This window comes from Anabrus simplex, chromosome 4 (genome assembly GCF_040414725.1).
Source record: "Anabrus simplex isolate iqAnaSimp1 chromosome 4, ASM4041472v1, whole genome shotgun sequence".
Lineage (NCBI taxonomy): Eukaryota > Metazoa > Arthropoda > Insecta > Orthoptera > Tettigoniidae > Anabrus > Anabrus simplex.
Genome location: NC_090268.1, coordinates 457445241 through 457516245, shown reverse-complemented (window position 1 = coordinate 457516245; position 71005 = coordinate 457445241). Strand labels below are relative to the sequence as shown.

At 47.3% G+C, this 71005-nt stretch overlaps 5 non-coding genes across 5 annotated transcripts; all 5 read right to left on the bottom strand.

Moving 5' to 3' along the window:
• Positions 1–9496: 9496 nt before the first annotated feature.
• LOC137500666 (5S ribosomal RNA) lies at positions 9497–9615 on the bottom strand. The gene has a single exon (XR_011018175.1). It is a non-coding gene; the product is annotated as a 5S ribosomal RNA (ribosomal RNA).
• A 15349-nt stretch (positions 9616–24964) lies between these two features.
• On the bottom strand, positions 24965–25083 carry LOC137500665 (5S ribosomal RNA). Its single transcript, XR_011018174.1, has one exon. It is a non-coding gene; the product is annotated as a 5S ribosomal RNA (ribosomal RNA).
• Positions 25084–39791: 14708 nt separating this feature from the next.
• Positions 39792–39910, bottom strand: LOC137500664 (5S ribosomal RNA). The gene has a single exon (XR_011018172.1). It is a non-coding gene; the product is annotated as a 5S ribosomal RNA (ribosomal RNA).
• An 11737-nt stretch (positions 39911–51647) lies between these two features.
• Positions 51648–51766, bottom strand: LOC137500663 (5S ribosomal RNA). The gene has a single exon (XR_011018171.1). It is a non-coding gene; the product is annotated as a 5S ribosomal RNA (ribosomal RNA).
• A 12055-nt stretch (positions 51767–63821) lies between these two features.
• On the bottom strand, positions 63822–63940 carry LOC137500662 (5S ribosomal RNA). The gene has a single exon (XR_011018170.1). It is a non-coding gene; the product is annotated as a 5S ribosomal RNA (ribosomal RNA).
• Between the last annotated feature and the right edge of the window lie 7065 nt (positions 63941–71005).

Genomic DNA, 71005 nt, shown 5'->3' with positions numbered 1-71005 from the left:
TTTTGGATTTCTTCCTTGAGTGTGGGTGTGCTTAACATTTGTCTAATAGTCCCGTTACTGATATGATATGGGACATCAGCTATCATCCTTAGTAGTTTATTTTGCTGTGTTTGTAGTTTTTCCAGGTATGTGTCCCGCACTGTTCCCCAGGCAGGGGCAGCATACATTGTCACGCTCCTGATGAGTGTTTTATATAACAAGAGTTTATTTGTCCTGTTTAATTTGGATTTACGGGACAGCAGACAGTATAGAGGTTGAGCTGCCTGCTTTGTTTTAGTTATGACTGATTCTACTTGGCTCTTGAAGGTCAGTTTTTTGTCCAGTAAGACGCCAAGATACTTTCCTTCAAGTGACCAAGGAATTTCAGTTCCGCTGAGCTGAATGTTAACTGTTTGTTTATGGTCATATCGTAGCGTATGTAGCACGGCTACCGTCTTGCTAGCGTTTAGTTTGATTCGCCATGTTTCCATCCAGTCATGGACTTTGTTAAGTGCTTCTTGCACTTTAGCCACTGCGATTTCTACTTTAAAGGAATCTGCCGTAATTAATGTGTCATCTGCATAAAGTGCAATTTCCGTTCCTTCCGTGTGTGGAATATCGGCTGTAAATAGGACATAGAGCAGGGGGCCTAAGATACTGCCCTGCGGCACGCCTGCCCTGATGTCCTTATGCATCGAATTTTTCCCGTTTAGGGAGACGTAGAATTTCCTGCTAGTGAGGTAATCCGCTAGGAGCCTCCAGTAGGTGTCATCTAGGTTAAGCCTTCGTAGTTTCAAGAGTAGTCCAGCAATCCATACCCTGTCGAAGGCTTCAGCTACGTCGAGGTATACCACTGGCCTGGCTCTCCTGTGGTTTAATGATTTAGTGATAATGTTTATTATTCTGATTAGTTGCTGCACCGTCGAATGTTCTGCTCTAAATCCAAACTGTTCATTTGGGATGGCCTTCCTGATACTTTCGGTTTCTAGTAGCCTGAGTTGTATGAGTTTTTCGAATAGCTTGGCTAATGCATCCAACAGGCTAATGGGTCGATAGTTGTTCGGATTGCTGTGATCCTTGTTTGGTTTAGCAAGCGTGATGACTTTCGCTAGTTTCCACTTAGCTGGGAAATAGCCTATTTGTAATGCTGCATTGTATATATCTACTAAATGCTGTAGCGCTGTTATAGGAAGCTCCTTTAGCGCCCTGTTTGCGATCTGGTCAGGGCCAGGGGCTTTCTGATTTTTCAGTTTATTAATGATTTTGCTGATTTCTGTAATCGTGGTGAGTCGAGGCGTTCCATGAAGGTTTTTGTTATAATGTAGCTTCATATCGTTTTCCACTTGTTGGTCATACTCGACTTTTTGTGGATGTGAGGGGTTAGGTTGGAACCTGTGTTCTAGAGTGTCTGCTAGCAGTTCCGCTTTTTCTTGGTCTGTTTGTGCGACCTGGTTATTTTTCTTAAGTATCGGGATGTTTTGACTACTTCTTTTTAGGGCTCTCGTCATTTCCCATATACTTTTGTCCTGGGTCTGTAGTGCTTTTATTTTTTCTTCCCAAGTCTTGTTGTTATGGGCTCTGATTTCTTCTGTACAGCGCTTAGCGAGCCTGTTATATTCTGTTTTGTCAACTTGTAGGCGGTACGTCTGCCATCTTTTTCTCACTTGCCGTTTGAGTTTTAATAGGTCCTTGATCTGGTCCGGTATGTCCGTAGAAGGGCGTGCTTCAGGAGGCAGTCTAGCATGTTTAGCTGCCGACACTATACTTGCAGTTAAATTTTCTATGGCTTTGTCTATTTCATCAGCCGTGTTAGGCTTAGTCGGGGGGTTGCTATAGTACTCCTCCATGATGTCCCTGTACTTTTTCCAATCCACACATCTCCAATTAATGGCCTGCACATGGGGTTTGGTTGTCGTTTCTCCTATGGTGAGAAGTACCGGGTTGTGGTCAGAGTCTGTGGCTACCACAGTATCTATTTCGACCGAGCAGCTGATATCTTTACATATGGCAATGTCAAGTACATCAGGCTGGTGGTTGTCATTTGCTGGTATATGTGTCGGTTCTGTGGGTCCAATGGCATAGACGTTATTATTATTTACATAGTCTAGAAGTACTCTGCCTGCCGGGTTTTCAACTCTTGAATTCCAGGTCCCGTGTTTGCTATTTAAGTCCCCAGCTAGTATTATTGGTGTTCTATAGCTGAGTAGCAGGTCCAGGTCACCTGTTTTGAGAGGCTTTTTTGGTGACTTGTATACTGATATTAAGGTCAGCGGTCCATTATGCGTGAAGACTCTTACTGCTGTGGCCTCGAGAAATTCAAGTGCCGGTATGGCCATTTGTTCGTGTTTAATGTGCTTTTTGATTATGATTGCTGTTCCTCCCTTCTCACCTTGGCGGTCAGTTCTGTAGACCACGTACCCTGGAATCCGGAGCTTGTGGTGTGGTTTTAAAAAGGTTTCCTGGAGAAGAACAATATCTATATTGTATTCCTGTAGTAGATAGTTCAGTTCTAATAGTTTAGGCCCTAGGCCTTGTGCATTCCAGACAAAGCAACGTGTACTGCGGGGTACATGTAATTTATTCAGTTTGTTGTTGGCCATGGTCAATCATGATGTATTCAAGTGCTACTTGGAGCGCTGTCTGTCCTGCCTTGGGGTATAATATATTAAAGAGCATATTATTAATTTGCGCTGCAATGCCTGATGAGTGCAATTTTTCTGATAGAAGGTGAAACTGCTCATGCGTTGGCAGGTTGCTTAACTGACGAGCGGCTTCAGTCCTGTCTTCTGCCAGGGTGATATTTCTGCGGGCAGGTATTAGGGCCTGCGTGGAATGTGGCCTTTTCACTGTCACTCTGGTGTCGTTTTGAGTAACAGCTACTGGGTCTACCACATTTTCTACTGACTGGGGGAGCGGGGGGAAGTCAGTCCTGCTGTTTATGTTAATGGCAGGTTGCGTGGCCTCCTTTTTCTTCTGCTCCCTTTGTTTTGCTTTGGCTTTGGCCGTCTTAAGGGTTTCGCATCCTCTGTAGTTGGCTGTATGCGTACCACCGCAGTTACAGCATTTGAAGTCTTTCCAGGTGTTGATGGGACACTCCTCAGTTGCGTGTCGGCCAGGGCATTTGACGCATCTGGGCGCCAGGTGGCAATTCTTTTGTGTATGGCCCGGCCTTTGGCACCTTTTGCATTGTGGTGGCCCGGCCGGCCTCCTGTAGCGTTCTACAGTAATGAAATGGCCTAGGATATTCGTTTCGTTGTGTACGTTCTTGCCTGCTGCAGTATTGTCAAGTGTTACTACATACAGTGGTATTGGACGTCTCACCCTCTCTGGTGGCTCCTCAGGATTTGCACTTTCTACTGGGTAGGGCTTGGCCAATTGAATGACAGCTCTAACTGGGTAGCCCTTTCCCCTTAGTGCTTCTTGTAGTTCTTCAGTTGGCGTGTCAATAGGTAGTTTTCTTATAACTACCTGTATGGTTTTAGGTGGGTCCGTGCTATACGTGTAATATTCAACACCTTCTTCTTTGCTGAGCAGTTCTATGAGGTTCTTATAGTCCCTCATCGTATTTAAAAAATATTTTATTGCTCCCTTGGATAGCGTGCGAGCATCGTAGTTGTCTTTTATGTGTTTCTGCAGGAATTTTCGCCTCTCAGATGACGTGAGCGGGTCCTTCTGGATTGTTATTGGTGGGGGTCGCACCCTCGTCTCAGGATTGGTCGCAGCGTCCCTCTCCTCAGTCAGTACTCGGTACTGGTTTGTAGTAGGTACCTGTGCACTCGGCTGGGAGGTGGGTACCTTGGCAGTGTGCTTTTTTCCGACAGGAATAAATCCTTCGTCATCTTCTTGTTTCTTTGTCTTCTTTTCGATTTGTTTTTCCCTCGATGGCGGGGTGAAATTTTCTGCCGTTCTCTTTGGAGTTTGAGATTTTACTGTAGTGGGGGTTCCCTCGACTTCCTTACGGTACTGCTTGTTGGCAAGTCTTGGGTCCTTCGGATAGGCCTTGTTGATGAGTTCCTCGGCTGATGTCCTTCCTTGTGGAGTGATAATGCTGGCTGCTGAGGTGTAATTCTTCGTAGGTAGTTTCTGCTCGGGTAGTTTTGTACCCGTGTCCTTCCTCTTCGGCAATTTTTCTTCCAGATTTTTCTTTTTCAGAAAAGACGTTTTGCTACTACCCTGGGTAGGGTTGTGAGTGCCTGAACCTTCCCCGTCTGAAGCTACTCGATCCACCCCAGAACGGTTGGATTCAGGCATGGTGCGTGTGTGAGTGCCGTTACTTGACATGGCGGCAGTGTTTACTTGTGTGTGTGTGCCCAGGGGTGTGTCAGACATGTATGCCCTACCTACCTAGCTGCACCAAGCTATACAAGCCAAGGGCCCGAAGGCCGGCCGATGGGGTAGGGGGGGGGTAGGTCAAACGCCCGTAGGCGGACCTCCGTACGAGGTTTGGGGTCCCAGCACACAGGTACCGTTGCTTTAGGCGTACGTTTTTAAAGTGGTGCCTCCCACGGCAGAAAGCAAGCGAGTAGCCTGGGTGAGGGTTGGTCCGATGGACGGCGGACCGGCAGGACAAATTTGCTCTCCAAATTTTTCCAGGTGACACACCGAGAAACAGTGTACCGACCCAGGAGTAGAGTGTTGGCCCCTACCAGGAGCCAGTGCTTCCTCTCCGCTGGTGAGTAGTCCGCGCTCCCCGTGAGCGCTCCCAAGATGTCGCCGGGACCGTACTGTGCCCAGGCTAGGCTAGCCAGTGCGAGCGCAGTGAGCGATGTTCCGTTGAGATGCCTGGCCGTGCCAGGGCGATGAGTCAGAGCTGCTGTGCTTCCTCGCTCTCCCTTCTCCTCTCTCCAAGCGTGCTGCTCCGTAGACTGCCGACGAGTGAGTGTTCGCGCTCTCCCCTGGTTATCTGAGTGTATCAGGCTACTCGGACCGCGCAGGAAACAGCAGTGGCTGGCTGTCGGGTGGGTTGCGCGGCGACAAGTTGGGGACGTGCTTCCTAGCTCCTTTCTCGTGCTCCCTGCGTCTTTAAGGGGTGGGTTACAATCAGGGTTCGGTTAGGAAGGGATAGTCAAAGGTTTGACGCTGCTCCTCAGGTGGCAGAAGTACTCGTCACCTTGCTTCGGGCGTCCTGATGGAGGTGCGTTCGATGGGCAGCATTTCACCAGCCGCCTCTCCATGCCGACGTTTAGGGGCGGCCGTCGTCGTCGCGACGCCCCCGGGAGTGACCCCCTCTTACCTGAAGGAAGCCCAATCCTTCCTCTAGCAATGGAGCTGAACGGCCATCCTCAGGCTCTAACCCCTTCCGAGTGAGAGCAAAGGCAAGTCAGCCTTTAGGTAGTTTTCCACAGAGTGAAGCAGACCTGCTGTAATCTGCCTCTTGTAGCTTTGCTTGAAAGGACCTACAGGATAAAGGACATAAGTTAGAAGCTAGCCTCCATGACTCGTTCGACTCCTGCTTTCCTGCAGGTAGCGCCAATCTCGTAAAGTCCTAGCCTTTAGGCCTCTATTTATAAGGCTCTCAACTCTGTACAGTCTCTCACATCCAGCAGCTTTCAGCCCCTGTCGGGGGTCGAAAGCTCAGGTTGGGAAAAGGGACAGCCTGCCCAAGGGAACCTCTAGATGTTTCTTAGGGCATAATTAAATTTCCAGTTCGCTACAGAGCCTGTACCGCCTCAGGAGAGGCTTCACCCCTCGCCTGCTGGATGGAGGCATTGTGAGTCGTATCTTACTGCCTCCAGTGGGCTGCGAAGGCAGGATTGAGAACACCGTGACGGAGGAAGGGGCAGTCAGTCCAGACTCTTCAAAGAACAGATTTCCTGTACCAGGAGATGATAAGTCTGTCAGTTTGATAGACCTGGCAACATCCCTTACCTTCGGTCAAATTTCTTTAGGATGAGAGACCCTTTGAGACAGCAACTCAGCAGATTTATTGGATGGATGGAAGGAAGGAAGGAAGGAAGGAAAGAAGGAAGGAAGGAAGGAAGGAAGGAAGGAAGGAAGGAAGGAAGGACCATGGTTTCCCAACAAACTTCTCTGCAAGACATTGCCACAACTTACAAGGAAAAAATGTAAAGGTTTGAGGTGCTGCAACACTCATACAGCTAACATCTCACTTAAATGGTCCTGAAAGAAAGAAAGAAAGAAAGAAAGAAAGAAAGAAAGAAAGAAAGAAAGAAAGGAAAATAATAATAATAATAATAATAATAATAATAATAATAATAATAATAATAATAATAATAATAATAATAATAATAATAAGAAGAAGAAGAAGAAGAAGAAGAAGAAGAAGAAGAAGAAGAAGAAGTTGTGTTTAATGACCCTTCAATAGGAGTTTATTTTTTGAGAGAAGCTCTTGTTTTTACCTTGAATATGTATACTCTGAACGAGGTGAAGCAGAATTTGAAGCCAACTGATCGCGCCGAGACTCGATCTTGCTACCCACCTTCATCATACAGAGTAGCGTATGATGATGATGATGATGATGATGATGATGATGATGATGATGATGGTAGTAATAACTGTATCCAAAATTCAGGTAACATCAGTTTTTACTCGCAAAATGGTTTCATGATTTCTTTGGCTAAGAGAACCATGCGGTAACCCTAACCTCGAAAATGAATTGTCGCTCTCGATTTATAAGATGCCCTTTCTTTCTTCGGCCTAGTCGCTATCTAGTCGGCAGTCGTTTGAAATCGTGCAGGTTTCTGCATGGTTCGACGTGCGTATCCTACTAGCAGTTGAAGTCAGCGTGAAATTAAGTACAGTACAGTAACTATGTGTAAGATCTCCTTCACTTGGTGAGACAAGTTGTAGGGCCAAATAAAGGTACAGAGAGCAGAGAGAGCATAACATAACATAGAGCTAAATATGCACTGTACTTGGGTTGATGGTGTATTATACTGAACGCCCTCTTCCCCCCCCCCCCTGCCATTACATCTTTACTGAATGATTCTGCACAACGTTCCCTGCTGTTAATATTAATCCCCTACTGGGTTTTAGCTTAACGGTATCACTCGGTAATCATCATCATCATGACAGCCTCTGTCCTTCATGCTAAAAATCAGCTGCAGAGAAAAGGACCCTTTGTGTTCTTGCCATTATTATTATTATTATTATTATTATTATTATTATTATTATTATTATTATTATTATTATCATTATCATTTACCTCAGCGAATGAAAGCCCATGTATGAACATTTTTTTGTACATAAGCAACGATCAGCTGTTTTACCGACACCTTGTAATCTAAGAAAGAAAGAAAGAAAGAAAGAAAGAAAGAAAGAAAGAAAGTAAGTATAGGGGTACCTAACCACTCCTGAAAACTACTTTCATTGAAGGTTGTACTAGGCCAAACTCTAGAGACCTCTTACTAAATGGTACCATACTACAGGGCAGGTGTAAAAAATAGTTAATGAAACCGTATAATGAAAGGTACAGACTTAAGAGCAAGTGGCGTACTGGCTTATTATCCCTCCCTTCCAGGACCCTTCTTGCAACCACTAACCACCACCTACACCCCTGCCCAAGCAGTATTCGAGCATCGGGCTGGGTGATGTGGTCGCCTTAGAAGTTTGTGCTAGACAATACCCCAAAGAAAGCAGTTGGTTTAAGACAGGCAATAAAGTTTTAAGTTTTACTCCTCTTCCCTCAAATATGAAGAGAGGTACACCATAATGAGGGGTACTAAGCCATTTAAATTCATGACAGAGACCTGATGATTCTTAGCCCTGCTGATCTAGGGTGACACTTGATATAACCAGGCCAGACCCAGTACCTGAATATTTTTAGGTTATCCAAGCCAAACCTGGGTTATATATTGCCCAAAATATGTAGCATCTACCCTGTAATTAGAAGATGCAGCTGTGACTTCACGACTGGTGATGATATAACGGTGCACAATTGAGCATGTTAGGTATTAGTAGATCCACGATCAGCCCTAGCCGTGTCTGATGCAGAAATCCTAACCTGACTTGGGAAGAACGGTAACTTATTTCTTTCTTTCTTTCTTTCTTTCTTTCTTTCTTTCTTTCTTTCTTTCTTTCTTTCTTTCCTTGAACGCTAGCCTGTAGTAGTAAGGCAAGAGGCAGTGATCAGGTGGTCAGCAAATGGACACATTATTGCTTGAGTTCGAAATTGTCCACTGCCTTAAGTAATAGTCGTATTAGTAGCAGTAATGGTGGTGGTGGTACTACTAGTAAGGTTATGTTCACTATTATCTTACGCCTTTCGTAGATGCCGAGGTGCCGGAAGTTTGTCCCGCAGGAGTTCTTTTTATGCGCCCATATCTACAGACCATCGAAATATCACGCGAGTGAGCCGGTGTCGAACCTGTCAAGTAGGGCTCAGAATGGTCTAATTTTAATTCTAGGACGGTAACAGTAACTATCCGGAGTTCCGATTCGTTCTACTCAATTTATCACTTGCCAAAAGATCGGTCAGCTGACGTACAAACAACAAAAACGAGTGCTTTCCTCCCTTCACCTAACCTAAAACGTCACGACTCTTTGAACTAACCCTTGTCGTCAAAAGGTTACCTTCTCAGTCTTATTTGAAGGGCGTCTCGTCTTTGATAGAAATGAAAGAGTTTTACAAGTTCCTAGGCTTCAAAACTACGTTACATCGCAACACACGCACTTCGAAGATAGCGGGCTGTGTGTAGGCCACTGTACTGCACTGGTGCCCTACCGTTCGTAAGGAAGCCCGGGAGAGACACGAGCGTACTACAAACTTGTAACTTATTGCCGAACCGTGTCGTAATTTGAATAGCTACTTACCTGGAAGAACATAAAAGGAAATTGTTCGACTCTTTGAGGGGCTGCTAAATGCCGCGGTCGGTTGCTAGGACATGGCTTTCATTGTAATCACGACAGTGTCGATGACGTTGCATGGAAACCACCTTCCTCGCGATTTTCAAGGTGGGCGGGGAGTTTGGAAGCCTCGTTCCGCCCTTTAATAATCTTAATATTGGGAGAAATAGGACGTAGAATGATGTTATGTGCCATAAGAGGCCTGCAGGATAAGCTACACTAACCTAAAAGAATAAGAACAGCAAGTTTAGACATAGGGACGTACGATAGGAGGTACGAAAGTTAAAATCCTGGCACGAGTAATTGGAAGCGGTGCTAGGCTCAGCAAGGGTCCCCTAGGTCGACACACACACACACACACACACACACACACACACACACACACAGAGAGAGAGAGAGAGAGAGAGAGAGAGAGAGAGAGACACGAATAATAATAATAATAATAATAATAATAATAATAATAATAATAATAATAATAATAATAATAATAATGATGTCGCCGCCGCCAGGTTAGGCCGGTCACCTAGGAGGAAATGCAATACTACGCTAAGCTTCGTTCCTGTATAGCCACACGGGGTCGAAGAGCAGCAAAAGGTCTAGCTAGTTTCAGACGTAACAAAAAACGTGATTTAAGCAATTTCTGCTGGCCTGAGGCAAAAGTTGAAAGTAAGTTGTCGTACTGGGACTGGGAAACTTGGTAAAAAGGGAATTGAGCCAACGGCACGTGGTGTTCCCAAGCGGTCACCCATCCAAGTACTGACCACGCCCAATGTTGCTTAACTGCGGTGATCGGACGAGAACCGGTGTATTCAACATGGTATGGCCGTTGGCGAGAGAACGGAGCTTGAAACGTCCATACGAACCGCAAAGCGAGTTTCCTGGAGGTCTTTGTGGCGCGGGGGCGTTGGCAATGGTGCAGGGGTGTGCTCGGAGGTCGCCGTCGCGGAGCGGGCGCGGGTGGTTGTCGCGCTCCGCGGCGAAACGTAACCTAACTCGACTTAACCCCACTTCTCGTAACCTAACCCCAAAAAAACGCGCGCGCTGGCGCGCGCGCGCACACACACACGGGAAGTGTCTAGGGTTGTAATAATAATAATAATAATAATAATAATAATAATAATAATAATAATAATAATAATAATAATAATTACTGAAGGTGGTTGTGAAGGGGCCGGCGCTGTAGCGCAGGGGCAGCGTGCCTGCCTCGTAGCTGGGGGGCCCGGGTTCAATTCCCGGCCAGGCAAAGGAATTTTACCTCGTTCTAATGGCTGCTTTGAGGTCCACTCAGCCTGCTTGCTTAGGGGCTGTAGTGCCATGGGGGTTGGTCTGGTTTTCATTGTAAAGGACAAAGCAGGAGGATTTTTAGCAATAAGGTAATGCAGTAGTAGTAGTAGTAGTAGTAGTAGTTCTTCCCTCGTTAGCTTATGATTTGAATGTTTTGCACTGTCTTTCGATGTATATGAAGTAGGACAGATAGATAAAATCAGAGTGGAGTTGATAACAAGGCTAACAGATGCTGCTCTTTTTTTTAAAGGTGTGGTGGCCCTGAAAAGGGCCGTTTGTTAAGAATGCAGCAAGGCAGAAAACCTGGCACCTTACTTGGAGCTGGTGTATTTGGTAACTGCCTTGGTACCCTCACTGACGGCGTGCTTGGCCAGCTCACCGGGCAACAGGAGGCGGACGGCAGTCTGGATCTCCCGACTGGTGATGGTGGAGCGCTTGTTGTAGTGGGCCAGACGGGAAGCCTCAGCGGCGATGCGCTCGAAGATGTCGTTGACAAAGCTGTTCATGATGCTCATCGCCTTGCTGGAGATGCCAGTATCAGGATGTACCTGTTTAAGCACCTTGTAGATGTAGATGGCATAGCTTTCCTTCCTCTTGCGCTTCTTCTTCTTGTCTCCCTTGGAGATGTTCTTCTGGGCCTTGCCGGCTTTCTTGGCTGCCTTTCCGCTTGTCTTGGGTGGCATGGTTGTCTCGGATGTCTCCTAGAAAGTAAATTTTGCGGTTTTTTTTTTTTTTTTTTTTTTTTTTTTTGTTGATGGCCAGTGGATGGGAGCCCCGGGGCGAAAAATATGCCCCCCTACTCATCTGTTTCCTGGGAATTGCCGATGAGGCGAAAAGTCACTGTTCTCGCTACACTGGCGGGGGAGAAACAATCTGTCTGATAGGCTGGGAGGCCTATAGTCAGAAAAGAAACCCCCACTTCGCTTTAGTTAACGTGCTCAAAAGGAAAGTTTATATCGGAGCAGTATTGATATCAGAGTGCTTCTTAAGAAACGGCCCTTGACAGGAGAGTAATTTAGAGTAATTTTAGTGGTAGGACGGTTTCAATTTGGAATAGACCAAAAGGTTGGCCGGTTCGAATTTAAAACAGGTCATAGAGGATCCAAGGGCCACGGTACTTCAGGCGAGTACTAGGCTTCTTGGTCCTCATGACCCGTTTTAACAGTAAAATACCAGGGTCCTCTGATTGGTTCGAGAGGATCCTAGCCCTGGTCATCCTCACTATTTTATTTATCTGAGATCTAAGTGTGGGGATACGAAGCTCGGCCCGTATCCTCTTGTTAGATTTCAGATATGGTGCTCTGTTCATCATTCTAAGTGTCTTGTTCTGGAAAGCTTGTAATTTTGAAAGTGGAGTTTTCGCAATATAGCCCCAGGCCTCACAGCCATACAGCAGGATGGGCCTGATACATGCTAGGTAAATATTTCTCTTGATGGAGGTAGAGATATATTTATTGCCTAGCAGAGGTCTCAGTGCTTTCATCCGTGCCGTGGCACGCTGTCTGGCCTGTTCTATATTGTGGCTCCAGGACAAAGTTCTGTCCATTATTAAGCCGAGATATTTAATTTGGTTCGTCCAAGACACGGGGACGTTATTGATAGTGAGGCGGTCAAGGTTAGGCCGGCGCCGGGTGAAAACAATTGCCTGGGTTTTATCTGCATTTATTTTCACCTTGTTCCGGTGACACCACTCCCAGAAGGAATCGATCCATTGCTGTAATCGTCGGACAGCATAGTCATTTCTCTTCATGCCAGTGTAAATGGCTATGTCATCCGCGTACTGCTGGATCTCTACACCTTCCCGTGTAGGAAGATCGTTCACATATAGGCCGTAGAGAGTGGGGCTCAGCACTCCACCCTGTGGGACTCCTGCTCTGAGTACCCGAGGGGTGGATTGCTCCCCTTCACAGGAAATATAAAATTTCCTGTTAGTCAAATATGACTGAATAATTTTGACAAGGTAGTTAGGGACTTTATATAATTCCAAAAGTTTTACGATTAAATTATCGTGCCAGACAGTGTCAAAAGCTTTCTCTACGTCGAAAAATACTGCTGGCACGCTACGGCGCATATTGAACGACCTTGTGACATACTGTGTCAGGCGCAGCACCGCAAGGGGGGCGCTGCGCCTGGACCTGAACCCAAACTGCTCAGGTCGCAGTATGTTGCGGGTGTTTAGGTATCCATTGAGGCGAGAGAGAAGAAGTCTCTCGAAAATCTTAGAGATATGTGATAACAGGGTTATCGGGCGATAATTTTGTGGGAATAATTTATCCTTCCCTGGCTTCGGGAAGACTATCATTTTACCAGTCTTCCAGACGTCAGGGAAGTATCCCAGTTTAATACAGGCCGAAAAGATGGTTGCTAAGAAAATTACTGCCCTGTATGGGAGTGATTTGATTTCCTTGTTCGAAACCCTGTCATCACCGGGAGACTTCTTCTCATTTAAATTTTTAATAACCCTGCGAATCTCGCGAGGCTGGAAGTCAGGTACGTTGAAGTCAGGTGTCCATTGTCTTTCGAAAGCCAAGGCTTTTCTGCGTATCTCACGGGTCCATCGCTCGTCATCGTCATCGTCATCGTTATCTAAATTGTGAGTTACGCACTGGCTTTCAATAGTGTCCGCGAAAGCCTCAGCTTTATCATAGGGGGAGAACACCAGGCCGTGCCGGCCGTGGATGGCACGCCGGGGTTCCTGGGTTCGAGTCAGACCGCGAGTGACACGCCAAAAGTCACGCTCTGACTCGTGTTCAGAAAGATGTCGGCAGAATTCCTCCCATCTTTCAATCTTACGTTCCAGCAAGCGATTGCGGACTTCACGGGCTAGTTCCAGGTATTCCGCCCGGTCAGCTGGGTCCCGGAATCGTTGCCATCTCTTCCTATATCTGTTTTTAATTTGGATCAAATCCTTAAGGAGATCCGGTGTAGTGTCATCCTCAGGACCAGGGCAGTTCTGAGGACGATTATTATTATTATTATGATTGGATTTAGCTGCTCGAATGATGTATTTCCGGGCATTGCAGACCTTGTTATTAAGGTGCGCAATCGCGCGGTCAACATCATTCTCGCTGGTGATCGAAAAGGTTTTCAGATTTTTATTGACATGCCACGTGAATTTGTGGTAGTCAAGGTTTAGTTTAGAGATAGGAAGAGACGGCTCATCGAGCCTAACCCAGGTAAGATTGAAGATGATTGGTTTGTGGTCGGAATTTAGCTCATCAGGGACTAAAAAATCAATAGCCCTGCTGTAATACTTAGTAACTGCGACATCAAGGACATCAGGTAGGCCACCATTATCCGGATAGAAGGTGGGCTCCGTGGGGGCATATACACTGATGTCAGTATCTGTCATATGTTGCTGGAGTATTCTCCCCCTAGGATTTATAGTCCTGGAGTTCCAGTCGGTGTGCTTGGAATTCAAGTCGCCTCCGATGATAGAGGGCGTATGGCTGGGATTATTAAGCAAAATATCTAGCTCCGCCGTATGAAGCGGAGCGCTGGGAGGGAGATAGGCCGCAAAAATACGATAGTGATAATTACTGTGTCTAATCTCGATACCGAGAGACTCAATAACTCCGAGAGGGAGGGGGTCTATGACGTGATGAGTAAGCTTAGACTTAATCAGCACGGCCACGCCCCCGCCCTCTCTGTCAACTCTGTCTTTGCGGTATACCGCAAAGTTTTTAATTTTGAAGGGCATATGAGGTTTCAGCCATGTTTCCCCTAGTAGGAGGATATCGATGTTATGCTCAGAGATGAACGACTCGAGTTCGTATCTCTGAGCAGAAACACCCTTGCAATTCCATGCACAGATTCTGAGGTCCATAGTCAAAACATGACAGCCTCATTAGGGTTCTGAAAAGTACTGCATAACAGCACTTAACAGGACTCCAATTTTGTCAATCATGGTTTCACATGTCCTCAGTTTAGTCATGGTGTCCTTAATAATAGGCAGTAATTTTGAGAAATTAATCTGCCTCACGAGATTCAAAATGTCACCCATGCCCGAAAAGTCGGATATGGGAGACGCTTCCGCTGGGGGTGCAGGGTTCGATGCAGGGGTGGGGGCGGCCTGGGCGCCTCCGGCAGCAGCAGCATAAGTAAAGTTAGGGTCTACTGCCCGGGAGGGGGGGAGGGTCCTCCTTTTCTCAGCTTTGGAGAGCTCCCTGACTACCTTCTGCTCCATAATATTACGAAACAGTTGGCAGCCCCTCCAGGAGGCGGGGTGGTTGCCCTGGCAGTTGGCACACTTAGCTGCTGCCTCCGGCTGTAGGGGGCAGGCAGCAGCTGAGTGGTTTTCACCACATTTCACACATCTCAATGGCATTTTGCAATAATTAGCGGTGTGCCCCCACCGCTGGCATCGGTAACACTGAGAGGGGCCCTCACGGCCCCTGAAGGCCTCTATTTTAACGGCACACCCGCACAGATGCTTTACGGAGAAGATGGTTTCTGAGAATTTTTCCCTCGGGAGGGTGACACTCATGACGCTTAGAGGGATCAGCTTTTTGGACGTTGCATCTCGCCTGGTGTATTGATAAACATCCTGGGGCTGATATCCAAGTGCCATGAGTTCCTCGCGAACCCAGTCCACGCTGACTGTGGCAACTATGTTGCGGATTATTACCTTTAAGAGCCTCTTACTCGCCAGCTGGTGAGTATAGAAACTCTTGTTATTCTCTTCAAAATATTGCTTAATGAGCAGGTAATCGTGTTCATTGTCTGCGTGAAATTTCAGAGCGTCCCTGGTATTGATCACTCTGATATTTCCAGTGCAGCGTGTTCGGAGGTAATTGTAGTGGCGCTGATACTCCGATTTATCAGCGACCACAATTGGGGGAACAGTGACCTTTTTTGGGGGCGCGACATCCATGGCCTCGCCCTGGCTTCCTTGGGATGAGCACTGCTCTGTCTCATTAGTGTTAGAGGCCGAACTCGCGACCTCAGCGCGCCTAGCAGGCTGAGAGGAAGCAGTACTGGTTGAGGGGAGGGGGTCAGCTGGCCTAGGCATGAAATCAGCTAGGGTTAGGTTTCCGTCAGTGGGCAACGAAGCCAGGACACTGTAGCTATTAGACGTGGGAACAGAGGGTTTGGGTAGCAGCTTCTTAGCTAATTGATGTTTAAAATAATGCTTCCGAGCCTTTTTGGCCACTGGGTGTTCGCTGCGAACGACCGCGGCTATATGAGCCGGGATCTCCCCTGTTCTGGAATATTCCATGACCACGTCTTTTAATGGAGGAAAGAGTTTAATGGTGGAGGCAGCCTGAGAAGCCGGCAAGCCCTGATTATCACATGCAGTTCGCTTTAGCGTCGCGGAGAGAGGAGGAAAATCGTCTCCACCACCTCCCGGTGGCGGGGATTTAGCCATCATGCAACCACAAGTACTCTACAACAAGGCACACCAACAAGCAAAAACAGCAAGTGATGTAGCACTTACCAGATTATACCAGAGAAGTAGCCAAAAGGATTGGTTTAAGATCCAATTTAGCGCTTCACCTGTATAATACTTGGTACCTTATAAGCACAGAAAATAAGCTCACACCAAAGCAACAAGTGGGAGAGTACAGCACTAAGCGTCCGCTGTCACCAGGAGATTGTTCTCGAATGTGGCTAAATTTTGCGGTTTTTTTTTTTTTTTTTTTTTTTTTTTGTTGATGGCCAGTGGATGGGAGCCCCGGGGCGAAAATAATGCCCCCCTACTCATCTGTTTCCAAGGTTTGCCGATGAGGCAGGAAGTCTCTGTTCGCGCTACACTGGTGGGGGATAAAGCAATCTGTCAGATAGACCAAGGGCCTATCGTCAGAGAAGAAACCCCCTCATCGCTACTAATTTGTGCTCAAGAGAGTAATTTATTAGGAAATTGGGTCCTTCTTAACAAACGGCACTTAACAGGGGAAAAATTTTGACGTAATTTAGTGGGTCATTGGTATTAACTTGCAAAAGGCCGAAAGGGTTGGCAGGTTCGAATTTTAAAACAGATCATAAGTGATCCAAGGGCCACGGTACTTCAGGCGAGTCCGCGGCTTCTTGGTCCTCATGATCCGTTTTAATAAAAGAATACCAGGGTCCTCTGATAGGTTCGAGAGGATCCTAGCCCTGGTCATCCTCACTATTTTATTTATCTGAGATCTAAGTGTGGGGATACGAAGCTCAGCCCGTATCCTCTTGTTAGATTTCAGATATGGTGCTCTGGTCATCATTCGTAGTGTCTTATTCTGAAAGGTTTGTAATTTGGAAAGCGGAGTCTTGGCAATATAGCCCCAGGCCTCGCAGCCATACAGCAGGATGGGCCTAATACATGCTAGGTAAATATTTCTCTTGATGGTGGTAGAGATATATTTATTGCCTAGCAGAGGTCTCAGTGCTTTCATCCGTGCCGTGGCACGCTGCCGGGCCTGTTCTATATTGTATCTCCAGGACATAGTTCTGTCCAATATTAGGCCAAGGTATTTAATTTGGTTAGTCCAAGACACGGGGACGTTGTTAATAGTGAGGCGATCAAGGTTAGGCCGGCGCCGGGTGAAAACAATTGCCTGTGTTTTGTCCGCATTTATTTTCACCTTGTTCCGGAGACACCACTCCCAGAAGGAATCGATCCATTGTTGCAGTCGTCGGACGGCATAGTCATTTCGTTTCATGCCGATGTAAATGGCTATGTCATCCGCATACTGCTGGATCTCTACTCCGTCTCGTGTGGGAAGATCGTTCACATATAGGCCGTAGAGAGTGGGGCTCAGCACTCCACCCTGTGGGAAAATTTTGCGGGCCCCTTGCAATTCTTTTTAAGACCGAGAGGGCTGCATGCGACTAGCCAATGAGCGCAAGCTTACTGCAGCCTTATTGGTTGGCTCGTAACGTTGAGCAACCTTGCAGGCTACAAAACTGGTGCGCAGAGTGATTCGGTATCATTTTCGAAGTAGAGCAGCAGAGCATCATGTCAGGACGAGGAAAGGGAGGAAAAGTTAAGGGCAAGTCCAAGAGTCGCTCCAGCCGTGCAGGCCTGCAGTTCCCTGTCGGCCGTATCCACCGTCTCCTCCGCAAGGGAAACTACGCTGAGCGAGTGGGTGCTGGGGCTCCTGTGTACCTGGCCGCAGTCATGGAATACCTGGCAGCTGAAGTTCTTGAGTTGGCGGGCAATGCAGCCCGTGACAACAAGAAGACCAGGATCATCCCTCGTCACTTACAGTTGGCCATCCGTAACGACGAGGAGTTGAACAAGTTGCTGTCCGGAGTGACCATTGCCCAGGGTGGTGTTCTGCCCAACATCCAGGCAGTGCTCCTGCCTAAGAAGACTGAGAAGAAGGCTTAAGTTCCTGTTCTCGGTCAGGGCGTTGGCTCACCGGAAAAATATAAATAAACGGCCCTTTTCAGGGCCACCAACACCTTAAGATAAGAGCTGTTTGTCTATCATGCTGGTATAGCTATCTTACAGAAGTATGGAAAAATCCTGAAGTGATAGAGCAGTTCAGACAACTCTCCTAATAATAATGATAATAATAACAATAATGAGACACTGCAAATATGAGGGCATCTGTAACATTAGCCAGGAGAGCACAAGAATAGCCTTACCTTTGAGGTTATTTATTTAAGGGGGAAATGAGTGAAGTAGCTCCAGGCCCCTCTTAATATTTAATTTTCAGAAGGGAAGGAAGAAGGAAGTACATTATAGATTTCATTTCATTAATGCTGTATAATTCTGTTCTTGACTGCTGGATACTACCGACCTATGCATGTAAGAACACACACTTAACTAGAGAGGAAAGGATACTTAAAGTAGTATATTTACAATACTTTGTGTATCAGATGTGCACGGCAAGGAAGATAATGTTTGTTTTCTCTTGTTAGCATTAAAATGTAGACATCATAACTGATAATGAGGGCTTTTTTTTCCGTGCAGGTTTCGGGGAGATGACTGTTTTGAGAGGGAGAATAGCGCAAGCTACGTTAGAGGAGTACTGTAAGTGGGACTCTGTGCTCTTTTGAGAGGTAAGTGGTGGCCCTGAAAAGGGCCGTTTTTTAAATACTGCATGCTCACAAACGGGAGCACGCTCGGAGGAGACTTAACCACCGAAACCGTACAGGGTGCGTCCCTGCCTCTTGAGAGCATAGACGACATCCATGGCGGTCACAGTCTTCCTCTTGGCGTGCTCGGTGTAGGTGACGGCATCCCGGATAACGTTCTCCAGGAATACCTTGAGCACGCCACGGGTCTCCTCGTAGATAAGTCCCGAAATACGCTTGACTCCACCTCTGCGAGCGAGACGTCTGATGGCAGGCTTAGTGATGCCCTGGATGTTGTCTCGGAGCACCTTCCTGTGACGCTTGGCGCCTCCTTTGCCGAGTCCCTTGCCTCCCTTGCCTCGTCCGGTCATGATAGATCAGTAGAGCTGCGAGTTCAGAGCTAGAATGCGGCTGGCACTCGCGACCCCTCGCTTTTGTTGAAAGTGCCTGGCCCCGGTGACGTCAGCACCGCCCGGCCAATGGGAGTGCAGCTGCTACCGAGGGTGGGGGAAGCGAAGCAATAAAACAGCCGGGCAGCAAGCCCCCGCACCATTCTTCCTGGGACGAGTCGACAGTGAGCACGTGATGGCCCGTACTAAGCAGACTGCACGTAAATCTACCGGAGGCAAGGCCCCGCGCAAGCAACTGGCCACCAAGGCTGCCCGTAAGAGCGCGCCTGCCACCGGAGGAGTGAAGAAGCCTCATCGTTACAGGCCCGGCACCGTGGCCCTGCGTGAGATCAGGCGCTACCAGAAGAGCACTGAGCTTCTGATCCGCAAGCTGCCCTTCCAGCGGCTGGTGAGAGAGATAGCTCAGGACTTCAAGACCGACCTGCGCTTCCAGAGCTCGGCTGTCATGGCCTTGCAGGAGGCCAGTGAGGCCTACCTGGTGGGTCTTTTTGAAGACACCAACTTGTGTGCCATCCACGCCAAGCGTGTCACCATCATGCCTAAGGACATCCAGCTCGCCCGCCGCATCCGTGGCGAACGTGCCTAAGTCCGGTGCTTGTCTTATGGCTGGAGCTTTACCAAACGGCCCTTTTCAGGGCCACCAAAATTTCCTAGAAGAGTAGTTATTGTCTCTCTGGTCTAGGATAGAAGGAAAACGAAAAGAAAAAAAAAAAGCTAGTGGTTCCTCTAGGTTCAAGGAAAAATCTAAGAGTAACAGAAAATAATAATAATAATAATAATAATAATAATAATAATAATAATAATAATAATCTTGAGTACTGAGTACAATAATTCATTAATTAATATCTAGGAGGTGATAGTTATAATAATAATAATAATAATAATAATAATAATAATAATAATAATAACAACAACAACAGCAACAGCAAAAGTGCAGTAAGTAAGGATAAAGAAAAATGTAGTCAAGTACAATAATAATGAAATTCGAAGAGTGAGTCGCCCCGCAATGAGACAAACTAGCCTGTTTAGGAGGCAGAGATAGGAGAGGCCAGGGTTCCAGCCTTGGACAGTGACTGACATAATATGCTCTCTTGGGGAATAAAATTGATGGCCCTGATAAGGGCCGTTTTTCCTCTGCTCTTACGAGAGCAAGAGGTGCGTGTAGAAGGAAGCAAGAACACGAAATGTCCTCACTTCCTTTTTGCTGGAGCCTTTTTAGGCGAGGCCTTGGGCTTAGCGGCCTTTTTAGGCTTAGGTGCCTTAGGCTTCTTAGTGGGCACCTTGGCGGCCTTCTTAGCCTTGGAAGGAGCCTTCTGCTTGGGTTTGGGAGCAGGAGCGGCCTTCTTCTTCTCAGCAGGCTTTTTGGAAATGGCTTTCTTGGCTGCAGCCTTGGCTCCACCAGCCTTCTTCGCCTTGGGGATGCGCTTCTCCTTGGGGGCAGCGGACCGCTTGACAGGGGCTGCGCTGGCCTTCTCCGGCTTGGCAGCCGAAGCGAGCTTGAAGGAACCTGAAGCTCCCTTCCCCTTGGTCTGGACCAGCTCTCCGGAAGCCACGGCAGATTTCAGGTACTTCTTGATGAAAGGGGCCAGCTTCTCAGAGTCCACCTTGTAGTTGGCAGAGATGTACTTCTTGATAGCCTGCAGAGAAGATCCACCTCGTTCCTTTAGGCTCTTGATGGCACTGCCCACCATCTCGGAGGTTTTCGGATGGGCAGGCTTGGTGCGAGGTTTCTTCGATGCAGAAGCCTTGCTCTTCTTGGGCGACGCCTGGGCCGGAGCCGAGGCGGGTGCAGATGCTGCCGATGCTGTTGCTGTGTCAGCCATGGTCACGATCAGAATGTGTTCGCGCTCTCCCCTGGTTATCTGAGTGTATCAGGCTACTCGGACCGCGCAGGAAACAGCAGTGGCTGGCTGTCGGGTGGGTTGCGCGGCGACAAGTTGGGGACGTGCTTCCTAGCTCCTTTCTCGTGCTCCCTGCGTCTTTAAGGGGTGGGTTACAATCAGGGTTCGGTTAGGAAGGGATAGTCAAAGGTTTGACGCTGCTCCTCAGGTGGCAGAAGTACTCGTCACCTTGCTTCGGGCGTCCTGATGGAGGTGCGTTCGATGGGCAGCATTTCACCAGCCGCCTCTCCATGCCGACGTTTAGGGGCGGCCGTCGTCGTCGCGACGCCCCCGGGAGTGACCCCCTCTTACCTGAAGGAAGCCCAATCCTTCCTCTAGCAATGGAGCTGAACGGCCATCCTCAGGCTCTAACCCCTTCCGAGTGAGAGCAAAGGCAAGTCAGCCTTTAGGTAGTTTTCCACAGAGTGAAGCAGACCTGCTGTAATCTGCCTCTTGTAGCTTTGCTTGAAAGGACCTACAGGATAAAGGACATAAGTTAGAAGCTAGCCTCCATGACTCGTTCGACTCCTGCTTTCCTGCAGGTAGCGCCAATCTCGTAAAGTCCTAGCCTTTAGGCCTCTATTTATAAGGCTCTCAACTCTGTACAGTCTCTCACATCCAGCAGCTTTCAGCCCCTGTCGGGGGTCGAAAGCTCAGGTTGGGAAAAGGGACAGCCTGCCCAAGGGAACCTCTAGATGTTTCTTAGGGCATAATTAAATTTCCAGTTCGCTACAGAGCCTGTACCGCCTCAGGAGAGGCTTCACCCCTCGCCTGCTGGATGGAGGCATTGTGAGTCGTATCTTACTGCCTCCAGTGGGCTGCGAAGGCAGGATTGAGAACACCGTGACGGAGGAAGGGGCAGTCAGTCCAGACTCTTCAAAGAACAGATTTCCTGTACCAGGAGATGATAAGTCTGTCAGTTTGATAGACCTGGCAACATCCCTTACCTTCGGTCAAATTTCTTTAGGATGAGAGACCCTTTGAGACAGCAACTCAGCAGATTTATTGGATGGATGGAAGGAAGGAAGGAAGGAAGGAAAGAAGGAAGGAAGGAAGGAAGGAAGGAAGGAAGGAAGGAAGGAAGGACCATGGTTTCCCAACAAACTTCTCTGCAAGACATTGCCACAACTTACAAGGAAAAAATGTAAAGGTTTGAGGTGCTGCAACACTCATACAGCTAACATCTCACTTAAATGGTCCTGAAAGAAAGAAAGAAAGAAAGAAAGAAAGAAAGAAAGAAAGAAAGAAAGAAAGAAAGGAAAATAATAATAATAATAATAATAATAATAATAATAATAATAATAATAATAATAATAATAATAATAATAATAATAATAAGAAGAAGAAGAAGAAGAAGAAGAAGAAGAAGAAGAAGAAGAAGAAGAAGAAGTTGTGTTTAATGACCCTTCAATAGGAGTTTATTTTTTGAGAGAAGCTCTTGTTTTTACCTTGAATATGTATACTCTGAACGAGGTGAAGCAGAATTTGAAGCCAACTGATCGCGCCGAGACTCGATCTTGCTACCCACCTTCATCATACAGAGTAGCGTATGATGATGATGATGATGATGATGATGATGATGATGATGATGATGGTAGTAATAACTGTATCCAAAATTCAGGTAACATCAGTTTTTACTCGCAAAATGGTTTCATGATTTCTTTGGCTAAGAGAACCATGCGGTAACCCTAACCTCGAAAATGAATTGTCGCTCTCGATTTATAAGATGCCCTTTCTTTCTTCGGCCTAGTCGCTATCTAGTCGGCAGTCGTTTGAAATCGTGCAGGTTTCTGCATGGTTCGACGTGCGTATCCTACTAGCAGTTGAAGTCAGCGTGAAATTAAGTACAGTACAGTAACTATGTGTAAGATCTCCTTCACTTGGTGAGACAAGTTGTAGGGCCAAATAAAGGTACAGAGAGCAGAGAGAGCATAACATAACATAGAGCTAAATATGCACTGTACTTGGGTTGATGGTGTATTATACTGAACGCCCTCTTCCCCCCCCCCCCTGCCATTACATCTTTACTGAATGATTCTGCACAACGTTCCCTGCTGTTAATATTAATCCCCTACTGGGTTTTAGCTTAACGGTATCACTCGGTAATCATCATCATCATGACAGCCTCTGTCCTTCATGCTAAAAATCAGCTGCAGAGAAAAGGACCCTTTGTGTTCTTGCCATTATTATTATTATTATTATTATTATTATTATTATTATTATTATTATTATTATCATTATCATTTACCTCAGCGAATGAAAGCCCATGTATGAACATTTTTTTGTACATAAGCAACGATCAGCTGTTTTACCGACACCTTGTAATCTAAGAAAGAAAGAAAGAAAGAAAGAAAGAAAGAAAGAAAGAAAGTAAGTATAGGGGTACCTAACCACTCCTGAAAACTACTTTCATTGAAGGTTGTACTAGGCCAAACTCTAGAGACCTCTTACTAAATGGTACCATACTACAGGGCAGGTGTAAAAAATAGTTAATGAAACCGTATAATGAAAGGTACAGACTTAAGAGCAAGTGGCGTACTGGCTTATTATCCCTCCCTTCCAGGACCCTTCTTGCAACCACTAACCACCACCTACACCCCTGCCCAAGCAGTATTCGAGCATCGGGCTGGGTGATGTGGTCGCCTTAGAAGTTTGTGCTAGACAATACCCCAAAGAAAGCAGTTGGTTTAAGACAGGCAATAAAGTTTTAAGTTTTACTCCTCTTCCCTCAAATATGAAGAGAGGTACACCATAATGAGGGGTACTAAGCCATTTAAATTCATGACAGAGACCTGATGATTCTTAGCCCTGCTGATCTAGGGTGACACTTGATATAACCAGGCCAGACCCAGTACCTGAATATTTTTAGGTTATCCAAGCCAAACCTGGGTTATATATTGCCCAAAATATGTAGCATCTACCCTGTAATTAGAAGATGCAGCTGTGACTTCACGACTGGTGATGATATAACGGTGCACAATTGAGCATGTTAGGTATTAGTAGATCCACGATCAGCCCTAGCCGTGTCTGATGCAGAAATCCTAACCTGACTTGGGAAGAACGGTAACTTATTTCTTTCTTTCTTTCTTTCTTTCTTTCTTTCTTTCTTTCTTTCTTTCTTTCTTTCTTTCCTTGAACGCTAGCCTGTAGTAGTAAGGCAAGAGGCAGTGATCAGGTGGTCAGCAAATGGACACATTATTGCTTGAGTTCGAAATTGTCCACTGCCTTAAGTAATAGTCGTATTAGTAGCAGTAATGGTGGTGGTGGTACTACTAGTAAGGTTATGTTCACTATTATCTTACGCCTTTCGTAGATGCCGAGGTGCCGGAAGTTTGTCCCGCAGGAGTTCTTTTTATGCGCCCATATCTACAGACCATCGAAATATCACGCGAGTGAGCCGGTGTCGAACCTGTCAAGTAGGGCTCAGAATGGTCTAATTTTAATTCTAGGACGGTAACAGTAACTATCCGGAGTTCCGATTCGTTCTACTCAATTTATCACTTGCCAAAAGATCGGTCAGCTGACGTACAAACAACAAAAACGAGTGCTTTCCTCCCTTCACCTAACCTAAAACGTCACGACTCTTTGAACTAACCCTTGTCGTCAAAAGGTTACCTTCTCAGTCTTATTTGAAGGGCGTCTCGTCTTTGATAGAAATGAAAGAGTTTTACAAGTTCCTAGGCTTCAAAACTACGTTACATCGCAACACACGCACTTCGAAGATAGCGGGCTGTGTGTAGGCCACTGTACTGCACTGGTGCCCTACCGTTCGTAAGGAAGCCCGGGAGAGACACGAGCGTACTACAAACTTGTAACTTATTGCCGAACCGTGTCGTAATTTGAATAGCTACTTACCTGGAAGAACATAAAAGGAAATTGTTCGACTCTTTGAGGGGCTGCTAAATGCCGCGGTCGGTTGCTAGGACATGGCTTTCATTGTAATCACGACAGTGTCGATGACGTTGCATGGAAACCACCTTCCTCGCGATTTTCAAGGTGGGCGGGGAGTTTGGAAGCCTCGTTCCGCCCTTTAATAATCTTAATATTGGGAGAAATAGGACGTAGAATGATGTTATGTGCCATAAGAGGCCTGCAGGATAAGCTACACTAACCTAAAAGAATAAGAACAGCAAGTTTAGACATAGGGACGTACGATAGGAGGTACGAAAGTTAAAATCCTGGCACGAGTAATTGGAAGCGGTGCTAGGCTCAGCAAGGGTCCCCTAGGTCGACACACACACACACACACACACACACACACACACACACACACACAGAGAGAGAGAGAGAGAGAGAGAGAGAGAGAGAGAGACACGAATAATAATAATAATAATAATAATAATAATAATAATAATAATAATAATAATAATAATAATAATAATAATGATGTCGCCGCCGCCAGGTTAGGCCGGTCACCTAGGAGGAAATGCAATACTACGCTAAGCTTCGTTCCTGTATAGCCACACGGGGTCGAAGAGCAGCAAAAGGTCTAGCTAGTTTCAGACGTAACAAAAAACGTGATTTAAGCAATTTCTGCTGGCCTGAGGCAAAAGTTGAAAGTAAGTTGTCGTACTGGGACTGGGAAACTTGGTAAAAAGGGAATTGAGCCAACGGCACGTGGTGTTCCCAAGCGGTCACCCATCCAAGTACTGACCACGCCCAATGTTGCTTAACTGCGGTGATCGGACGAGAACCGGTGTATTCAACATGGTATGGCCGTTGGCGAGAGAACGGAGCTTGAAACGTCCATACGAACCGCAAAGCGAGTTTCCTGGAGGTCTTTGTGGCGCGGGGGCGTTGGCAATGGTGCAGGGGTGTGCTCGGAGGTCGCCGTCGCGGAGCGGGCGCGGGTGGTTGTCGCGCTCCGCGGCGAAACGTAACCTAACTCGACTTAACCCCACTTCTCGTAACCTAACCCCAAAAAAACGCGCGCGCTGGCGCGCGCGCGCACACACACACGGGAAGTGTCTAGGGTTGTAATAATAATAATAATAATAATAATAATAATAATAATAATAATAATAATAATAATAATAATAATAATAATTACTGAAGGTGGTTGTGAAGGGGCCGGCGCTGTAGCGCAGGGGCAGCGTGCCTGCCTCGTAGCTGGGGGGCCCGGGTTCAATTCCCGGCCAGGCAAAGGAATTTTACCTCGTTCTAATGGCTGCTTTGAGGTCCACTCAGCCTGCTTGCTTAGGGGCTGTAGTGCCATGGGGGTTGGTCTGGTTTTCATTGTAAAGGACAAAGCAGGAGGATTTTTAGCAATAAGGTAATGCAGTAGTAGTAGTAGTAGTAGTAGTAGTTCTTCCCTCGTTAGCTTATGATTTGAATGTTTTGCACTGTCTTTCGATGTATATGAAGTAGGACAGATAGATAAAATCAGAGTGGAGTTGATAACAAGGCTAACAGATGCTGCTCTTTTTTTTAAAGGTGTGGTGGCCCTGAAAAGGGCCGTTTGTTAAGAATGCAGCAAGGCAGAAAACCTGGCACCTTACTTGGAGCTGGTGTATTTGGTAACTGCCTTGGTACCCTCACTGACGGCGTGCTTGGCCAGCTCACCGGGCAACAGGAGGCGGACGGCAGTCTGGATCTCCCGACTGGTGATGGTGGAGCGCTTGTTGTAGTGGGCCAGACGGGAAGCCTCAGCGGCGATGCGCTCGAAGATGTCGTTGACAAAGCTGTTCATGATGCTCATCGCCTTGCTGGAGATGCCAGTATCAGGATGTACCTGTTTAAGCACCTTGTAGATGTAGATGGCATAGCTTTCCTTCCTCTTGCGCTTCTTCTTCTTGTCTCCCTTGGAGATGTTCTTCTGGGCCTTGCCGGCTTTCTTGGCTGCCTTTCCGCTTGTCTTGGGTGGCATGGTTGTCTCGGATGTCTCCTAGAAAGTAAATTTTGCGGGCCCCTTGCAATTCTTTTTAAGACCGAGAGGGCTGCATGCGACTAGCCAATGAGCGCAAGCTTACTGCAGCCTTATTGGTTGGCTCGTAACGTTGAGCAACCTTGCAGGCTACAAAACTGGTGCGCAGAGTGATTCGGTATCATTTTCGAAGTAGAGCAGCAGAGCATCATGTCAGGACGAGGAAAGGGAGGAAAAGTTAAGGGCAAGTCCAAGAGTCGCTCCAGCCGTGCAGGCCTGCAGTTCCCTGTCGGCCGTATCCACCGTCTCCTCCGCAAGGGAAACTACGCTGAGCGAGTGGGTGCTGGGGCTCCTGTGTACCTGGCCGCAGTCATGGAATACCTGGCAGCTGAAGTTCTTGAGTTGGCGGGCAATGCAGCCCGTGACAACAAGAAGACCAGGATCATCCCTCGTCACTTACAGTTGGCCATCCGTAACGACGAGGAGTTGAACAAGTTGCTGTCCGGAGTGACCATTGCCCAGGGTGGTGTTCTGCCCAACATCCAGGCAGTGCTCCTGCCTAAGAAGACTGAGAAGAAGGCTTAAGTTCCTGTTCTCGGTCAGGGCGTTGGCTCACCGGAAAAATATAAATAAACGGCCCTTTTCAGGGCCACCAACACCTTAAGATAAGAGCTGTTTGTCTATCATGCTGGTATAGCTATCTTACAGAAGTATGGAAAAATCCTGAAGTGATAGAGCAGTTCAGACAACTCTCCTAATAATAATGATAATAATAACAATAATGAGACACTGCAAATATGAGGGCATCTGTAACATTAGCCAGGAGAGCACAAGAATAGCCTTACCTTTGAGGTTATTTATTTAAGGGGGAAATGAGTGAAGTAGCTCCAGGCCCCTCTTAATATTTAATTTTCAGAAGGGAAGGAAGAAGGAAGTACATTATAGATTTCATTTCATTAATGCTGTATAATTCTGTTCTTGACTGCTGGATACTACCGACCTATGCATGTAAGAACACACACTTAACTAGAGAGGAAAGGATACTTAAAGTAGTATATTTACAATACTTTGTGTATCAGATGTGCACGGCAAGGAAGATAATGTTTGTTTTCTCTTGTTAGCATTAAAATGTAGACATCATAACTGATAATGAGGGCTTTTTTTTCCGTGCAGGTTTCGGGGAGATGACTGTTTTGAGAGGGAGAATAGCGCAAGCTACGTTAGAGGAGTACTGTAAGTGGGACTCTGTGCTCTTTTGAGAGGTAAGTGGTGGCCCTGAAAAGGGCCGTTTTTTAAATACTGCATGCTCACAAACGGGAGCACGCTCGGAGGAGACTTAACCACCGAAACCGTACAGGGTGCGTCCCTGCCTCTTGAGAGCATAGACGACATCCATGGCGGTCACAGTCTTCCTCTTGGCGTGCTCGGTGTAGGTGACGGCATCCCGGATAACGTTCTCCAGGAATACCTTGAGCACGCCACGGGTCTCCTCGTAGATAAGTCCCGAAATACGCTTGACTCCACCTCTGCGAGCGAGACGTCTGATGGCAGGCTTAGTGATGCCCTGGATGTTGTCTCGGAGCACCTTCCTGTGACGCTTGGCGCCTCCTTTGCCGAGTCCCTTGCCTCCCTTGCCTCGTCCGGTCATGATAGATCAGTAGAGCTGCGAGTTCAGAGCTAGAATGCGGCTGGCACTCGCGACCCCTCGCTTTTGTTGAAAGTGCCTGGCCCCGGTGACGTCAGCACCGCCCGGCCAATGGGAGTGCAGCTGCTACCGAGGGTGGGGGAAGCGAAGCAATAAAACAGCCGGGCAGCAAGCCCCCGCACCATTCTTCCTGGGACGAGTCGACAGTGAGCACGTGATGGCCCGTACTAAGCAGACTGCACGTAAATCTACCGGAGGCAAGGCCCCGCGCAAGCAACTGGCCACCAAGGCTGCCCGTAAGAGCGCGCCTGCCACCGGAGGAGTGAAGAAGCCTCATCGTTACAGGCCCGGCACCGTGGCCCTGCGTGAGATCAGGCGCTACCAGAAGAGCACTGAGCTTCTGATCCGCAAGCTGCCCTTCCAGCGGCTGGTGAGAGAGATAGCTCAGGACTTCAAGACCGACCTGCGCTTCCAGAGCTCGGCTGTCATGGCCTTGCAGGAGGCCAGTGAGGCCTACCTGGTGGGTCTTTTTGAAGACACCAACTTGTGTGCCATCCACGCCAAGCGTGTCACCATCATGCCTAAGGACATCCAGCTCGCCCGCCGCATCCGTGGCGAACGTGCCTAAGTCCGGTGCTTGTCTTATGGCTGGAGCTTTACCAAACGGCCCTTTTCAGGGCCACCAAAATTTCCTAGAAGAGTAGTTATTGTCTCTCTGGTCTAGGATAGAAGGAAAACGAAAAGAAAAAAAAAAAGCTAGTGGTTCCTCTAGGTTCAAGGAAAAATCTAAGAGTAACAGAAAATAATAATAATAATAATAATAATAATAATAATAATAATAATAATAATAATCTTGAGTACTGAGTACAATAATTCATTAATTAATATCTAGGAGGTGATAGTTATAATAATAATAATAATAATAATAATAATAATAATAATAATAATAATAACAACAACAACAGCAACAGCAAAAGTGCAGTAAGTAAGGATAAAGAAAAATGTAGTCAAGTACAATAATAATGAAATTCGAAGAGTGAGTCGCCCCGCAATGAGACAAACTAGCCTGTTTAGGAGGCAGAGATAGGAGAGGCCAGGGTTCCAGCCTTGGACAGTGACTGACATAATATGCTCTCTTGGGGAATAAAATTGATGGCCCTGATAAGGGCCGTTTTTCCTCTGCTCTTACGAGAGCAAGAGGTGCGTGTAGAAGGAAGCAAGAACACGAAATGTCCTCACTTCCTTTTTGCTGGAGCCTTTTTAGGCGAGGCCTTGGGCTTAGCGGCCTTTTTAGGCTTAGGTGCCTTAGGCTTCTTAGTGGGCACCTTGGCGGCCTTCTTAGCCTTGGAAGGAGCCTTCTGCTTGGGTTTGGGAGCAGGAGCGGCCTTCTTCTTCTCAGCAGGCTTTTTGGAAATGGCTTTCTTGGCTGCAGCCTTGGCTCCACCAGCCTTCTTCGCCTTGGGGATGCGCTTCTCCTTGGGGGCAGCGGACCGCTTGACAGGGGCTGCGCTGGCCTTCTCCGGCTTGGCAGCCGAAGCGAGCTTGAAGGAACCTGAAGCTCCCTTCCCCTTGGTCTGGACCAGCTCTCCGGAAGCCACGGCAGATTTCAGGTACTTCTTGATGAAAGGGGCCAGCTTCTCAGAGTCCACCTTGTAGTTGGCAGAGATGTACTTCTTGATAGCCTGCAGAGAAGATCCACCTCGTTCCTTTAGGCTCTTGATGGCACTGCCCACCATCTCGGAGGTTTTCGGATGGGCAGGCTTGGTGCGAGGTTTCTTCGATGCAGAAGCCTTGCTCTTCTTGGGCGACGCCTGGGCCGGAGCCGAGGCGGGTGCAGATGCTGCCGATGCTGTTGCTGTGTCAGCCATGGTCACGATCAGAATGTGTTCGCGCTCCAGACTGATATTCGAGACCATGTGACCCCCCGAAGGGGGGTCACGTGGTTTTTGTTAGGATCTTTTTGGGACCGCCGACCTTCTCAGGTCCTTTGTCCCATGCCTACAGGGGGGTGGTTTTGCTTGGTGCAACTTGGTTGTCTTATTTTATTTTTATTTGCTCATTATTGAGCATGTTTCAACAGTTATATTTGTATATTAGTTTGTTGGACATGTATAGTCCAGCTGGTTTTTACTCTGACTAATTGACTTAACTAACTATTGTATTTACTGGATTAATACTAGTTTTTGCTATTTACATTTATATTTACATTATGTACATTTCTTACTAGTGATCAACAGAGGATCTTGTCTTATGTGTTTGGCCTTGTCACACACATACGTGCGTCCGTTTCGATTTAGTGTAATAGCAATGTCTTCGGATGTTTGATTTTATAGTAAACCTGCTCATCCATGTCATGGATTTCCTGGATGAGTGGGTTATTTATTCCTGCCTGTTTGGCGTAGAACTGTTTGGCTGCCTTTTGGATTTCTTCCTTGAGTGTGGGTGTGCTTAACATTTGTCTAATAGTCCCGTTACTGATGTGATATGGGACATCCGCTATCATCCTTAGTAGTTTGTTTTGCTGTGTTTGTAGTTTTTCCAGGTATGTGTCCCGCACTGTTCCCCAGGCAGGGGCAGCATACATCGTCACGCTCCTGATGAGTGTTTTATATAACAAGAGTTTATTTGTCCTGTTTAATTTGGATTTACGGGACAGCAGACAGTATAGAGGTTGAGCTGCCTGCTTTGTTTTAGTTATGACTGATTCTACTTGGCTCTTGAAGGTCAGTTTTTTGTCCAGTAAGACGCCAAGGTACTTTCCTTCAAGTGACCAAGGAATTTCAGTTCCGCTGAGCTGTATGTTAACTGTTTGTTTATGGTCATATCGTAGCGTATGTAGTACGGCTACCGTCTTGCTAGCGTTTAGTTTGATTCGCCATGTTTTCATCCAGTCATGGACTTTGTTAAGTGCTTCTTGCACTTTAGCCACTGCGATTTCTACTTTAAAGGAATCTGCCGTAATTAATGTGTCATCTGCATAAAGTGCAATTTCCGTTCCTTCCGTGTGCGGAATATCGGCTGTAAATAGGACATAGAGCAGGGGGCCTAAGATACTGCCCTGTGGCACGCCTGCCCTGATGTCCTTATGCATCGAGTTTTTCCCGTTTAGGGAGACGTAGAATTTCCTGCTAGTGAGGTAATCCGCTAGGAGCCTCCAGTAGGTGTCATCTAGGTTAAGCCTTCGTAGTTTCAAGAGTAGTCCAGCAATCCATACCCTGTCGAAGGCTTCAGCTACGTCGAGGTATACCACTGGCCTAGCTCTCCTGTGGTTTAATGATTTAGTGATAATGTTTATTATTCTGATTAGTTGCTGCACCGTCGAATGTTCTGCTCTAAATCCAAACTGTTCATTTGGGATGGCCTTCCTGATACTTTCGGTTTCTAGTAGCCTGAGTTGTATGAGTTTTTCGAATAGCTTAGCTAATGCATCCAACAGGCTAATGGGTCGATAGTTGTCCGGATTGCTGTGATCCTTGTTTGGTTTAGCAAGCGTGATGACTTTCGCTAGTTTCCACTTAGCTGGGAAATAGCCTATTTGTAATGCTGCATTATATATATCAACTAAATGCTGTAGCGCTGTTATAGGAAGCTCCTTTAGCGCTCTGTTTGCGATCTGGTCAGGGCCAGGGGCTTTCTGATTTTTCAGTTTATTAATGATCTTGCTGATTTCTGTAATCGTGGTGAGTCGAGGCGTTCCTTGAAGGTTTTTGTTATAATGTAGCTTCATATCGTTTTCCACTTGTTGGTCATACTCGACTTTTTGTGGGTGTGAGGGGTTAGGTTGGAACCTGTGTTCTAGAGTGTCTGCTAGCAGTTCCGCTTTTTCTTGGTCTGTTTGTGCGACCTGGTTATTTTTCTTAAGTATTGGGATGTTATGACTACTTCTTTTTAGGGCTCTCGTCATTTCCCATATACTTTTGTCCTGGGTCTGTAGTGTTTTTATTTTTTCTTCCCAAGTCTTGTTGTTATGGGCTTTGATTTCTTCTGTACATCGCTTAGCGAGCCTGTTATATTCTGTTTTGTCAGCTTGTAGGCGGTACGTCTGCCATCTTTTTCTCACTTGCCGCTTGAGTTTTAATAGGTCCTTGATCTGGTCCGGTATGTCCGTAGAAGGGCGTGCTTCTGGAGGCAGTCTAGCATGTTTAGCTGCCGACACTATACTTGCAGTTAAATTTTCTATAGCTTTGTCTATTTCATCAGCCGTGTTAGGTTTAGTCGGGGGGTTGCTATAGTACTCCTCCATGATGTCCCTGTACTTTTTCCAATCCACACTTCTCCAATTAATGGCCTGCGGATGGGGTTTGGTTGTCTTTTCACCTATGGTGAGAAGTACCGGGTTGTGGTCTGAGTCTGTGGCTACCACAGTATCTATTTCGACCGAGCAGCTGATATCTTTACATATGGCAATGTCAAGTACATCAGGCTGGTGGTTGTCATTTGCTGGTATATGTGTCGGTTCTGTGGGTCCAATGGCATAGACGTTATTATTATTCACATAGTCTAAGAGTACTCTGCCTGCCGGGTTTTCAACTCTTGAATTCCAGGTCCCGTGTTTGCTATTTAAGTCCCCAGCTAGTATTATTGGTGTTCTATAGCTGAGTAGCAGGTCCAGGTCACCTGTTTTGAGAGGCTTTTTTGGTGACTTGTATACCGATATTAAGGTCAGCGGTCCATTATGCGTGAAGACTCTTACTGCTGTAGCCTCGAGAAATTCAAGTGCCGGTATGGCCATTTGTTCGTGTTTAATGTGCTTTTTGATTATGATTGCTGTTCCTCCCTTCTCACCTTGGCGGTCAGTTCTGTAGACCACGTACCCTGGAATCCGGAGCTTGTGGTGTGGTTTTAAAAAGGTTTCCTGGAGAAGAACAATATCTATATTGTATTCCTGTAGTAGATAGTTCAGTTCTAATAGTTTAGGCCCTAGGCCTTGTGCATTCCAGACAAAGCAACGTGTACTGCGGGGTACATGTAATTTATGCTGATTGTTTTTGGCCATGGTCAATCATGATGTATTCGAGTGCTACTTGGAGCGCTGTCTGTCCTGCCTTGGGGTATAATATATTAAAGAGCATATTATTAATTTGCGCTGCAATGCCTGATGAGTGCAATTTTTCTGATAGTAGGTGAAACTGCTCATGCGTTGGCAGGTTGCTTAACTGGCGAGCGGCTTCAGTCCTGTCTTCTGCCAGGGTGATATTTCTGCGGGCAGGTATTAGGGCCTGCGTGGAATGTGGCCTTTTCACTGTCACTCTGGTGTCGTTTTGAGTAACAGCTACTGGGTCTACCACATTTTCTACTGACTGGAGGAGCGGGGGGAAGTCAGTCCTGCTGTTTATGTTTATGGCAGGTTGCGTGGCTTCCTTTCTCTTCTGTTCCCTTTGTTTTGCTTTGGCTTTGGCCGTCTTAAGGGTTTCGCATCCTCTGTAGTTGGCTGTATGCGTGCCACCGCAGTTACAGCATTTGAAGTCTTTCCAGGTGTTGATGGGACACTCCTCAGTTGCATGTCGGCCAGGGCATTTGACGCATCTGGGCGCCAGGTGGCAATTCTTTTGTGTATGGCCCGGTCTTTGGCACCTTTTGCATTGTGGTGGCCCGGCCGGCCTCCTGTAGCGTTCTACAGTGATGAAATGGCCTAGGATATTCGTTTCGTTGTGTACGTTCTTGCCTTCTGCGGTATTGTCGAGTGTTATCACATACAATGGTATTGGTCGTCTCACCCTCTCTGGTGGTTCCTCAGGATTTGCACTTTCTACTGGGTAGGGCTTTGCCAATTGAATGACAGCTCTAACTGGGTAGCCCTTTTCCCTAAGTGCTTCATGAAGTTCTTCAGTTGGCGTGTCAATAGGTAGTTTTCTTATGACTACCTGTATGGTTTTAGGCGGTTCCGCGCTATACGTGAAGTATTCTATCTCTCCCTCTCTCTTTTCCTTACTGAGCAGTTCGATAAGTTTCTTATAATCCGTCATGGTCTGGAGAATATATTTGATTGCTCCAGAACGCATCGTGTGGGCGTAATATTTGTCCTTGAAGTGGCGTATCATGAACTCTCGCCTTTCAGATGATTTGAGTGGGTCCTTTTGTATTATTACTGGTGGAGGGCGTACCCTCGTCTCAGGATTGGTCGCTGCGTCCCTCTCCTCAGTTAGTACCCGGTACTGGTTTGTAGTGGGTACCTGTGCACTAGGCTGGGAGGTGGGTGCCTTGGCAGTGTGCCTTTTCCCGACAGGAATAAATCCTTCGTCATCTTCTTGTTTCTTTGTCTTCTTTTCGTTTTGTTTTTCCCTCGATGGCGGGGTGAAATTTTCTGCCGTTCTTTTTGGAGTTTGAGATTTTGCTGTAGTGGGGGTTCCCTCGACTTCCTTACGGTACTGCTTGTTGGCAAGTCTTGGGTCCTTCGGATAGGCCTTGTTGATGAGTTCCTCGGCTGATGTCCTTCCTTGTGGAGTGATAATGCTGGCTGCTGAGGTGTAATTCTTCGCAGGTAGTTTCTGCTCGGGTAGTTTTGTACCCGTGTCCTTCCTCTTCGGCAATTTTTCTTCCAGATTTTTCTTTTTCAGAAAAGACGTTTTGCTACTACCCTGGGTAGGGTTGTGAGTGCCTGAACCTTCCCCGTCTGAAGCTACTCGATCCACCCCAGAACGGTTGGATTCAGGCATGGTGCGTGTGTGAGTGCCGTTACTTGACATGGCGGCAGTGTTTACTTGTATGTGTGTGCCCAGGGGTGTGTCAGACATGTATGCCCTACCTACCTAGCTGCACCAAGCTATACAAGCCAAGGGCCCGAAGGCCGGCCGATGGGGTAGGGGGGGGGGGGTAGGTCAAACGCCCGTAGGCGGACCTCCGTACGAGGTTTGGGGTCCCAGCACACAGGTACCGTTGCTTTAGGCGTACGTTTTTAAAGTGGTGCCTCCCACGGCAGAAAGCAAGCGAGTAGCCTGGGTGAGGGTTGGTCCGATGGACGGCGGACCGGCAGGACAAATTTGCTCTCCAAATTTTTCCAGGTGACACACCGAGAAACAGTGTACCGACCCAGGAGTAGGAGTGTTGGCCCCTACCAGGAGCCAGTGCTTCCTCGCCGCTGGTGAGTAGTCCGCGCTCCCCGTGAGCGCTCCCAAGATGTCGCCGGGACCGTACTGTGCCCAGGCTAGGCTAGCCAGTGCGAGCGCAGTGAGCGATGTTCCGTTGAGATGCCTGGCCGTGCCAGGGCGATGAGTCAGAGCTGCTGTGCTTCCTCGCTCTCCCTTCTCCTCTCTCCAAGCGTGCTGCTCCGTAGACTGCCGACGAGTGAGTGTTCGCGCTCTCCCCTGGTTATCTGAGTGTATCAGGCTACTCGGACCGCGCAGGAAACAGCAGTGGCTGGCTGTCGGGTGGGTTGCGCGGCGACAAGTTGGGGACGTGCTTCCTAGCTCCTTTCTCGTGCTCCCTGCGTCTTTAAGGGGTGGGTTACAATCAGGGTTCGGTTAGGAAGGGATAGTCAAAGGTTTGACGCTGCTCCTCAGGTGGCAGAAGTACTCGTCACCTTGCTTCGGGCGTCCTGATGGAGGTGCGTTCGATGGGCAGCATTTCACCAGCCGCCTCTCCATGCCGACGTTTAGGGGCGGCCGTCGTCGTCGCGACGCCCCCGGGAGTGACCCCCTCTTACCTGAAGGAAGCCCAATCCTTCCTCTAGCAATGGAGCTGAACGGCCATCCTCAGGCTCTAACCCCTTCCGAGTGAGAGCAAAGGCAAGTCAGCCTTTAGGTAGTTTTCCACAGAGTGAAGCAGACCTGCTGTAATCTGCCTCTTGTAGCTTTGCTTGAAAGGACCTACAGGATAAAGGACATAAGTTAGAAGCTAGCCTCCATGACTCGTTCGACTCCTGCTTTCCTGCAGGTAGCGCCAATCTCGTAAAGTCCTAGCCTTTAGGCCTCTATTTATAAGGCTCTCAACTCTGTACAGTCTCTCACATCCAGCAGCTTTCAGCCCCTGTCGGGGGTCGAAAGCTCAGGTTGGGAAAAGGGACAGCCTGCCCAAGGGAACCTCTAGATGTTTCTTAGGGCATAATTAAATTTCCAGTTCGCTACAGAGCCTGTACCGCCTCAGGAGAGGCTTCACCCCTCGCCTGCTGGATGGAGGCATTGTGAGTCGTATCTTACTGCCTCCAGTGGGCTGCGAAGGCAGGATTGAGAACACCGTGACGGAGGAAGGGGCAGTCAGTCCAGACTCTTCAAAGAACAGATTTCCTGTACCAGGAGATGATAAGTCTGTCAGTTTGATAGACCTGGCAACATCCCTTACCTTCGGTCAAATTTCTTTAGGATGAGAGACCCTTTGAGACAGCAACTCAGCAGATTTATTGGATGGATGGAAGGAAGGAAGGAAGGAAGGAAAGAAGGAAGGAAGGAAGGAAGGAAGGAAGGAAGGAAGGAAGGAAGGAAGGACCATGGTTTCCCAACAAACTTCTCTGCAAGACATTGCCACAACTTACAAGGAAAAAATGTAAAGGTTTGAGGTGCTGCAACACTCATACAGCTAACATCTCACTTAAATGGTCCTGAAAGAAAGAAAGAAAGAAAGAAAGAAAGAAAGAAAGAAAGAAAGAAAGAAAGGAAAATAATAATAATAATAATAATAATAATAATAATAATAATAATAATAATAATAATAATAATAAGAAGAAGAAGAAGAAGAAGAAGAAGAAGAAGAAGAAGAAGAAGAAGAAGAAGTTGTGTTTAATGACCCTTCAATAGGAGTTTATTTTTTGAGAGAAGCTCTTGTTTTTACCTTGAATATGTATACTCTGAACGAGGTGAAGCAGAATTTGAAGCCAACTGATCGCGCCGAGACTCGATCTTGCTACCCACCTTCATCATACAGAGTAGCGTATGATGATGATGATGATGATGATGATGATGATGATGATGATGATGGTAGTAATAACTGTATCCAAAATTCAGGTAACATCAGTTTTTACTCGCAAAATGGTTTCATGATTTCTTTGGCTAAGAGAACCATGCGGTAACCCTAACCTCGAAAATGAATTGTCGCTCTCGATTTATAAGATGCCCTTTCTTTCTTCGGCCTAGTCGCTATCTAGTCGGCAGTCGTTTGAAATCGTGCAGGTTTCTGCATGGTTCGACGTGCGTATCCTACTAGCAGTTGAAGTCAGCGTGAAATTAAGTACAGTACAGTAACTATGTGTAAGATCTCCTTCACTTGGTGAGACAAGTTGTAGGGCCAAATAAAGGTACAGAGAGCAGAGAGAGCATAACATAACATAGAGCTAAATATGCACTGTACTTGGGTTGATGGTGTATTATACTGAACGCCCTCTTCCCCCCCCCCCCTGCCATTACATCTTTACTGAATGATTCTGCACAACGTTCCCTGCTGTTAATATTAATCCCCTACTGGGTTTTAGCTTAACGGTATCACTCGGTAATCATCATCATCATGACAGCCTCTGTCCTTCATGCTAAAAATCAGCTGCAGAGAAAAGGACCCTTTGTGTTCTTGCCATTATTATTATTATTATTATTATTATTATTATTATTATTATTATTATTATTATCATTATCATTTACCTCAGCGAATGAAAGCCCATGTATGAACATTTTTTTGTACATAAGCAACGATCAGCTGTTTTACCGACACCTTGTAATCTAAGAAAGAAAGAAAGAAAGAAAGAAAGAAAGAAAGAAAGAAAGTAAGTATAGGGGTACCTAACCACTCCTGAAAACTACTTTCATTGAAGGTTGTACTAGGCCAAACTCTAGAGACCTCTTACTAAATGGTACCATACTACAGGGCAGGTGTAAAAAATAGTTAATGAAACCGTATAATGAAAGGTACAGACTTAAGAGCAAGTGGCGTACTGGCTTATTATCCCTCCCTTCCAGGACCCTTCTTGCAACCACTAACCACCACCTACACCCCTGCCCAAGCAGTATTCGAGCATCGGGCTGGGTGATGTGGTCGCCTTAGAAGTTTGTGCTAGACAATACCCCAAAGAAAGCAGTTGGTTTAAGACAGGCAATAAAGTTTTAAGTTTTACTCCTCTTCCCTCAAATATGAAGAGAGGTACACCATAATGAGGGGTACTAAGCCATTTAAATTCATGACAGAGACCTGATGATTCTTAGCCCTGCTGATCTAGGGTGACACTTGATATAACCAGGCCAGACCCAGTACCTGAATATTTTTAGGTTATCCAAGCCAAACCTGGGTTATATATTGCCCAAAATATGTAGCATCTACCCTGTAATTAGAAGATGCAGCTGTGACTTCACGACTGGTGATGATATAACGGTGCACAATTGAGCATGTTAGGTATTAGTAGATCCACGATCAGCCCTAGCCGTGTCTGATGCAGAAATCCTAACCTGACTTGGGAAGAACGGTAACTTATTTCTTTCTTTCTTTCTTTCTTTCTTTCTTTCTTTCTTTCTTTCTTTCTTTCTTTCTTTCTTTCCTTGAACGCTAGCCTGTAGTAGTAAGGCAAGAGGCAGTGATCAGGTGGTCAGCAAATGGACACATTATTGCTTGAGTTCGAAATTGTCCACTGCCTTAAGTAATAGTCGTATTAGTAGCAGTAATGGTGGTGGTGGTACTACTAGTAAGGTTATGTTCACTATTATCTTACGCCTTTCGTAGATGCCGAGGTGCCGGAAGTTTGTCCCGCAGGAGTTCTTTTTATGCGCCCATATCTACAGACCATCGAAATATCACGCGAGTGAGCCGGTGTCGAACCTGTCAAGTAGGGCTCAGAATGGTCTAATTTTAATTCTAGGACGGTAACAGTAACTATCCGGAGTTCCGATTCGTTCTACTCAATTTATCACTTGCCAAAAGATCGGTCAGCTGACGTACAAACAACAAAAACGAGTGCTTTCCTCCCTTCACCTAACCTAAAACGTCACGACTCTTTGAACTAACCCTTGTCGTCAAAAGGTTACCTTCTCAGTCTTATTTGAAGGGCGTCTCGTCTTTGATAGAAATGAAAGAGTTTTACAAGTTCCTAGGCTTCAAAACTACGTTACATCGCAACACACGCACTTCGAAGATAGCGGGCTGTGTGTAGGCCACTGTACTGCACTGGTGCCCTACCGTTCGTAAGGAAGCCCGGGAGAGACACGAGCGTACTACAAACTTGTAACTTATTGCCGAACCGTGTCGTAATTTGAATAGCTACTTACCTGGAAGAACATAAAAGGAAATTGTTCGACTCTTTGAGGGGCTGCTAAATGCCGCGGTCGGTTGCTAGGACATGGCTTTCATTGTAATCACGACAGTGTCGATGACGTTGCATGGAAACCACCTTCCTCGCGATTTTCAAGGTGGGCGGGGAGTTTGGAAGCCTCGTTCCGCCCTTTAATAATCTTAATATTGGGAGAAATAGGACGTAGAATGATGTTATGTGCCATAAGAGGCCTGCAGGATAAGCTACACTAACCTAAAAGAATAAGAACAGCAAGTTTAGACATAGGGACGTACGATAGGAGGTACGAAAGTTAAAATCCTGGCACGAGTAATTGGAAGCGGTGCTAGGCTCAGCAAGGGTCCCCTAGGTCGACACACACACACACACACACACACACACACACACACACACACACAGAGAGAGAGAGAGAGAGAGAGAGAGAGAGAGAGAGACACGAATAATAATAATAATAATAATAATAATAATAATAATAATAATAATAATAATAATAATAATAATAATAATGATGTCGCCGCCGCCAGGTTAGGCCGGTCACCTAGGAGGAAATGCAATACTACGCTAAGCTTCGTTCCTGTATAGCCACACGGGGTCGAAGAGCAGCAAAAGGTCTAGCTAGTTTCAGACGTAACAAAAAACGTGATTTAAGCAATTTCTGCTGGCCTGAGGCAAAAGTTGAAAGTAAGTTGTCGTACTGGGACTGGGAAACTTGGTAAAAAGGGAATTGAGCCAACGGCACGTGGTGTTCCCAAGCGGTCACCCATCCAAGTACTGACCACGCCCAATGTTGCTTAACTGCGGTGATCGGACGAGAACCGGTGTATTCAACATGGTATGGCCGTTGGCGAGAGAACGGAGCTTGAAACGTCCATACGAACCGCAAAGCGAGTTTCCTGGAGGTCTTTGTGGCGCGGGGGCGTTGGCAATGGTGCAGGGGTGTGCTCGGAGGTCGCCGTCGCGGAGCGGGCGCGGGTGGTTGTCGCGCTCCGCGGCGAAACGTAACCTAACTCGACTTAACCCCACTTCTCGTAACCTAACCCCAAAAAAACGCGCGCGCTGGCGCGCGCGCGCACACACACACGGGAAGTGTCTAGGGTTGTAATAATAATAATAATAATAATAATAATAATAATAATAATAATAATAATAATAATAATAATAATAATAATAATAATAATTACTGAAGGTGGTTGTGAAGGGGCCGGCGCTGTAGCGCAGGGGCAGCGTGCCTGCCTCGTAGCTGGGGGGCCCGGGTTCAATTCCCGGCCAGGCAAAGGAATTTTACCTCGTTCTAATGGCTGCTTTGAGGTCCACTCAGCCTGCTTGCTTAGGGGCTGTAGTGCCATGGGGGTTGGTCTGGTTTTCATTGTAAAGGACAAAGCAGGAGGATTTTTAGCAATAAGGTAATGCAGTAGTAGTAGTAGTAGTAGTAGTAGTTCTTCCCTCGTTAGCTTATGATTTGAATGTTTTGCACTGTCTTTCGATGTATATGAAGTAGGACAGATAGATAAAATCAGAGTGGAGTTGATAACAAGGCTAACAGATGCTGCTCTTTTTTTAAAGGTGTGGTGGCCCTGAAAAGGGCCGTTTGTTAAGAATGCAGCAAGGCAGAAAACCTGGCACCTTACTTGGAGCTGGTGTATTTGGTAACTGCCTTGGTACCCTCACTGACGGCGTGCTTGGCCAGCTCACCGGGCAACAGGAGGCGGACGGCAGTCTGGATCTCCCGACTGGTGATGGTGGAGCGCTTGTTGTAGTGGGCCAGACGGGAAGCCTCAGCGGCGATGCGCTCGAAGATGTCGTTGACAAAGCTGTTCATGATGCTCATCGCCTTGCTGGAGATGCCAGTATCAGGATGTACCTGTTTAAGCACCTTGTAGATGTAGATGGCATAGCTTTCCTTCCTCTTGCGCTTCTTCTTCTTGTCTCCCTTGGAGATGTTCTTCTGGGCCTTGCCGGCTTTCTTGGCTGCCTTTCCGCTTGTCTTGGGTGGCATGGTTGTCTCGGATGTCTCCTAGAAAGTAAATTTTGCGGTTGTTTTTTTTTTTTTTTTTTTTTTTGTTGATATCTAGTGGTCGAGAGCCCCGGGGCAACAGAAGGCCCCCCTACTCGTCTGTATCTGCGTCGTTCCCTAGAGGCGGGAAAGAAGTCACTGTTCTCAATTTACACTAGTGGGGGGAGAAAGCAATCTGTCGGTGGAGAAAACTGGTTTGCCACGTCAGAGATGAAAACCCCCCTCTTCGCTGTGCTATTAGTTTTCTAATTGGATAGTGCTAGGTGGCAGGGTCTTGTTGCTGTTGGTTACCTGGTTAGAAAAGGAGAAGGCAGTCTAGTGAGGATAGGAGTCTTGTCAGGGCAGGAATCTTGACTGGGGATGACAGGGTTGTTAATGAACAATCAGTTGTCTGCTTGGCATTGGTGGAGCTTGAGGGGTTAGTTGGGAGTAGAGAAGGCTTAGTAGCAGGTGGATAAGTGTGGAATTGTCGTAGCTGGGAGGTTGAACGGTTGGTGAGAAGGATGGAAGGGTGGAGTGATTCAGTGGTGGTGAGGGTTGGTTGAGATGGTTGGCATGCCTGTAGTGTGAACGGATTGCATTTTTGAGGAAGGGACATCCGGGGTAAGAGGCAGCATGATTGCCCCCACAGTTAGCACACCTCGGCTGTTGTCGAGGTACCTGGCAATCAGTGTGACGATGAGGGCCGCCACACCTATTGCATCTGGTGGAGTCAGTGCATGTCGCAGCTGTATGATTCAGCTTAAGACAGTTGTAACATTGAATAATTAAGGATGGGTGTGGGCTGGGGGGCATTTGTGGTTGGGTGACTTGCTGGGGGTGTGAAGAGGGCTCCGGTGTTGGTCTTCTGCGGCGTCTTCTTCGTGTCTGTGTGGCGCTGGCGGTGAGATTGGGTGGCTGTTGAATTTGATTGGTTGTAGGTTCTGGCTCAGGCGGAGGAGTTGTTTGCATAAGCGGTTGTGACGGAAGTGGCGGCGGGGGCGGTGGGGTAGGCTCGGTTTGGGCTTCATGGGAACTATTGGGAATATTGTCGGTTTGGGCTTCATGGGAACTATTGGGAATACTGTCAGTTTGTATAGGCTTATTGCTAGTAATAGGCGCTTGAGTGCTGCTATCGGGAAGGGCTCTTCTGCATGAGTTATTAGCAGGATCCATAAGAATGGGAGGGGGGATGTCCAGGGGTTTCAATCTGTTAAGAATGGTAGGGATAGATTTGTTTCGGAGGGGAGTAATTAGGAGGTGGTTGTTATGAGTTTCTTCAATTATTGCTATGTGCTTGCTCATGATAGGTTCTATTGCCTCAATAACTGTTTTTCTTGTGAGTGGAATGGGTCCAGGATTTGTGAGGGGGATGATAAGGAAGCTGCATTTGGAGGCAATGGGAAAGGTGGTGTTGTTATGGGTATAATGGAAGGGACGCTCGAAGGGATGTTCTTCGGCGCTGGCTGCTACGATGTTTTCTTCTTCGGTTGGTTCTCCTGCACCTTCGTCCTCCTCACAATCATCTTCTTCGGAGTGGCCGTATTGGGTGACGGTAAGACCCTGATAGGTTAGAAGGAGGTAGGCGATGGCGGCAGATTCGGCAGATGTCGAGAGGAGGTAAATGTCATGGGTAGGATCTTCTTCGATGAGAAAAACATGTTCACTATTGTTGATAAGGGCAGCGGCAATTAGTAGACGATGGGTTTTCAAACTGGCGGGTGAGATTTCATTAGGACGGTGGATGAGTAGAGCATAGTCGAGAGGTTGGGGAGGGGGGGGGTTGAGTTTGATGGAGAGAGGAAGATTAAAATCAGAATATGGGCCCCAGCTACTCAATCCACCGGAGTTATCCATATTCTGGGCGAAGAAATAAGAGATATAGGTAAGGGGAGAGGTTAGGGTGGGGGCTTGGCGGGAGTATAGGAAACTAGCACTGATTGGTCAAACTCCTCGGAGGACCAAGGTTAGGGTGCACCCGGGGGGTACCAGTCGCGTCAGGTTTAGTTGTTACGGATCACGCCGGGACAAGACGCGAAAACAGGCACACACCGGGTGTAAGACAAATTTGCTTCTTGTAGCTAGCAAGGGGCTAGCTGGCCGGGCTGGACGTCTGGCTGCTCGCTTGGCAGGCGAAGGAGTGCTGGGCCGCGATCAGTAGGCTCCCCTTATATACCAGGAGGGAAGGACCGCGCAGGAAATCTTGACAGGTGGCCTATCCACCCGAGGTCCAGGGGCAGGCTGCGGCGACTGGCGGAGCTTGACGGGCGAGAGAGGCGAGCTTGCGGAGTAGCTGGGTGCTCGCACGCTCGGTCCCTTGGCTGGCTGCGGCGACTGGCTGGGTCTGGCTGGCGCTGGGGGCGAGCTGTCGGTTTGCAGGATACCAGCTCGCTGGCTGACAAATTGCTCTGACTGACAAATCCGCTCTTGATGGCTGACAAATCTGCTCTGATAAATTTTGCGGGCCCCTTGCAATTCTTTTTAAGACCGAGAGGGCTGCATGCGACTAGCCAATGAGCGCAAGCTTACTGCAGCCTTATTGGTTGGCTCGTAACGTTGAGCAACCTTGCAGGCTACAAAACTGGTGCGCAGAGTGATTCGGTATCATTTTCGAAGTAGAGCAGCAGAGCATCATGTCAGGACGAGGAAAGGGAGGAAAAGTTAAGGGCAAGTCCAAGAGTCGCTCCAGCCGTGCAGGCCTGCAGTTCCCTGTCGGCCGTATCCACCGTCTCCTCCGCAAGGGAAACTACGCTGAGCGAGTGGGTGCTGGGGCTCCTGTGTACCTGGCCGCAGTCATGGAATACCTGGCAGCTGAAGTTCTTGAGTTGGCGGGCAATGCAGCCCGTGACAACAAGAAGACCAGGATCATCCCTCGTCACTTACAGTTGGCCATCCGTAACGACGAGGAGTTGAACAAGTTGCTGTCCGGAGTGACCATTGCCCAGGGTGGTGTTCTGCCCAACATCCAGGCAGTGCTCCTGCCTAAGAAGACTGAGAAGAAGGCTTAAGTTCCTGTTCTCGGTCAGGGCGTTGGCTCACCGGAAAAATATAAATAAACGGCCCTTTTCAGGGCCACCAACACCTTAAGATAAGAGCTGTTTGTCTATCATGCTGGTATAGCTATCTTACAGAAGTATGGAAAAATCCTGAAGTGATAGAGCAGTTCAGACAACTCTCCTAATAATAATGATAATAATAACAATAATGAGACACTGCAAATATGAGGGCATCTGTAACATTAGCCAGGAGAGCACAAGAATAGCCTTACCTTTGAGGTTATTTATTTAAGGGGGAAATGAGTGAAGTAGCTCCAGGCCCCTCTTAATATTTAATTTTCAGAAGGGAAGGAAGAAGGAAGTACATTATAGATTTCATTTCATTAATGCTGTATAATTCTGTTCTTGACTGCTGGATACTACCGACCTATGCATGTAAGAACACACACTTAACTAGAGAGGAAAGGATACTTAAAGTAGTATATTTACAATACTTTGTGTATCAGATGTGCACGGCAAGGAAGATAATGTTTGTTTTCTCTTGTTAGCATTAAAATGTAGACATCATAACTGATAATGAGGGCTTTTTTTTCCGTGCAGGTTTCGGGGAGATGACTGTTTTGAGAGGGAGAATAGCGCAAGCTACGTTAGAGGAGTACTGTAAGTGGGACTCTGTGCTCTTTTGAGAGGTAAGTGGTGGCCCTGAAAAGGGCCGTTTTTTAAATACTGCATGCTCACAAACGGGAGCACGCTCGGAGGAGACTTAACCACCGAAACCGTACAGGGTGCGTCCCTGCCTCTTGAGAGCATAGACGACATCCATGGCGGTCACAGTCTTCCTCTTGGCGTGCTCGGTGTAGGTGACGGCATCCCGGATAACGTTCTCCAGGAATACCTTGAGCACGCCACGGGTCTCCTCGTAGATAAGTCCCGAAATACGCTTGACTCCACCTCTGCGAGCGAGACGTCTGATGGCAGGCTTAGTGATGCCCTGGATGTTGTCTCGGAGCACCTTCCTGTGACGCTTGGCGCCTCCTTTGCCGAGTCCCTTGCCTCCCTTGCCTCGTCCGGTCATGATAGATCAGTAGAGCTGCGAGTTCAGAGCTAGAATGCGGCTGGCACTCGCGACCCCTCGCTTTTGTTGAAAGTGCCTGGCCCCGGTGACGTCAGCACCGCCCGGCCAATGGGAGTGCAGCTGCTACCGAGGGTGGGGGAAGCGAAGCAATAAAACAGCCGGGCAGCAAGCCCCCGCACCATTCTTCCTGGGACGAGTCGACAGTGAGCACGTGATGGCCCGTACTAAGCAGACTGCACGTAAATCTACCGGAGGCAAGGCCCCGCGCAAGCAACTGGCCACCAAGGCTGCCCGTAAGAGCGCGCCTGCCACCGGAGGAGTGAAGAAGCCTCATCGTTACAGGCCCGGCACCGTGGCCCTGCGTGAGATCAGGCGCTACCAGAAGAGCACTGAGCTTCTGATCCGCAAGCTGCCCTTCCAGCGGCTGGTGAGAGAGATAGCTCAGGACTTCAAGACCGACCTGCGCTTCCAGAGCTCGGCTGTCATGGCCTTGCAGGAGGCCAGTGAGGCCTACCTGGTGGGTCTTTTTGAAGACACCAACTTGTGTGCCATCCACGCCAAGCGTGTCACCATCATGCCTAAGGACATCCAGCTCGCCCGCCGCATCCGTGGCGAACGTGCCTAAGTCCGGTGCTTGTCTTATGGCTGGAGCTTTACCAAACGGCCCTTTTCAGGGCCACCAAAATTTCCTAGAAGAGTAGTTATTGTCTCTCTGGTCTAGGATAGAAGGAAAACGAAAAGAAAAAAAAAAAGCTAGTGGTTCCTCTAGGTTCAAGGAAAAATCTAAGAGTAACAGAAAATAATAATAATAATAATAATAATAATAATAATAATAATAATAATAATAATCTTGAGTACTGAGTACAATAATTCATTAATTAATATCTAGGAGGTGATAGTTATAATAATAATAATAATAATAATAATAATAATAATAATAATAATAACAACAACAACAGCAACAGCAAAAGTGCAGTAAGTAAGGATAAAGAAAAATGTAGTCAAGTACAATAATAATGAAATTCGAAGAGTGAGTCGCCCCGCAATGAGACAAACTAGCCTGTTTAGGAGGCAGAGATAGGAGAGGCCAGGGTTCCAGCCTTGGACAGTGACTGACATAATATGCTCTCTTGGGGAATAAAATTGATGGCCCTGATAAGGGCCGTTTTTCCTCTGCTCTTACGAGAGCAAGAGGTGCGTGTAGAAGGAAGCAAGAACACGAAATGTCCTCACTTCCTTTTTGCTGGAGCCTTTTTAGGCGAGGCCTTGGGCTTAGCGGCCTTTTTAGGCTTAGGTGCCTTAGGCTTCTTAGTGGGCACCTTGGCGGCCTTCTTAGCCTTGGAAGGAGCCTTCTGCTTGGGTTTGGGAGCAGGAGCGGCCTTCTTCTTCTCAGCAGGCTTTTTGGAAATGGCTTTCTTGGCTGCAGCCTTGGCTCCACCAGCCTTCTTCGCCTTGGGGATGCGCTTCTCCTTGGGGGCAGCGGACCGCTTGACAGGGGCTGCGCTGGCCTTCTCCGGCTTGGCAGCCGAAGCGAGCTTGAAGGAACCTGAAGCTCCCTTCCCCTTGGTCTGGACCAGCTCTCCGGAAGCCACGGCAGATTTCAGGTACTTCTTGATGAAAGGGGCCAGCTTCTCAGAGTCCACCTTGTAGTTGGCAGAGATGTACTTCTTGATAGCCTGCAGAGAAGATCCACCTCGTTCCTTTAGGCTCTTGATGGCACTGCCCACCATCTCGGAGGTTTTCGGATGGGCAGGCTTGGTGCGAGGTTTCTTCGATGCAGAAGCCTTGCTCTTCTTGGGCGACGCCTGGGCCGGAGCCGAGGCGGGTGCAGATGCTGCCGATGCTGTTGCTGTGTCAGCCATGGTCACGATCAGAATGTGTTCGCGCTCTCCCCTGGTTATCTGAGTGTATCAGGCTACTCGGACCGCGCAGGAAACAGCAGTGGCTGGCTGTCGGGTGGGTTGCGCGGCGACAAGTTGGGGACGTGCTTCCTAGCTCCTTTCTCGTGCTCCCTGCGTCTTTAAGGGGTGGGTTACAATCAGGGTTCGGTTAGGAAGGGATAGTCAAAGGTTTGACGCTGCTCCTCAGGTGGCAGAAGTACTCGTCACCTTGCTTCGGGCGTCCTGATGGAGGTGCGTTCGATGGGCAGCATTTCACCAGCCGCCTCTCCATGCCGACGTTTAGGGGCGGCCGTCGTCGTCGCGACGCCCCCGGGAGTGACCCCCTCTTACCTGAAGGAAGCCCAATCCTTCCTCTAGCAATGGAGCTGAACGGCCATCCTCAGGCTCTAACCCCTTCCGAGTGAGAGCAAAGGCAAGTCAGCCTTTAGGTAGTTTTCCACAGAGTGAAGCAGACCTGCTGTAATCTGCCTCTTGTAGCTTTGCTTGAAAGGACCTACAGGATAAAGGACATAAGTTAGAAGCTAGCCTCCATGACTCGTTCGACTCCTGCTTTCCTGCAGGTAGCGCCAATCTCGTAAAGTCCTAGCCTTTAGGCCTCTATTTATAAGGCTCTCAACTCTGTACAGTCTCTCACATCCAGCAGCTTTCAGCCCCTGTCGGGGGTCGAAAGCTCAGGTTGGGAAAAGGGACAGCCTGCCCAAGGGAACCTCTAGATGTTTCTTAGGGCATAATTAAATTTCCAGTTCGCTACAGAGCCTGTACCGCCTCAGGAGAGGCTTCACCCCTCGCCTGCTGGATGGAGGCATTGTGAGTCGTATCTTACTGCCTCCAGTGGGCTGCGAAGGCAGGATTGAGAACACCGTGACGGAGGAAGGGGCAGTCAGTCCAGACTCTTCAAAGAACAGATTTCCTGTACCAGGAGATGATAAGTCTGTCAGTTTGATAGACCTGGCAACATCCCTTACCTTCGGTCAAATTTCTTTAGGATGAGAGACCCTTTGAGACAGCAACTCAGCAGATTTATTGGATGGATGGAAGGAAGGAAGGAAGGAAGGAAAGAAGGAAGGAAGGAAGGAAGGAAGGAAGGAAGGAAGGAAGGAAGGACCATGGTTTCCCAACAAACTTCTCTGCAAGACATTGCCACAACTTACAAGGAAAAAATGTAAAGGTTTGAGGTGCTGCAACACTCATACAGCTAACATCTCACTTAAATGGTCCTGAAAGAAAGAAAGAAAGAAAGAAAGAAAGAAAGAAAGAAAGAAAGAAAGAAAGGAAAATAATAATAATAATAATAATAATAATAATAATAATAATAATAATAATAATAATAATAATAATAAGAAGAAGAAGAAGAAGAAGAAGAAGAAGAAGAAGAAGAAGAAGAAGAAGAAGAAGAAGAAGAAGAAGTTGTGTTTAATGACCCTTCAATAGGAGTTTATTTTTTGAGAGAAGCTCTTGTTTTTACCTTGAATATGTATACTCTGAACGAGGTGAAGCAGAATTTGAAGCCAACTGATCGCGCCGAGACTCGATCTTGCTACCCACCTTCATCATACAGAGTAGCGTATGATGATGATGATGATGATGATGATGATGATGATGATGATGATGGTAGTAATAACTGTATCCAAAATTCAGGTAACATCAGTTTTTACTCGCAAAATGGTTTCATGATTTCTTTGGCTAAGAGAACCATGCGGTAACCCTAACCTCGAAAATGAATTGTCGCTCTCGATTTATAAGATGCCCTTTCTTTCTTCGGCCTAGTCGCTATCTAGTCGGCAGTCGTTTGAAATCGTGCAGGTTTCTGCATGGTTCGACGTGCGTATCCTACTAGCAGTTGAAGTCAGCGTGAAATTAAGTACAGTACAGTAACTATGTGTAAGATCTCCTTCACTTGGTGAGACAAGTTGTAGGGCCAAATAAAGGTACAGAGAGCAGAGAGAGCATAACATAACATAGAGCTAAATATGCACTGTACTTGGGTTGATGGTGTATTATACTGAACGCCCTCTTCCCCCCCCCCCCTGCCATTACATCTTTACTGAATGATTCTGCACAACGTTCCCTGCTGTTAATATTAATCCCCTACTGGGTTTTAGCTTAACGGTATCACTCGGTAATCATCATCATCATGACAGCCTCTGTCCTTCATGCTAAAAATCAGCTGCAGAGAAAAGGACCCTTTGTGTTCTTGCCATTATTATTATTATTATTATTATTATTATTATTATTATTATTATTATTATTATCATTATCATTTACCTCAGCGAATGAAAGCCCATGTATGAACATTTTTTTGTACATAAGCAACGATCAGCTGTTTTACCGACACCTTGTAATCTAAGAAAGAAAGAAAGAAAGAAAGAAAGAAAGAAAGAAAGAAAGTAAGTATAGGGGTACCTAACCACTCCTGAAAACTACTTTCATTGAAGGTTGTACTAGGCCAAACTCTAGAGACCTCTTACTAAATGGTACCATACTACAGGGCAGGTGTAAAAAATAGTTAATGAAACCGTATAATGAAAGGTACAGACTTAAGAGCAAGTGGCGTACTGGCTTATTATCCCTCCCTTCCAGGACCCTTCTTGCAACCACTAACCACCACCTACACCCCTGCCCAAGCAGTATTCGAGCATCGGGCTGGGTGATGTGGTCGCCTTAGAAGTTTGTGCTAGACAATACCCCAAAGAAAGCAGTTGGTTTAAGACAGGCAATAAAGTTTTAAGTTTTACTCCTCTTCCCTCAAATATGAAGAGAGGTACACCATAATGAGGGGTACTAAGCCATTTAAATTCATGACAGAGACCTGATGATTCTTAGCCCTGCTGATCTAGGGTGACACTTGATATAACCAGGCCAGACCCAGTACCTGAATATTTTTAGGTTATCCAAGCCAAACCTGGGTTATATATTGCCCAAAATATGTAGCATCTACCCTGTAATTAGAAGATGCAGCTGTGACTTCACGACTGGTGATGATATAACGGTGCACAATTGAGCATGTTAGGTATTAGTAGATCCACGATCAGCCCTAGCCGTGTCTGATGCAGAAATCCTAACCTGACTTGGGAAGAACGGTAACTTATTTCTTTCTTTCTTTCTTTCTTTCTTTCTTTCTTTCTTTCTTTCTTTCTTTCTTTCTTTCCTTGAACGCTAGCCTGTAGTAGTAAGGCAAGAGGCAGTGATCAGGTGGTCAGCAAATGGACACATTATTGCTTGAGTTCGAAATTGTCCACTGCCTTAAGTAATAGTCGTATTAGTAGCAGTAATGGTGGTGGTGGTACTACTAGTAAGGTTATGTTCACTATTATCTTACGCCTTTCGTAGATGCCGAGGTGCCGGAAGTTTGTCCCGCAGGAGTTCTTTTTATGCGCCCATATCTACAGACCATCGAAATATCACGCGAGTGAGCCGGTGTCGAACCTGTCAAGTAGGGCTCAGAATGGTCTAATTTTAATTCTAGGACGGTAACAGTAACTATCCGGAGTTCCGATTCGTTCTACTCAATTTATCACTTGCCAAAAGATCGGTCAGCTGACGTACAAACAACAAAAACGAGTGCTTTCCTCCCTTCACCTAACCTAAAACGTCACGACTCTTTGAACTAACCCTTGTCGTCAAAAGGTTACCTTCTCAGTCTTATTTGAAGGGCGTCTCGTCTTTGATAGAAATGAAAGAGTTTTACAAGTTCCTAGGCTTCAAAACTACGTTACATCGCAACACACGCACTTCGAAGATAGCGGGCTGTGTGTAGGCCACTGTACTGCACTGGTGCCCTACCGTTCGTAAGGAAGCCCGGGAGAGACACGAGCGTACTACAAACTTGTAACTTATTGCCGAACCGTGTCGTAATTTGAATAGCTACTTACCTGGAAGAACATAAAAGGAAATTGTTCGACTCTTTGAGGGGCTGCTAAATGCCGCGGTCGGTTGCTAGGACATGGCTTTCATTGTAATCACGACAGTGTCGATGACGTTGCATGGAAACCACCTTCCTCGCGATTTTCAAGGTGGGCGGGGAGTTTGGAAGCCTCGTTCCGCCCTTTAATAATCTTAATATTGGGAGAAATAGGACGTAGAATGATGTTATGTGCCATAAGAGGCCTGCAGGATAAGCTACACTAACCTAAAAGAATAAGAACAGCAAGTTTAGACATAGGGACGTACGATAGGAGGTACGAAAGTTAAAATCCTGGCACGAGTAATTGGAAGCGGTGCTAGGCTCAGCAAGGGTCCCCTAGGTCGACACACACACACACACACACACACACACACACACACACACAGAGAGAGAGAGAGAGAGAGAGAGAGAGAGAGAGAGACACGAATAATAATAATAATAATAATAATAATAATAATAATAATAATAATAATAATAATAATAATAATAATAATGATGTCGCCGCCGCCAGGTTAGGCCGGTCACCTAGGAGGAAATGCAATACTACGCTAAGCTTCGTTCCTGTATAGCCACACGGGGTCGAAGAGCAGCAAAAGGTCTAGCTAGTTTCAGACGTAACAAAAAACGTGATTTAAGCAATTTCTGCTGGCCTGAGGCAAAAGTTGAAAGTAAGTTGTCGTACTGGGACTGGGAAACTTGGTAAAAAGGGAATTGAGCCAACGGCACGTGGTGTTCCCAAGCGGTCACCCATCCAAGTACTGACCACGCCCAATGTTGCTTAACTGCGGTGATCGGACGAGAACCGGTGTATTCAACATGGTATGGCCGTTGGCGAGAGAACGGAGCTTGAAACGTCCATACGAACCGCAAAGCGAGTTTCCTGGAGGTCTTTGTGGCGCGGGGGCGTTGGCAATGGTGCAGGGGTGTGCTCGGAGGTCGCCGTCGCGGAGCGGGCGCGGGTGGTTGTCGCGCTCCGCGGCGAAACGTAACCTAACTCGACTTAACCCCACTTCTCGTAACCTAACCCCAAAAAAACGCGCGCGCTGGCGCGCGCGCGCACACACACACGGGAAGTGTCTAGGGTTGTAATAATAATAATAATAATAATAATAATAATAATAATAATAATAATAATAATAATAATAATAATAATAATAATATACTGAAGGTGGTTGTGAAGGGGCCGGCGCTGTAGCGCAGGGGCAGCGTGCCTGCCTCGTAGCTGGGGGGCCCGGGTTCAATTCCCGGCCAGGCAAAGGAATTTTACCTCGTTCTAATGGCTGCTTTGAGGTCCACTCAGCCTGCTTGCTTAGGGGCTGTAGTGCCATGGGGGTTGGTCTGGTTTTCATTGTAAAGGACAAAGCAGGAGGATTTTTAGCAATAAGGTAATGCAGTAGTAGTAGTAGTAGTAGTAGTAGTTCTTCCCTCGTTAGCTTATGATTTGAATGTTTTGCACTGTCTTTCGATGTATATGAAGTAGGACAGATAGATAAAATCAGAGTGGAGTTGATAACAAGGCTAACAGATGCTGCTCTTTTTTTTAAAGGTGTGGTGGCCCTGAAAAGGGCCGTTTGTTAAGAATGCAGCAAGGCAGAAAACCTGGCACCTTACTTGGAGCTGGTGTATTTGGTAACTGCCTTGGTACCCTCACTGACGGCGTGCTTGGCCAGCTCACCGGGCAACAGGAGGCGGACGGCAGTCTGGATCTCCCGACTGGTGATGGTGGAGCGCTTGTTGTAGTGGGCCAGACGGGAAGCCTCAGCGGCGATGCGCTCGAAGATGTCGTTGACAAAGCTGTTCATGATATGCTCATCGCCTTGCTGGAGATGCCAGTATCAGGATGTACCTGTTTAAGCACCTTGTAGATGTAGATGGCATAGCTTTCCTTCCTCTTGCGCTTCTTCTTCTTGTCTCCCTTGGAGATGTTCTTCTGGGCCTTGCCGGCTTTCTTGGCTGCCTTTCCGCTTGTCTTGGGTGGCATGGTTGTCTCGGATGTCTCCTAGAAAGTAAATTTTGCGGGCCCCTTGCAATTCTTTTTAAGACCGAGAGGGCTGCATGCGACTAGCCAATGAGCGCAAGCTTACTGCAGCCTTATTGGTTGGCTCGTAACGTTGAGCAACCTTGCAGGCTACAAAACTGGTGCGCAGAGTGATTCGGTATCATTTTCGAAGTAGAGCAGCAGAGCATCATGTCAGGACGAGGAAAGGGAGGAAAAGTTAAGGGCAAGTCCAAGAGTCGCTCCAGCCGTGCAGGCCTGCAGTTCCCTGTCGGCCGTATCCACCGTCTCCTCCGCAAGGGAAACTACGCTGAGCGAGTGGGTGCTGGGGCTCCTGTGTACCTGGCCGCAGTCATGGAATACCTGGCAGCTGAAGTTCTTGAGTTGGCGGGCAATGCAGCCCGTGACAACAAGAAGACCAGGATCATCCCTCGTCACTTACAGTTGGCCATCCGTAACGACGAGGAGTTGAACAAGTTGCTGTCCGGAGTGACCATTGCCCAGGGTGGTGTTCTGCCCAACATCCAGGCAGTGCTCCTGCCTAAGAAGACTGAGAAGAAGGCTTAAGTTCCTGTTCTCGGTCAGGGCGTTGGCTCACCGGAAAAATATAAATAAACGGCCCTTTTCAGGGCCACCAACACCTTAAGATAAGAGCTGTTTGTCTATCATGCTGGTATAGCTATCTTACAGAAGTATGGAAAAATCCTGAAGTGATAGAGCAGTTCAGACAACTCTCCTAATAATAATGATAATAATAACAATAATGAGACACTGCAAATATGAGGGCATCTGTAACATTAGCCAGGAGAGCACAAGAATAGCCTTACCTTTGAGGTTATTTATTTAAGGGGGAAATGAGTGAAGTAGCTCCAGGCCCCTCTTAATATTTAATTTTCAGAAGGGAAGGAAGAAGGAAGTACATTATAGATTTCATTTCATTAATGCTGTATAATTCTGTTCTTGACTGCTGGATACTACCGACCTATGCATGTAAGAACACACACTTAACTAGAGAGGAAAGGATACTTAAAGTAGTATATTTACAATACTTTGTGTATCAGATGTGCACGGCAAGGAAGATAATGTTTGTTTTCTCTTGTTAGCATTAAAATGTAGACATCATAACTGATAATGAGGGCTTTTTTTTCCGTGCAGGTTTCGGGGAGATGACTGTTTTGAGAGGGAGAATAGCGCAAGCTACGTTAGAGGAGTACTGTAAGTGGGACTCTGTGCTCTTTTGAGAGGTAAGTGGTGGCCCTGAAAAGGGCCGTTTTTTAAATACTGCATGCTCACAAACGGGAGCACGCTCGGAGGAGACTTAACCACCGAAACCGTACAGGGTGCGTCCCTGCCTCTTGAGAGCATAGACGACATCCATGGCGGTCACAGTCTTCCTCTTGGCGTGCTCGGTGTAGGTGACGGCATCCCGGATAACGTTCTCCAGGAATACCTTGAGCACGCCACGGGTCTCCTCGTAGATAAGTCCCGAAATACGCTTGACTCCACCTCTGCGAGCGAGACGTCTGATGGCAGGCTTAGTGATGCCCTGGATGTTGTCTCGGAGCACCTTCCTGTGACGCTTGGCGCCTCCTTTGCCGAGTCCCTTGCCTCCCTTGCCTCGTCCGGTCATGATAGATCAGTAGAGCTGCGAGTTCAGAGCTAGAATGCGGCTGGCACTCGCGACCCCTCGCTTTTGTTGAAAGTGCCTGGCCCCGGTGACGTCAGCACCGCCCGGCCAATGGGAGTGCAGCTGCTACCGAGGGTGGGGGAAGCGAAGCAATAAAACAGCCGGGCAGCAAGCCCCCGCACCATTCTTCCTGGGACGAGTCGACAGTGAGCACGTGATGGCCCGTACTAAGCAGACTGCACGTAAATCTACCGGAGGCAAGGCCCCGCGCAAGCAACTGGCCACCAAGGCTGCCCGTAAGAGCGCGCCTGCCACCGGAGGAGTGAAGAAGCCTCATCGTTACAGGCCCGGCACCGTGGCCCTGCGTGAGATCAGGCGCTACCAGAAGAGCACTGAGCTTCTGATCCGCAAGCTGCCCTTCCAGCGGCTGGTGAGAGAGATAGCTCAGGACTTCAAGACCGACCTGCGCTTCCAGAGCTCGGCTGTCATGGCCTTGCAGGAGGCCAGTGAGGCCTACCTGGTGGGTCTTTTTGAAGACACCAACTTGTGTGCCATCCACGCCAAGCGTGTCACCATCATGCCTAAGGACATCCAGCTCGCCCGCCGCATCCGTGGCGAACGTGCCTAAGTCCGGTGCTTGTCTTATGGCTGGAGCTTTACCAAACGGCCCTTTTCAGGGCCACCAAAATTTCCTAGAAGAGTAGTTATTGTCTCTCTGGTCTAGGATAGAAGGAAAACGAAAAGAAAAAAAAAAAGCTAGTGGTTCCTCTAGGTTCAAGGAAAAATCTAAGAGTAACAGAAAATAATAATAATAATAATAATAATAATAATAATAATAATAATAATAATAATCTTGAGTACTGAGTACAATAATTCATTAATTAATATCTAGGAGGTGATAGTTATAATAATAATAATAATAATAATAATAATAATAATAATAATAACAACAACAACAGCAACAGCAAAAGTGCAGTAAGTAAGGATAAAGAAAAATGTAGTCAAGTACAATAATAATGAAATTCGAAGAGTGAGTCGCCCCGCAATGAGACAAACTAGCCTGTTTAGGAGGCAGAGATAGGAGAGGCCAGGGTTCCAGCCTTGGACAGTGACTGACATAATATGCTCTCTTGGGGAATAAAATTGATGGCCCTGATAAGGGCCGTTTTTCCTCTGCTCTTACGAGAGCAAGAGGTGCGTGTAGAAGGAAGCAAGAACACGAAATGTCCTCACTTCCTTTTTGCTGGAGCCTTTTTAGGCGAGGCCTTGGGCTTAGCGGCCTTTTTAGGCTTAGGTGCCTTAGGCTTCTTAGTGGGCACCTTGGCGGCCTTCTTAGCCTTGGAAGGAGCCTTCTGCTTGGGTTTGGGAGCAGGAGCGGCCTTCTTCTTCTCAGCAGGCTTTTTGGAAATGGCTTTCTTGGCTGCAGCCTTGGCTCCACCAGCCTTCTTCGCCTTGGGGATGCGCTTCTCCTTGGGGGCAGCGGACCGCTTGACAGGGGCTGCGCTGGCCTTCTCCGGCTTGGCAGCCGAAGCGAGCTTGAAGGAACCTGAAGCTCCCTTCCCCTTGGTCTGGACCAGCTCTCCGGAAGCCACGGCAGATTTCAGGTACTTCTTGATGAAAGGGGCCAGCTTCTCAGAGTCCACCTTGTAGTTGGCAGAGATGTACTTCTTGATAGCCTGCAGAGAAGATCCACCTCGTTCCTTTAGGCTCTTGATGGCACTGCCCACCATCTCGGAGGTTTTCGGATGGGCAGGCTTGGTGCGAGGTTTCTTCGATGCAGAAGCCTTGCTCTTCTTGGGCGACGCCTGGGCCGGAGCCGAGGCGGGTGCAGATGCTGCCGATGCTGTTGCTGTGTCAGCCATGGTCACGATCAGAATGTGTTCGCGCTCCTCCCTGGTCATCCGTATGTTCCACCTATCTCCGTAGAGATAGATGGTTTGTGAGGTGCCGATACCGGTGCGCTGTTCCGCGCTCCTCTGTCGGCTTTTATGTGTTGTTGACTGTTGTGTGATTTTTCTTTATGTGTATAATTGATCAGTTATGTGTTAGGTTCATTATTATAGTGGGTTTCTGTGTGCGTATGTGTTTTGGTCACCCATCCAGTGGGTGACCATTCCCAATGTTGCTTAACTGTCTGTGTGTGTGCTTGTGTGTATGTGTGTGTGTGAGTGTTGTGCGTCTGAGTAGTAGTGTTGTGAGTGTGTTAATTTGGCCGGGGAAAACGTGACATTCCGCGATCATGGCTAGCACAGTTTGTGTATACGATGTTGCTTGCCCTGATTATAGGGCTTGCATAGCTAGTGTTGCTTTCAGAAGTTTGCAACGCTACATCGTATTTACTGTCGCAGCATACTATTTTGTGTTGTAAAATAGCAGCTATTGCGGGTGTTATGTAAAGAACAGCATTAGGTGTTAAATTTGGAAAGTAGTGAGCATCTGATATGTGCAGTTGTTGGCACACCGCCTCGGCTGTACCCGAGTTCCAGTGCTTTGGAAGTGAGGACAATTGCTTGGTGGTTCTTCTTGGCGGGAGGGGGGGGGGGGATTAGTTAATGATAAGCTGTCTAGTGGGCATGGGAATTGTGGGCTGATTCTGGGGTGTAAGGAGTTTGAGTAGTAGTAGATGGATGAGGGTAGAGATGTCCTGGTTTATTTGGATGGGTTGTTCTGGGGTGGTAGGTACTGGGTTCGACTGGGTGGGTACTGGGATCGACTGAGGAGAGACTGGTGTACTGCGTGTGAATAGGTGCCGTGAATGTTTGTGATGTGCTTTGACTGCCTTTTTAATGAAGGGGCATCCAGGGAAAGAGGCGGCGTGGCCGCCTTGACAGTTAGCACACTTAGCCTCGCTCCGTGGGACCGTGCAGACAGTGTGACGGTGGGAACCACCACATCTGTTGCAGCGGGTGGGTTCAGTGCAATTGGCAGCTGAGTGATGGAGTTTGAGGCAGTTAAAGCACTGAGTTACAAGTGTGGGTCTGGGGGGGGGACGGGTTCGAGTTTCTGTAGTTGTGTGAGGTGTTGGTGTGTGCTTGGACTTGGGAGCAGGTTTTTTACGCCTGCTCCTAGTCTGAGTGTATTTGTGCAGTGTTTCCGTGCTCGGTGGTGAGACTGATGAGATCCCACGCCCGGGCTCGGTGGTTGTTTGGGGGGGGAGGGGAGGGGTCTGTTGTGTGTCAGTGTTTGCGAGTGGACTAGAGGCTGTTTCCTGGGTAGTTTCTGCCTCTGTCCCGTCTGTCTGAGTGTTCTTGGTGGTGGTGGTTGGAGGAGGGAGAGGGGGGGGAAGAGGAGGGTACGTTTGGGAGGATGATTCTATGGTTTCGGTGGGTACAGGATGGATTAGGATTGGAGTTGGGATACCTGCCTTTAGTAAAATATTAATTATATCTGGGATGAATTTGTTCCTGATGGGGGTGATGAGGAGGTGACAGTTGTGTGTTTCCTCAATAACTGCAATGAATTTACGGATAAAGGGCTGGATAGTTTCAATGATGATTTTACGGGAAAGTGGTATTGGGCCTGGAGAAGTTAGGGGTAGTAGAAGGATGTCACATTTTTGCGAAGTGGGGAATGGAGAATCGTGTCTGATGTAGCGGAAGGGGTGCTCAAAATCGTGCTGTTCCTCCTCTTCTTCTGCCTCTTCCTCGGATGATTCAGTCTCTTCCTCAGAAGTTTCTTCTTGCGCCATGGGTTGGTTTTCACGGAATTGGTACTGGAGTTTGTTGCTGGTGAGAATGTCGGCTATTGCTTGGTTATTGGAAGGGTGGTTGGTGAATAGGAAGAAGAATACTGCATGTTTTTGGGTGCGGTGGATGAGGTGGGTTTCTTCCCTGATGCTATGGATGAGGTGGGTGCAGGGTCGGAATTTTGAGGCGAGCATTTTCCTGAAGGAGGGTAGGTTGTCAAGGTTGGGGCAGGCTATTATGAAGTAGTTGGTTTGATCGTGCTTTAATTGGTGGTTGAAGGTAACGTTCAGGGGCTGGGCGAAATCGGAATATGGGCCCCAGCTACTCAATCCACCAGGGTTATCCATATTCCTTACTGGTATTGTCAGACTTGGCAGGTGGGTTGGAAAAAAGAAGCACTGGAACGGTCAAACTCCGTGGAGGACCAATCGCCTATTAGGGTGCACACAGCAGGTACCAGTCGTGCCAGGTGTAGTTTTGCCGGGTCGCACCGGGACAAGTCACGAGCAGGCAACCAAACTATGTGCTAGACAAAAGCTCTTTTTCTTTATCAGGCTTCTTTAGTGTGCCCGCACAAGGCAGGCGGACTGTAATGGTCTGGAGGTAGCTGGGTGACTGATGGCGACCGCAGAAGGACTCGTTGGAGTATATCCGAAAAGTCGGACCGCGCTGGGAACGGCTGTGGACGACAAGATGGCGGCCGTTGCCGGGCAAATCTTGTTGCGGCTGGCGGTCGGTGGCTGGAGGGCGAGCCGGGCTCGCTTAGCAGGAAAGCTCGGTGGAGCGCTCCAAGCGGCGGGGAGCAGTACTTTAGTACCGAAGGCGAGAGTAGCTAGCGGGAGACGGCAAAGCGCTGTCGGTTGGCAGGGTACTCGCTCGGTGGCTGGGCTCTCTGGCGATGTTGACTGCTCAGAGCATAAGCTTGGAATGTGTTCTGTGTTCGCGCTCTCCCCTGGTTATCTGAGTGTATCAGGCTACTCGGACCGCGCAGGAAACAGCAGTGGCTGGCTGTCGGGTGGGTTGCGCGGCGACAAGTTGGGGACGTGCTTCCTAGCTCCTTTCTCGTGCTCCCTGCGTCTTTAAGGGGTGGGTTACAATCAGGGTTCGGTTAGGAAGGGATAGTCAAAGGTTTGACGCTGCTCCTCAGGTGGCAGAAGTACTCGTCACCTTGCTTCGGGCGTCCTGATGGAGGTGCGTTCGATGGGCAGCATTTCACCAGCCGCCTCTCCATGCCGACGTTTAGGGGCGGCCGTCGTCGTCGCGACGCCCCCGGGAGTGACCCCCTCTTACCTGAAGGAAGCCCAATCCTTCCTCTAGCAATGGAGCTGAACGGCCATCCTCAGGCTCTAACCCCTTCCGAGTGAGAGCAAAGGCAAGTCAGCCTTTAGGTAGTTTTCCACAGAGTGAAGCAGACCTGCTGTAATCTGCCTCTTGTAGCTTTGCTTGAAAGGACCTACAGGATAAAGGACATAAGTTAGAAGCTAGCCTCCATGACTCGTTCGACTCCTGCTTTCCTGCAGGTAGCGCCAATCTCGTAAAGTCCTAGCCTTTAGGCCTCTATTTATAAGGCTCTCAACTCTGTACAGTCTCTCACATCCAGCAGCTTTCAGCCCCTGTCGGGGGTCGAAAGCTCAGGTTGGGAAAAGGGACAGCCTGCCCAAGGGAACCTCTAGATGTTTCTTAGGGCATAATTAAATTTCCAGTTCGCTACAGAGCCTGTACCGCCTCAGGAGAGGCTTCACCCCTCGCCTGCTGGATGGAGGCATTGTGAGTCGTATCTTACTGCCTCCAGTGGGCTGCGAAGGCAGGATTGAGAACACCGTGACGGAGGAAGGGGCAGTCAGTCCAGACTCTTCAAAGAACAGATTTCCTGTACCAGGAGATGATAAGTCTGTCAGTTTGATAGACCTGGCAACATCCCTTACCTTCGGTCAAATTTCTTTAGGATGAGAGACCCTTTGAGACAGCAACTCAGCAGATTTATTGGATGGATGGAAGGAAGGAAGGAAGGAAGGAAAGAAGGAAGGAAGGAAGGAAGGAAGGAAGGAAGGAAGGAAGGAAGGACCATGGTTTCCCAACAAACTTCTCTGCAAGACATTGCCACAACTTACAAGGAAAAAATGTAAAGGTTTGAGGTGCTGCAACACTCATACAGCTAACATCTCACTTAAATGGTCCTGAAAGAAAGAAAGAAAGAAAGAAAGAAAGAAAGAAAGAAAGAAAGAAAGAAAGGAAAATAATAATAATAATAATAATAATAATAATAATAATAATAATAATAATAATAATAATAATAATAATAATAATAATAAGAAGAAGAAGAAGAAGAAGAAGAAGAAGAAGAAGAAGAAGAAGAAGAAGAAGTTGTGTTTAATGACCCTTCAATAGGAGTTTATTTTTTGAGAGAAGCTCTTGTTTTTACCTTGAATATGTATACTCTGAACGAGGTGAAGCAGAATTTGAAGCCAACTGATCGCGCCGAGACTCGATCTTGCTACCCACCTTCATCATACAGAGTAGCGTATGATGATGATGATGATGATGATGATGATGATGATGATGATGATGGTAGTAATAACTGTATCCAAAATTCAGGTAACATCAGTTTTTACTCGCAAAATGGTTTCATGATTTCTTTGGCTAAGAGAACCATGCGGTAACCCTAACCTCGAAAATGAATTGTCGCTCTCGATTTATAAGATGCCCTTTCTTTCTTCGGCCTAGTCGCTATCTAGTCGGCAGTCGTTTGAAATCGTGCAGGTTTCTGCATGGTTCGACGTGCGTATCCTACTAGCAGTTGAAGTCAGCGTGAAATTAAGTACAGTACAGTAACTATGTGTAAGATCTCCTTCACTTGGTGAGACAAGTTGTAGGGCCAAATAAAGGTACAGAGAGCAGAGAGAGCATAACATAACATAGAGCTAAATATGCACTGTACTTGGGTTGATGGTGTATTATACTGAACGCCCTCTTCCCCCCCCCCCCTGCCATTACATCTTTACTGAATGATTCTGCACAACGTTCCCTGCTGTTAATATTAATCCCCTACTGGGTTTTAGCTTAACGGTATCACTCGGTAATCATCATCATCATGACAGCCTCTGTCCTTCATGCTAAAAATCAGCTGCAGAGAAAAGGACCCTTTGTGTTCTTGCCATTATTATTATTATTATTATTATTATTATTATTATTATTATTATTATTATTATCATTATCATTTACCTCAGCGAATGAAAGCCCATGTATGAACATTTTTTTGTACATAAGCAACGATCAGCTGTTTTACCGACACCTTGTAATCTAAGAAAGAAAGAAAGAAAGAAAGAAAGAAAGAAAGAAAGAAAGTAAGTATAGGGGTACCTAACCACTCCTGAAAACTACTTTCATTGAAGGTTGTACTAGGCCAAACTCTAGAGACCTCTTACTAAATGGTACCATACTACAGGGCAGGTGTAAAAAATAGTTAATGAAACCGTATAATGAAAGGTACAGACTTAAGAGCAAGTGGCGTACTGGCTTATTATCCCTCCCTTCCAGGACCCTTCTTGCAACCACTAACCACCACCTACACCCCTGCCCAAGCAGTATTCGAGCATCGGGCTGGGTGATGTGGTCGCCTTAGAAGTTTGTGCTAGACAATACCCCAAAGAAAGCAGTTGGTTTAAGACAGGCAATAAAGTTTTAAGTTTTACTCCTCTTCCCTCAAATATGAAGAGAGGTACACCATAATGAGGGGTACTAAGCCATTTAAATTCATGACAGAGACCTGATGATTCTTAGCCCTGCTGATCTAGGGTGACACTTGATATAACCAGGCCAGACCCAGTACCTGAATATTTTTAGGTTATCCAAGCCAAACCTGGGTTATATATTGCCCAAAATATGTAGCATCTACCCTGTAATTAGAAGATGCAGCTGTGACTTCACGACTGGTGATGATATAACGGTGCACAATTGAGCATGTTAGGTATTAGTAGATCCACGATCAGCCCTAGCCGTGTCTGATGCAGAAATCCTAACCTGACTTGGGAAGAACGGTAACTTATTTCTTTCTTTCTTTCTTTCTTTCTTTCTTTCTTTCTTTCTTTCTTTCTTTCTTTCTTTCCTTGAACGCTAGCCTGTAGTAGTAAGGCAAGAGGCAGTGATCAGGTGGTCAGCAAATGGACACATTATTGCTTGAGTTCGAAATTGTCCACTGCCTTAAGTAATAGTCGTATTAGTAGCAGTAATGGTGGTGGTGGTACTACTAGTAAGGTTATGTTCACTATTATCTTACGCCTTTCGTAGATGCCGAGGTGCCGGAAGTTTGTCCCGCAGGAGTTCTTTTTATGCGCCCATATCTACAGACCATCGAAATATCACGCGAGTGAGCCGGTGTCGAACCTGTCAAGTAGGGCTCAGAATGGTCTAATTTTAATTCTAGGACGGTAACAGTAACTATCCGGAGTTCCGATTCGTTCTACTCAATTTATCACTTGCCAAAAGATCGGTCAGCTGACGTACAAACAACAAAAACGAGTGCTTTCCTCCCTTCACCTAACCTAAAACGTCACGACTCTTTGAACTAACCCTTGTCGTCAAAAGGTTACCTTCTCAGTCTTATTTGAAGGGCGTCTCGTCTTTGATAGAAATGAAAGAGTTTTACAAGTTCCTAGGCTTCAAAACTACGTTACATCGCAACACACGCACTTCGAAGATAGCGGGCTGTGTGTAGGCCACTGTACTGCACTGGTGCCCTACCGTTCGTAAGGAAGCCCGGGAGAGACACGAGCGTACTACAAACTTGTAACTTATTGCCGAACCGTGTCGTAATTTGAATAGCTACTTACCTGGAAGAACATAAAAGGAAATTGTTCGACTCTTTGAGGGGCTGCTAAATGCCGCGGTCGGTTGCTAGGACATGGCTTTCATTGTAATCACGACAGTGTCGATGACGTTGCATGGAAACCACCTTCCTCGCGATTTTCAAGGTGGGCGGGGAGTTTGGAAGCCTCGTTCCGCCCTTTAATAATCTTAATATTGGGAGAAATAGGACGTAGAATGATGTTATGTGCCATAAGAGGCCTGCAGGATAAGCTACACTAACCTAAAAGAATAAGAACAGCAAGTTTAGACATAGGGACGTACGATAGGAGGTACGAAAGTTAAAATCCTGGCACGAGTAATTGGAAGCGGTGCTAGGCTCAGCAAGGGTCCCCTAGGTCGACACACACACACACACACACACACACACACACACACACACACACAGAGAGAGAGAGAGAGAGAGAGAGAGAGAGAGAGAGACACGAATAATAATAATAATAATAATAATAATAATAATAATAATAATAATAATAATAATAATAATAATAATAATGATGTCGCCGCCGCCAGGTTAGGCCGGTCACCTAGGAGGAAATGCAATACTACGCTAAGCTTCGTTCCTGTATAGCCACACGGGGTCGAAGAGCAGCAAAAGGTCTAGCTAGTTTCAGACGTAACAAAAAACGTGATTTAAGCAATTTCTGCTGGCCTGAGGCAAAAGTTGAAAGTAAGTTGTCGTACTGGGACTGGGAAACTTGGTAAAAAGGGAATTGAGCCAACGGCACGTGGTGTTCCCAAGCGGTCACCCATCCAAGTACTGACCACGCCCAATGTTGCTTAACTGCGGTGATCGGACGAGAACCGGTGTATTCAACATGGTATGGCCGTTGGCGAGAGAACGGAGCTTGAAACGTCCATACGAACCGCAAAGCGAGTTTCCTGGAGGTCTTTGTGGCGCGGGGGCGTTGGCAATGGTGCAGGGGTGTGCTCGGAGGTCGCCGTCGCGGAGCGGGCGCGGGTGGTTGTCGCGCTCCGCGGCGAAACGTAACCTAACTCGACTTAACCCCACTTCTCGTAACCTAACCCCAAAAAAACGCGCGCGCTGGCGCGCGCGCGCACACACACACGGGAAGTGTCTAGGGTTGTAATAATAATAATAATAATAATAATAATAATAATAATAATAATAATAATAATAATAATAATAATAATAATTACTGAAGGTGGTTGTGAAGGGGCCGGCGCTGTAGCGCAGGGGCAGCGTGCCTGCCTCGTAGCTGGGGGGCCCGGGTTCAATTCCCGGCCAGGCAAAGGAATTTTACCTCGTTCTAATGGCTGCTTTGAGGTCCACTCAGCCTGCTTGCTTAGGGGCTGTAGTGCCATGGGGGTTGGTCTGGTTTTCATTGTAAAGGACAAAGCAGGAGGATTTTTAGCAATAAGGTAATGCAGTAGTAGTAGTAGTAGTAGTAGTAGTTCTTCCCTCGTTAGCTTATGATTTGAATGTTTTGCACTGTCTTTCGATGTATATGAAGTAGGACAGATAGATAAAATCAGAGTGGAGTTGATAACAAGGCTAACAGATGCTGCTCTTTTTTTTAAAGGTGTGGTGGCCCTGAAAAGGGCCGTTTGTTAAGAATGCAGCAAGGCAGAAAACCTGGCACCTTACTTGGAGCTGGTGTATTTGGTAACTGCCTTGGTACCCTCACTGACGGCGTGCTTGGCCAGCTCACCGGGCAACAGGAGGCGGACGGCAGTCTGGATCTCCCGACTGGTGATGGTGGAGCGCTTGTTGTAGTGGGCCAGACGGGAAGCCTCAGCGGCGATGCGCTCGAAGATGTCGTTGACAAAGCTGTTCATGATGCTCATCGCCTTGCTGGAGATGCCAGTATCAGGATGTACCTGTTTAAGCACCTTGTAGATGTAGATGGCATAGCTTTCCTTCCTCTTGCGCTTCTTCTTCTTGTCTCCCTTGGAGATGTTCTTCTGGGCCTTGCCGGCTTTCTTGGCTGCCTTTCCGCTTGTCTTGGGTGGCATGGTTGTCTCGGATGTCTCCTAGAAAGTAAATTTTGCGGGCCCCTTGCAATTCTTTTTAAGACCGAGAGGGCTGCATGCGACTAGCCAATGAGCGCAAGCTTACTGCAGCCTTATTGGTTGGCTCGTAACGTTGAGCAACCTTGCAGGCTACAAAACTGGTGCGCAGAGTGATTCGGTATCATTTTCGAAGTAGAGCAGCAGAGCATCATGTCAGGACGAGGAAAGGGAGGAAAAGTTAAGGGCAAGTCCAAGAGTCGCTCCAGCCGTGCAGGCCTGCAGTTCCCTGTCGGCCGTATCCACCGTCTCCTCCGCAAGGGAAACTACGCTGAGCGAGTGGGTGCTGGGGCTCCTGTGTACCTGGCCGCAGTCATGGAATACCTGGCAGCTGAAGTTCTTGAGTTGGCGGGCAATGCAGCCCGTGACAACAAGAAGACCAGGATCATCCCTCGTCACTTACAGTTGGCCATCCGTAACGACGAGGAGTTGAACAAGTTGCTGTCCGGAGTGACCATTGCCCAGGGTGGTGTTCTGCCCAACATCCAGGCAGTGCTCCTGCCTAAGAAGACTGAGAAGAAGGCTTAAGTTCCTGTTCTCGGTCAGGGCGTTGGCTCACCGGAAAAATATAAATAAACGGCCCTTTTCAGGGCCACCAACACCTTAAGATAAGAGCTGTTTGTCTATCATGCTGGTATAGCTATCTTACAGAAGTATGGAAAAATCCTGAAGTGATAGAGCAGTTCAGACAACTCTCCTAATAATAATGATAATAATAACAATAATGAGACACTGCAAATATGAGGGCATCTGTAACATTAGCCAGGAGAGCACAAGAATAGCCTTACCTTTGAGGTTATTTATTTAAGGGGGAAATGAGTGAAGTAGCTCCAGGCCCCTCTTAATATTTAATTTTCAGAAGGGAAGGAAGAAGGAAGTACATTATAGATTTCATTTCATTAATGCTGTATAATTCTGTTCTTGACTGCTGGATACTACCGACCTATGCATGTAAGAACACACACTTAACTAGAGAGGAAAGGATACTTAAAGTAGTATATTTACAATACTTTGTGTATCAGATGTGCACGGCAAGGAAGATAATGTTTGTTTTCTCTTGTTAGCATTAAAATGTAGACATCATAACTGATAATGAGGGCTTTTTTTTCCGTGCAGGTTTCGGGGAGATGACTGTTTTGAGAGGGAGAATAGCGCAAGCTACGTTAGAGGAGTACTGTAAGTGGGACTCTGTGCTCTTTTGAGAGGTAAGTGGTGGCCCTGAAAAGGGCCGTTTTTTAAATACTGCATGCTCACAAACGGGAGCACGCTCGGAGGAGACTTAACCACCGAAACCGTACAGGGTGCGTCCCTGCCTCTTGAGAGCATAGACGACATCCATGGCGGTCACAGTCTTCCTCTTGGCGTGCTCGGTGTAGGTGACGGCATCCCGGATAACGTTCTCCAGGAATACCTTGAGCACGCCACGGGTCTCCTCGTAGATAAGTCCCGAAATACGCTTGACTCCACCTCTGCGAGCGAGACGTCTGATGGCAGGCTTAGTGATGCCCTGGATGTTGTCTCGGAGCACCTTCCTGTGACGCTTGGCGCCTCCTTTGCCGAGTCCCTTGCCTCCCTTGCCTCGTCCGGTCATGATAGATCAGTAGAGCTGCGAGTTCAGAGCTAGAATGCGGCTGGCACTCGCGACCCCTCGCTTTTGTTGAAAGTGCCTGGCCCCGGTGACGTCAGCACCGCCCGGCCAATGGGAGTGCAGCTGCTACCGAGGGTGGGGGAAGCGAAGCAATAAAACAGCCGGGCAGCAAGCCCCCGCACCATTCTTCCTGGGACGAGTCGACAGTGAGCACGTGATGGCCCGTACTAAGCAGACTGCACGTAAATCTACCGGAGGCAAGGCCCCGCGCAAGCAACTGGCCACCAAGGCTGCCCGTAAGAGCGCGCCTGCCACCGGAGGAGTGAAGAAGCCTCATCGTTACAGGCCCGGCACCGTGGCCCTGCGTGAGATCAGGCGCTACCAGAAGAGCACTGAGCTTCTGATCCGCAAGCTGCCCTTCCAGCGGCTGGTGAGAGAGATAGCTCAGGACTTCAAGACCGACCTGCGCTTCCAGAGCTCGGCTGTCATGGCCTTGCAGGAGGCCAGTGAGGCCTACCTGGTGGGTCTTTTTGAAGACACCAACTTGTGTGCCATCCACGCCAAGCGTGTCACCATCATGCCTAAGGACATCCAGCTCGCCCGCCGCATCCGTGGCGAACGTGCCTAAGTCCGGTGCTTGTCTTATGGCTGGAGCTTTACCAAACGGCCCTTTTCAGGGCCACCAAAATTTCCTAGAAGAGTAGTTATTGTCTCTCTGGTCTAGGATAGAAGGAAAACGAAAAGAAAAAAAAAAAGCTAGTGGTTCCTCTAGGTTCAAGGAAAAATCTAAGAGTAACAGAAAATAATAATAATAATAATAATAATAATAATAATAATAATAATAATAATCTTGAGTACTGAGTACAATAATTCATTAATTAATATCTAGGAGGTGATAGTTATAATAATAATAATAATAATAATAATAATAATAATAATAATAATAACAACAACAACAGCAACAGCAAAAGTGCAGTAAGTAAGGATAAAGAAAAATGTAGTCAAGTACAATAATAATGAAATTCGAAGAGTGAGTCGCCCCGCAATGAGACAAACTAGCCTGTTTAGGAGGCAGAGATAGGAGAGGCCAGGGTTCCAGCCTTGGACAGTGACTGACATAATATGCTCTCTTGGGGAATAAAATTGATGGCCCTGATAAGGGCCGTTTTTCCTCTGCTCTTACGAGAGCAAGAGGTGCGTGTAGAAGGAAGCAAGAACACGAAATGTCCTCACTTCCTTTTTGCTGGAGCCTTTTTAGGCGAGGCCTTGGGCTTAGCGGCCTTTTTAGGCTTAGGTGCCTTAGGCTTCTTAGTGGGCACCTTGGCGGCCTTCTTAGCCTTGGAAGGAGCCTTCTGCTTGGGTTTGGGAGCAGGAGCGGCCTTCTTCTTCTCAGCAGGCTTTTTGGAAATGGCTTTCTTGGCTGCAGCCTTGGCTCCACCAGCCTTCTTCGCCTTGGGGATGCGCTTCTCCTTGGGGGCAGCGGACCGCTTGACAGGGGCTGCGCTGGCCTTCTCCGGCTTGGCAGCCGAAGCGAGCTTGAAGGAACCTGAAGCTCCCTTCCCCTTGGTCTGGACCAGCTCTCCGGAAGCCACGGCAGATTTCAGGTACTTCTTGATGAAAGGGGCCAGCTTCTCAGAGTCCACCTTGTAGTTGGCAGAGATGTACTTCTTGATAGCCTGCAGAGAAGATCCACCTCGTTCCTTTAGGCTCTTGATGGCACTGCCCACCATCTCGGAGGTTTTCGGATGGGCAGGCTTGGTGCGAGGTTTCTTCGATGCAGAAGCCTTGCTCTTCTTGGGCGACGCCTGGGCCGGAGCCGAGGCGGGTGCAGATGCTGCCGATGCTGTTGCTGTGTCAGCCATGGTCACGATCAGAATGTGTTCGCGCTCTCCCCTGGTTATCTGAGTGTATCAGGCTACTCGGACCGCGCAGGAAACAGCAGTGGCTGGCTGTCGGGTGGGTTGCGCGGCGACAAGTTGGGGACGTGCTTCCTAGCTCCTTTCTCGTGCTCCCTGCGTCTTTAAGGGGTGGGTTACAATCAGGGTTCGGTTAGGAAGGGATAGTCAAAGGTTTGACGCTGCTCCTCAGGTGGCAGAAGTACTCGTCACCTTGCTTCGGGCGTCCTGATGGAGGTGCGTTCGATGGGCAGCATTTCACCAGCCGCCTCTCCATGCCGACGTTTAGGGGCGGCCGTCGTCGTCGCGACGCCCCCGGGAGTGACCCCCTCTTACCTGAAGGAAGCCCAATCCTTCCTCTAGCAATGGAGCTGAACGGCCATCCTCAGGCTCTAACCCCTTCCGAGTGAGAGCAAAGGCAAGTCAGCCTTTAGGTAGTTTTCCACAGAGTGAAGCAGACCTGCTGTAATCTGCCTCTTGTAGCTTTGCTTGAAAGGACCTACAGGATAAAGGACATAAGTTAGAAGCTAGCCTCCATGACTCGTTCGACTCCTGCTTTCCTGCAGGTAGCGCCAATCTCGTAAAGTCCTAGCCTTTAGGCCTCTATTTATAAGGCTCTCAACTCTGTACAGTCTCTCACATCCAGCAGCTTTCAGCCCCTGTCGGGGGTCGAAAGCTCAGGTTGGGAAAAGGGACAGCCTGCCCAAGGGAACCTCTAGATGTTTCTTAGGGCATAATTAAATTTCCAGTTCGCTACAGAGCCTGTACCGCCTCAGGAGAGGCTTCACCCCTCGCCTGCTGGATGGAGGCATTGTGAGTCGTATCTTACTGCCTCCAGTGGGCTGCGAAGGCAGGATTGAGAACACCGTGACGGAGGAAGGGGCAGTCAGTCCAGACTCTTCAAAGAACAGATTTCCTGTACCAGGAGATGATAAGTCTGTCAGTTTGATAGACCTGGCAACATCCCTTACCTTCGGTCAAATTTCTTTAGGATGAGAGACCCTTTGAGACAGCAACTCAGCAGATTTATTGGATGGATGGAAGGAAGGAAGGAAGGAAGGAAAGAAGGAAGGAAGGAAGGAAGGAAGGAAGGAAGGAAGGAAGGAAGGACCATGGTTTCCCAACAAACTTCTCTGCAAGACATTGCCACAACTTACAAGGAAAAAATGTAAAGGTTTGAGGTGCTGCAACACTCATACAGCTAACATCTCACTTAAATGGTCCTGAAAGAAAGAAAGAAAGAAAGAAAGAAAGAAAGAAAGAAAGAAAGAAAGAAAGGAAAATAATAATAATAATAATAATAATAATAATAATAATAATAATAATAATAATAATAATAATAATAATGAAGAAGAAGAAGAAGAAGAAGAAGAAGAAGAAGAAGAAGAAGAAGAAGAAGAAGTTGTGTTTAATGACCCTTCAATAGGAGTTTATTTTTTGAGAGAAGCTCTTGTTTTTACCTTGAATATGTATACTCTGAACGAGGTGAAGCAGAATTTGAAGCCAACTGATCGCGCCGAGACTCGATCTTGCTACCCACCTTCATCATACAGAGTAGCGTATGATGATGATGATGATGATGATGATGATGATGATGATGATGATGGTAGTAATAACTGTATCCAAAATTCAGGTAACATCAGTTTTTACTCGCAAAATGGTTTCATGATTTCTTTGGCTAAGAGAACCATGCGGTAACCCTAACCTCGAAAATGAATTGTCGCTCTCGATTTATAAGATGCCCTTTCTTTCTTCGGCCTAGTCGCTATCTAGTCGGCAGTCGTTTGAAATCGTGCAGGTTTCTGCATGGTTCGACGTGCGTATCCTACTAGCAGTTGAAGTCAGCGTGAAATTAAGTACAGTACAGTAACTATGTGTAAGATCTCCTTCACTTGGTGAGACAAGTTGTAGGGCCAAATAAAGGTACAGAGAGCAGAGAGAGCATAACATAACATAGAGCTAAATATGCACTGTACTTGGGTTGATGGTGTATTATACTGAACGCCCTCTTCCCCCCCCCCCCTGCCATTACATCTTTACTGAATGATTCTGCACAACGTTCCCTGCTGTTAATATTAATCCCCTACTGGGTTTTAGCTTAACGGTATCACTCGGTAATCATCATCATCATGACAGCCTCTGTCCTTCATGCTAAAAATCAGCTGCAGAGAAAAGGACCCTTTGTGTTCTTGCCATTATTATTATTATTATTATTATTATTATTATTATTATTATTATTATTATTATCATTATCATTTACCTCAGCGAATGAAAGCCCATGTATGAACATTTTTTTGTACATAAGCAACGATCAGCTGTTTTACCGACACCTTGTAATCTAAGAAAGAAAGAAAGAAAGAAAGAAAGAAAGAAAGAAAGAAAGTAA